Source organism: Taudactylus pleione, unplaced genomic scaffold (assembly GCF_031769625.1).
Source record: "Taudactylus pleione unplaced genomic scaffold, aTauple2 ptg001095l, whole genome shotgun sequence".
Lineage (NCBI taxonomy): Eukaryota > Metazoa > Chordata > Amphibia > Anura > Myobatrachidae > Taudactylus > Taudactylus pleione.
In genome coordinates, this window is record NW_028285496.1 from 1,195,822 (window position 1) to 1,267,910 (window position 72,089).

The following is a 72,089-nucleotide window of genomic DNA, read 5'->3' on the forward strand; positions in this document are numbered from 1 at the left end:
TGCATCCTCTCCTGGCACACTACAGATGACACTCACGCAAGCCATCATCCATGCGACCCTACACTGCTACGCAGAGCCCTGGTGGCAGGTGGCCCACACAACCTCCCCTCGCCCGTGAGACAGTGTGGCCCGCAGCTGGGACAGCAGTACGGTGGTGCTCAAACAGCAAAAAAACTGTCCCCATGAAATGGGGACGCTCAGGAGGTACGCTTAGCGGGGCGAGAACACATCTAGTAATAAATAGGACATTAGGTGCCTACTGAGAAAACAATACATTGTATTTGGTCGGTGTTCTGATGCCGATGGTATAGAAATAAACATAGATAATTGCACAAACAATAAAGTAAAAATAATTTCTAATTTGGAAAACAGCCCCAGCAAAACAAAGTATCTGATGTAATCACAGGCGGGTTCTGAAATTGTTGTCTGTAAAATCTGAAAAATTGTTGGAAGCCAAAACATACACAGAGCTTCCTATCTGTAATCAGACCCCTCATTCCTCCTCATTACCATCTCATGAGCACATTAAGATGTTATTACCATTAATTACTTTGGAGCGTCTATGCATGAGCAGTGACAGACATGCGTGCTGATAGGGCGGTGTTGCTGGAGTATATCTACGTTATTATATCCTTGCGATTTGCTTGGAAAACATGTGAAAACATTGCTGGCAACACGAATTAGCTAATCTGGCATAAGGAAAATAATAAACTGATTGCACAAGCTTATACGAAATAAATACAAACAGCCTCGTCTCCTGCTTCCAGAAGACAATAGCAGCGTCAGAGAGAATAATAACATAAACATACATAACAGAGGGCTACCGCCAGTATTTTGCTCTATAATATGTCTATCTAGCACTACTAGAAAGTTTTAGGCTACTCTATCCCACGCCCGTGCTGCTTTAAACCGACTCATCCTATTATGATGACAGTTGCATGTCGCGAGGGGAAAAGCATTGTGGGATTTATTTTAAAAGCCAGACCAAGGCCCATATTCAATTATACCCCTTTTCCACCAAAATTCCGGGTCTGACCCGGAGTTGGAACAGGGGCCCTGATTCAGAGCCGGACGCTCTGACAGAGCGTTCGCTCTGAATCAGGGCCGTCCCTCTTAATTTTTAGAGCGGCCTCCTGGCTACTCCTATAGCGAGCGGCCAGGAAGATGGTCGCGATGGTCAAGACATCATGACCATCGGGCTTGCGACGAGACCCTTGTGGTAGGGTCCCGTTGCCGCAAGCCCTGGAGTGCTTTCGGCTCTATCAGAGCCGAGAGCACTCCCACTGACATCACTTGTGATGTCAGTGGGGCCGGCCCCAGACGGTAGGCGTTCCCATGGGCAGCCACGCCCCCGGCACACCCACCAAAGGGGGCGTGCTGTCACTCACCATCGACAGCACACCCCCTTTGTAGCGAGACCCGGAGCGACGGGTTGCCTGTCGCTATCCGGGTCTCGCGCATGTGCACGACAGAGCCGCCTCCATCGTGCGCATGCGCACTGGGCCAACATCGATCCGCTTGCGAGCACTCAGCGCTCGTGAGCGGGTCTGAATCATGCCCAGGGTTCCTATTCGGATCAGACCCGGAATTTTGTCGGCACTGACTTGGGATATTCCCGAGTCGGCGCCGCTCACACCGGTAGGGTCTGCATAGACCCGAATTTTCTGGCGTGTAAGTGGTTGACGTCATCTCCAAACGCCACTGAAGCCGGACCAATCGGCCGGCTAGCAGCGCACTCCAGGTCATTGTGACCCAGAGTGCGCTGTTCTCACAGCAGGGTTTCACGGGCTACGCCCGTGTTAAACCCTGCTATTTACCTGGGTTGGATTGCCGGGTCACTCGACCCGGCGATCCAACCCTTTCCCCTTTTACACCAAGGATCTGCCCGGGTTAACCCTTCAATAACCCGGGTTTTAGCTCTGGTGTAAAAGGGGTATTAGACGCAAAAAGTCGGAAAGGTTTCACCTGTCAGACTTTCCACCTACATCGCCAGTTTTAGACACAAACTTTTCGGGTGCGTCCCCGCTTTTCGCCCTATTCAATTCCAAACCACGCGAAAACGGAAAGCGGCGAATGCGGAACAGGTGGAAAGTGCTGTCAGAAGTGGGGAAATCAGTCTGTACCCTCCAAAAAATGCACTAACATAGGGAACAATGTAGATGTGTACTAAGAGCCCTAATAAAAGTGTTTGTGGTACTTAAGTAGTTTAAATTGCTTCTTATTAGCATAAGTGGTGAAGAATGGCCTAAAGCGATATTTTTTGGAGAAAATAAGTAGTCCTGTCACATTTGGGTACATGAAAATGGGTGCTAGTATATATTTATGTCTGTAAAGTGAACTTTTAAAAAACGTGAAAAACCACCCTGAAACATGCACCTTCTGCAATCCCAAAAACACTTGGCCCCTCCTTACAGCACATCAAGAAGTCTATTTCGCTAGTTTGTATGCTTGTCCCCCCACTTTTTTGCCTTTTCGCCCCCAAAACGAAAGTACTTTTTTGGGGTGTTCTGAGGTAATTTTTTTTTTTTTGCAGATTTGTCCTTTGGGGGGCTGTCCCAAGGGATCTGGTTGGTCTCCCCACGTTTGCACCCCAAAGTAACGATTTTGCATTTCTTTCCACCTGCTATTACATTGCATTGAGTTTCCGCTTAGGAGAAATCGTTCTGGAATTGAATATGGAGATACTTTGAAAACAGGCGGAAAGTCCGAATCTGCGGAAACTTTTCGCCAAACGGCACTTTTTGCTTCTAATTGAATACGGTCCCAAGTTATAAAGTAGCCATTTACTAGACTGTTAAATATATCCTCTAAAACACAGTTTCTCAAACTCGGTCCTCAGGACCCCAAACAGTGCATGTTTGCATGTTTTCCAGGTTTCCTCACAAGTGAAATAATTAGCTCCACCAGTTTAACTTTTAAAATGTGTCAGTGAGTAATGACTACACCTGTGCACCTGCTGGGTGACCTGGAATAAGACCCCATACATCAGCAATCAATTGTGTACAAAAATCTGCAATGTATGAGGCTTCACAGATTGCAGATTGCAACCAAAAAGTGCTTAGAATTGTAAAATCAGATTGTACAACATGTTGGATGTCACAGATGGATTGGGGCTGTAGATTGCTAGTGTATGGAGATGAGCAGCAGATTTGCAGACCGTTTCCAGTAAGATGATGGGCCTTTGGCAGATCGGTGTTTGCTGAAAATGATCTGCAAATAACTGAAAAAGATCTGTAGTGTCTGGGCGCAGATTGCTAGATTGGGAAATGCTAATATCGGGCAACAAATTGTTCAATTGTGGTTTTCAGATTGCTGATGTATGGGGGCCTAAACGTGACCTGTGTGTGGTCCTGAGGACAGAGTTTGAGAACCTCTGCTCTAAAGGCCCCCATACATCAGCAATTGATTGCAGCAATCGTGATTGTGTATAAAAATCTTTCCCTTTTTCAATCGATTGTGGCAATTCTGTATACACAATCGATTGCAAATTGCACGATTGCTGCAATCAATTGCTGATGTATGGGGGCGTTAAAAAACAAAGGGGGTCATTCAGATCCGCTCGCGAGCGCAGGAGGCTCGCAAGCGGGTCGATGTTCCCCCACTGCGCAAGTGCACGACGGAGGGAGCTCCGTCGTGCGCATGCGCGAGACCCGGCGAGCGACGGGCTCTCCATCGCTCCGGGTCTCACACCAAAGGGGACGTGCTGTCGATGTTGATTGACAGCACGCCCCCTTTGGTGGGCATACCGAGTGCTCGCAAGCGGATCGATGTTGGCCCAGTGCGCATGCGCACGATGGAGGCGGCTCTGTCGTGCACATGCGCGAGACCCGGATAGCGACAGGCAACCCGTCGCTCCGGGTCTCGCTACAAAGGGGGTGTGCTGTCGATGGTGAGTGACAGCACGCCCCCTTTGGTGGGTGTGCCGGGGGCGTGGCTGCCCATGGGAACGCCTACCGTCTGGGTCCGGCCCCACTGACATCACTAGTGATGTCAGTGGGAGTGATTTTGGCTCTGATAGAGCCAAAACCACTCCTGGGTTTGCGGCAGCGAGACCCTCCCGCAGGGTCTCCGTCGCAAGCCCGATGGTCATGGACGCTCGCATAAGCTGTGGGTGGTCACCCACAGCTTTGCGAGCGGCCAGGAGGCCGCTCTATTTTCATGGAGGAGGGCCCTGATTCAGAGCGAGCGCTCTGGTCAGAGTGTCCGGCTCTGAATGAGGCCCAAAGACTTCTGCTGGGCACTCCTTTAATTGCTGCAGTTGGTGTCACTCCAAACAGTTCAACAGGTTATTTTATGTAATAATGATCAGTCAGAAATAGATGTGATTTCAGCAGCGCTGCAACTTATGTTAGACTGATGTTACAATATATTTGCAGACTTGAAACTTATTATCATCAAAGGAGAGTGTTCCACAGAGTCAAAAAGGAAGTTTGCAACACACGATGCAACAGCAATCAAAGTCCAAATATATGTAACTTCACTAACTCCAATAAAGGATCAGGGTATAATCACTGTACACCAAAAAATAAAAATAGAAAGTAAAAATTCAAAAATCCATCCCAGGAAAAACGATATCTCTCCCAAAAATGCAATAATATTCACGAGCGTGGGAAAGTTATTTAAAACACACAATGTCTTTATTAAAAAAAAAAATATGGATAAAAATCCTAATTCTTCACCATTCACCAAAACAACCTATTTGCCAGCATATATGAAAAAACACGGAGCTCACTAGAGCTGTGCGGACCCCCTCATATACAGACTTCCCGCTGATGACACATCTGGTAAGTGATACAGCTAGGACATCAAGGCCCTGATTCAGAGCCGGACGCTCTGACCAGAGCGCTCGCTCTGAATCAGGGCCCACCTCCATTAATATGGAGCGTCCTCCTGGACGCTCGTATAGCTGTGGGTCACCACCCACAGCCTATACGAGCGTGCAAAAAGATGGTCGCGATGGTCTTGACCATCGCGACCATCGGAATTGCGAGGGAAACCCTGCGGTCGGGTTTCCCAGCCGCAAGGCCAGGAGTGATTTTGGCTCTATCAAAGCCAAAATCACTCCCACTGACATCACTAGTGATGTCAGTGGGGCCGGCTTCAGACGGTAGGCGTTCCCATGGGAACGCCTCCGTCTGGCAGGCATGCCCCCGGCACGCCCACCAAAGGGGGCGTGCTGTCAATCAACATCGACAGCACGCCCCCTTTGGTGCGAGACCCGGAGCTCAGCGCTCGCAAGCGGGTCTGAATCAGGCCCTGAGTTTGAGAACCACTGTTCTATACAAAGGCTAATAGTGCTGACTTGATCAGCTTGCTGCCGACCGGTTTCAACCATCCATGGGTCTTTGTCAAGGTAGAATATGTATTATATATTACAATGTCGGGAATCTGTATACCAGATCTGTGGGGGAAGTACAAATGATCACATGACTTGATACAGCTGTGCCTTGACAAAGACCTCATTAGAGAGAGTTGTAGGTAGATGGAGAGGGGGGGGGGGGAAGCCCCCCATTACACATGTCAGAGACATTACAGACATCTTCAATTGTTATATACAGTGCATACAGAAAGTATTCACAGCGCTTCACTTTTTCCACATTTTGTTATGTTACAGCCTTATTCCAAAATGGAATATATTCATTTTTGTTCTCAAAATTATACACACAATACCCCATAATGACGTGTAAAAAGTTTTTTTTGAGATTTTTGCAAATTTAATAAAAAAAAAAAAAAAAACTAAGAAATCACATGTACATAGGTAATCACAGCCTTTGCTCAACACTTTGTTGATGCACCTTTGGCAGCAATTACAGCCTCTAGTCTTTTTGAATATGATGCCACAAGCTTGGCACACCTATCTTTGGGCAGTTTCGCCCATTCCTCTTTGCAGCACCTCTCAAGCTCCATCAGGTTGGATGGGAAGCGTCGGTGCACAGCCATTTTCAGATCTCTCCAGAGATGTTCAATTGGATTCAAGTCTGGGCTCTGGCTGGGCCACTCAAGGACATTCACAGAGTTGTCCTGAAGCCACTCCTTTCATATCTTGGCTGTGTGCTCAGCATCCACCCATCTCCATTTCCCTCCCCCACCTGCTCCATTGACTCGATACACTCTCACCTCCCCCACTCTATCATGGTGCTTGCTCCACCCTGGCCTATCTTGCCAACCAGTCCCTCTCTTCCGGCTTGTATCCTCTTCCTATAAATACAACCTAGTCTCACCAATCCTTCATCGGATGATGAGTGGGACGCACAGTTTTGATGTGTATGCAGAGGATGAGCCCCACTCGTCACCCGCAGTAAAGTGGTTGAGAAGAGTAAGCATTAATCACACAGACCAGGAGCTCCCAGATAGTTTTCTGTTCTATCAGTAGGTTCTATGTATCCATGGTTGCACAACTTTTTTTGATAATTTCCCTTTAAAAAACAAACAAAAAAAACCCATCTGTGTTATTCAGCTTCCCCCACAATACTGGCGCTGATCACTAAGGGTTAACTTACAGCTGCGCCGGGACAGCCTTGGCACATCCCTGAGCCGGCGTGCCAGATTTGGCCTTTCAGGTCCACCCCGTACAAAAGAAATAACAGTTTGAAAATAGATTCTGTATTTAAACAAAGAAAAATATTCAAGAATCTTTATTGATTAAATAAAAAAAAACAAATTATTCAAATAGACGGAGATTTTAGAACATTATTGCAGCGGTCCAACTCCATATGTTTTGATCATAATGGAATGACTGGTTTGGGCCCCACGTTACATGACGGAATACATTAGACACTGTCAGATAGACACCGGGAAAAGTTGATACTTAAATAGCTATAATAATAGCTATAATAATGGTGCTGTCAAATAATATAATTTTCAAAAAATAAATGTCCCCTCCCCCTGTCTTAGTACCATTAACCTTATTAGTAAGGTCAAAACCACAATAGCGGGAGGATACAGGCATGTTATATTAGAGATGGCTGTCGATAGTGCCATCGGTGATAACCCTCAATGATACAATAACCATCTACAGTGAACCATCGATGGTTTGCAGCACTCGATGGCCACTGCTGCCGGGTACCTGGCTAGCCACGGGCCAATCAAAAACAGGGGCGGGCTCAGTGGGCCGCCAGGGATGGGGTGAAGCTCAGTTTTGGGCGCAAAAATTTTTTAAATTGAGTTCCACTTTGCCATCGATGGCAGAAAGCCATTAATGGCAAAACCATCGATCATCGGTAGCAACCATCAATATTTGTAACCTATCGATGGTCAGTGGCCATCCCTACATTATATAAATGATACTGTATGACAAAGAAGTTTCACAAGTGCAGAATAATTCCAGGTACTGTATTTACACTGCATATGAAACACAGAGTAACGACACAGAGTAATGACTCAGCAGCCCTGGGAAGGGGGTTATCTCATGAAGTGACATGAGGTTGCCGTCCGTACAGAGGGCTTGATTCAGCAAAGAACACAGTTGCTAATACGCACGGAATCGGTCGATTAATTTGCATTGCGCATGCATTGCAGCGCACGTGTGCGAACTGGCAATTACGATGGGAACCTTGTTTGCAGAGGCTACACAGACCTGTGGCAGAGTGATTGACCGGAAGTGCCATTTGTGGGTGGTGACAGGGGGTGGTCAGGGAAACGCAGGTGCGTTTCATCGCCGTTGCATGGGCATGCATAAAGTAGCCACTGCGATACCAGACACCGCCTGAGGCCTCATAGCGTGCGCAGAAGTTATCAATTCCTGAGTGAGGTCTGCCCTGCCTTACCTGTCCGATGTTACTCCATGTTACTGAATGTTTTGCTATATTGCCCTAGTATACGGATGTGAGTAAGGGGTAGTGGGTGTCCGTATGTCAGGCTGCGTTCACAATGTGAATGCAAACATTTAAATATCACTGCCGATATTAGCAACTGCGCTTCGTGCGTATAAGCATAATTGCGATCCGAAGGGAACCAGACCCAGAGACACAAATCCAAACTTAGGGAACATACAGAATTAAGGGAAACAATTTAGAGGGATGTTTCTTACAAAGGTACATAGTTATATATTGTAAATATGAATTAGGGGTCTCAATGAATATTATAGCATCTTTAATCAGGGCCAGATTAATAATGTGGTCTCTGGACGCAGCAGCCGTGCTATATACCAATGCAGCAGCCGTGCTATATACCAATGCAGCAGCTGTGCTATATACCAATGCAGCAGCCGTGCTATATACCAATGCAGCAGCCGTGCTATATACCAATGCAGCAGCCGTGCTATATACCAATGCAGCAGCCGTGCTATATACCAATGCAGCAGGAGGCGTCTGACAGTATTGCAGATCCCAGTGCTGTATCCTGAGGTTACTCAGATTGGCCCTTACAGCTCGTAGCAGAGGCCAGAAGGTCACGCCCCCGTTTTCTGGAATGGAGGCTAGCACCACCCCCCACTCCCGCCCCCAAATGGACAGACTGCTGCTCAGGGGGCACGGTGTGCGACGACGCAAGACCCATTCTGCACTTGCGTACAACGAATCCTGCACAAGCGTTCCAGCACAGGAGATGTACGCAAAAACCATCGGGTCTGCATAAATCTCTGAATGAGGCCACATTCAGTTAGAGGCGAAAAGCCGTCATCGGCAAAAAGTTTCGCCTATTGCCGCTTTTCGCCTGTTCGGAACTTATCTCCAAATTCAATTCCAGACGGAATTCTCCTAAGCGGAAACTCAATGCAACGTAACAGGCGGAAAAGATTCTCCAATGAATAGCAGGAAAAAAGAAGTGCAAAATCGTTATTTTGGGGTGCAAAACGTGGGGGAAACACTCAGAACCCTTGGGACAGCCCCCCCCCCCCCCAAAGGACAAACCTGGTACAAAAAAAAAACAACTAAGAACACCTCAAAAAATTACTTTTCTTTTTGGGGCGAAAAAGTAAAAACGTGTGGGGGGGAAACAAAAAAACTAGCGAAATAGGCTTCTTGGGGGTCTGCAAGGATGGGTCAGGTGTTTTTAGGATTGCAGCTGCATGTAGCAGGAGAGTTTTTGACATTTTTTTAAAACTTCACTTTAGAGACATAAACATATGCTAGCACCCATTTTCATGTACCCAAATTTGACTGGAGTACTTATTTACACCAAAAAATACAGCTTTAGGCCATTCTTCACCACTTGTGCAAAGACGCTAATAAGAAGCAATTTAAACTACTTAAGTACCCCAAACACTTTTATTAGGGTTATTAGTACCCATCTACATTGTTCCCTATGTCAGTGCATCTTTTTTTGGGGTACAGACTGATTTCCCCACTTCTGACAGTACTTTCCGCCTGTTCCGCATTTGCCGCTTTCCGTTTTCCCGTGTTTAGGAATTGAATGGGACGAAAAGCGGGGACGCGCGCGTTAAGTTTTCGCCTCTGAAAAACGCCTGTGATTGAATAAGGCCCTAAGATGCAAAATTGAGGAAAAAAGTATAACGAAGGGAAGAGTGGCAGAAAACAGTAGTGAAGTTGAGTAAAAAAAGAAAGCAAAATGGAGCAAATAGCACAGGAATCGCACCAGGCGTCTCGTGTGTGGGCGCAATAGGGATAGATGTATGGACACATCTGTACATATGAAAAGCTGTACACATCTGAGAGGCAGCTGGTTTATGCCAAGTCCTACAGTAATCACCAGACTGCCCGTCCTATATCATGTGTAAGAGATAACAGATGTACAGTATATGCGTGTTTCTGCGTGTCTGTGCACGCGGGGGATAAGTCTATACAGGAGCATACAGTACAGTATGTGTGCGCCCAGTTTATAGGCGATTTACCGCAAGATCCAACACCTAAACTGGGGTATGCCCCACAATGCATCAGGCCCACTGCTGCCTAGAATACCGTTCCACTATGAGCAGGTGACATTATTACTTTGTAGAGGTGGCGTTACATTAGCCGTTTGCTGGAATTACTGTAAGGGAAATAGTGCTGTATATTCATTTATACAACACACTCTTTAGATTACAGTGTGGCATATATGGGCTGTACAGAGTTGGATCATAAGCTTTGGCTTTGAATAGGTTTGATGTTTAACATTAATGCAAAATTAAAACCAGTTCTATATTCAATAATTAAAACTGCTTTGCATGCAATTAATCATAATGAAATTACCATAACTTGCACACTGATCGTCTGCAGGAGAAAATTCACTCTGGTAAATAGTGAGGACCCGTCCTCGGGGATTAAAACTCTTTCCGAGATTTGGAAAAGCTTATTAAAACATTTTAAAGGTCATTTACAGCCTGAAAAATTGCGAATCGGAGATTCCGAGGTGCGGGCCTATATTTGCGCAAGGTGAAGATAACAGTGCGCGTGGCAAGGTTTGGCAAGTGGTGGCCCTGGACAAAGGGAGGAACTAAGCAGATAAACTTTGCTCCTTGCTAAGGGCAGATTAGTAAAACACAGATGCACCAGATTGGGGCTCATCCCTATACTTATATATGTGACACATGTAATAATCCTGTCACTCTTATGATTAATACAGGCCACATGTGGAACTATTCAGTATTAGTGAAACGTCACATAAATAAAAACGATGGTCTTTAAAGCGTTAGTAGATGCAAAGGGCACCACAATATTTTTAGGTTGGGGAGGCCAAGATATAAATTAATTTTGGCAACCCTTAAATTGCTGAATGTCGCCCCCTTAGGGGGAGATCAGTAAGCCTGCGGGGTCTCTGCTTTTTTGCGGACATGGCTGCTCTCTCTCTGCCTCCGCACTCACAGAGACCACATTAAGGCAGCGCTACCGTGCAGCTCTGGGTACACACATGCAGCCAACAGCACCTCCCTGTACAGACAAGTTATCTAACCAGCACCGAAGGAGGAGGAACACGGTTACCCGCACGCTGCCGAGAGTTGTAGTTTGGAATAGGCTTAGGAGCTTATTGCTACAGTGCACTGGACCTCACTCTAGGACTACAGAGACCATCATGCAATGCGAGTTTGCCGTGAGAATGGCTCGCAGCGTATGCACCCTGCTATTCCCTATGCTATACACACACCTCTGCAAATGTTCTGTAGGTATAAAACAAGAAAAACAATAGACATATCAAACGCTGCAAACTTGGCTCCATCGGGCTGCCCCATATACAGTACAGACCATACTTACCTACTTTTTTTTTTATCCTTCCTGGGAGAAGCCCAGGGAAGAGAAGCAGGCGGGTTGCGACAGGGGCGGGGCCTGACGGTTCAGGTCATTAAGCCCCGCCCATTCATGGGAAATTGTTGCACATTTAAATAAGGGGTGGGGCTAAATTTTCAACTTGCGTAGATTAGCTCCGCCCCCTATTTAAATATGCACCATTCACTACAAATTTTCCGTGAATGGGGCGGGGCTAAATTATGCAAGTCGTGAATAATCGCGTCATTAAGCCCCGCCCTCTATGCGGGAAGTGGGCAGAATGCAGGAGGCATGCCTACTCTACCTAGGGTGTGGGGGGTTACCTGAAAAATCGTGAGCCTCCCATGACTTCCTGGAGAGTAGGCATGTATGGTAAAGACATGACCACGCACACAGTGGCGGTTCTAGGGTCGGGCTAACAGGGCAGTCGCCCGGGGCGCCGGCCCCTAGAGTCCCAACAAGGTGAAAAAAAGGGGAAAAAATCCCACAAGAAAAAAAACAAAACAGCGCCGGTCCCTTAACCCCACCCGCTAGATGCTGCAGGGAGGCTCTATTTGCCGGGCGCCCGCTATTTGTTATCAGCGGGCACCCGGCTCCCTCCCTGCAGCGGCAGCCGAAGCTCACTCCTGAGCTCCGGCTCCAGTAGAGAGCACTATGGGAGGGACATCATGACGACTCTACCATAGATCCGTGGTGGAGCCGCGGTCGGGCCGAACGGCAGTGGGCGCAGGAGCGGGGCTTAAGGTAAGTATTGTGTTTGTATTTTAATTGTATTTTTTTCCAGAAGCACCAGCACTGGGGGCATGGCTATAGGGGGGATTACTATAGGGGGCATTACTACTGGGGTATGGCTATAGGGGGTATTACTACTGGGGGCATGGCTATAGGGGGGCATTACTTCTGGGGGCATGGCTATAGTGGGGAATTACTACTGGGGGCATGGCTATAGGGGGGAATTACTACTGGGGGCTTGGCTATAAGGGGGCATTACTACCGGGGGCATGGCTATAGGGGGGCATTACTACTGGGGGCATGGCTATAGGGGGGATTACTATAGGGGGCATTACTACTGGGGCATGGCTATAGGGGGTATTACTACTGGGGGCAAGACTATAGGGGGGCATTACAAAAGGGGGCATTACTACTGGAGGCACTTCTATAGGGGGGCATTACTACTGGGGGCACTACTAATGGGTCATTACTACTAGGGGCACTACTAATGGGGGCATTACAACTGTGGGCACTACTATAGGGGGCATTACTACTGTGGGCATTACTAATGGGGGCATTACCAATGCAGGCACTACTAATGAGGGCACTGCATGGGGGGCACCACTACTGGGGCCATTGTGTTAGGGGCACTACTACTGTGGGCATTGTATTAGGGGCACTACTACTGTGGGCCTTGTATAGAAGGGGCACTAATTTGGGCATTGTGTAAAAGGGGCACCACTGTGTGTCATAACATGAATAAGAGACTACTGTGTAGCGTAATTTGAATTGGGGATAATGTATTATAAAGGGAATTATTGTGTGTGGCACAATGTATTATACAGGGCATTACTGCGTGTGGCATAATGTGTTATACAGGGCATTACTGCATGTGGCATAATGTGTTATAAAGGGCATTACTGTGTAAGACATACTGCGCAAAGCGCATTACTGCACATGGCCAATATTCGCCACGAGGGGAGAGCTTGGGGGAAGCCCAGCACCTTCGTAAGTGCTGGGCACACCCCACAGCGTGATGATTTGGTGGTGTTCCTCAAGGACACGCCCCTTTTCCGGAAGCGTTCTTTTTTGGGGGGGGGGCGCAACTAGGAACATTCACCCTGAGCTCCACAATGTCTAGAACCGGCCCTGCACGCACATACACCCAGAGGAGGAAGACAGGCTCAGACTTCACCTATTATGACCAGATACCAACAACAAAAAAAGTTGTTAGAAAAATAAAAACACAGATATTAGGAGAATATAAACAGCTGCACATTTAATTTGTGTTTTTTGTTTTTTTATTCATCAATCTATAGTAGGTGCTAATAGTATGCATTGTGAGTGGGCAAATATGGTAAAAAATAAACAAATATGCAAAAACTAAGTTTCTCTAAACGTTATCCTCTAATAACATGTTACATACAGGAGTATATGTGTATCCAACATAGTAAATATCTCACTGCTTTCATTTATTATGGGGGGGCTCAGCACTCAGCGAAGGTTACACACATGTCCAGCAGGCACTGCCTTGCTCTGATAAATCCCTGAGGCTGCTCCAAATCTCCTCCACGGGTCAGAGAAGCATGTGATGAGCTCCACCAATCAGAGGAGGAGGGGCGAGTTGCTCCCTTGCTCCCCCATGTTCTGTCCCCTATGGTCGCTGCAACATTTATGTAATGTTTTCACTATCTGAACCACGCACATTTACAAGGGGATGAAGTGCCAGATAGGGATTTATGACAGGCATCAAGATACAGATGCCCGTCCTAATCCCGATGCCGGAATGCAGAAAGATGCGGGACCGAACGAGGTAGCGCCCGTCCTCTTAGCCATGGGGGGGGGGGGGGGGAGGGTTAGGTTTAGGGCACCCCGGCTGGATTTAGGGTTAGGCACCCCCCGGGAAGGGGTGGGCTAGGGTTAGGGGTGGGTTAGGTTTAGGGCACGGGGAGGGGGGGTTAGGCACCCATAAAGGAGGGTTCGGGTTGGGGGGGGATGGGTTAGCTGTACTTAGCACCGCTGTCGGTATTTCCTTTCTTCGACCAGTCGTTGCCTGGATTTCAACCGGTGGCTATACGGCCGACGGCAATACAATTCCATTCCTTTACAAGGTATGCCCAAACTGCAAACCTGGGGAGAACAGAGCGTATGGCAATTCCAAATGCTACGCTTGGCTGTACTAGTAGGTGCCCTTGCAGACATAATATTACCACTTATTTGGTAAAAGGAAATCGTGCGCTCTTACTATATATATGTATAAGCAGCTATCTATTTTAGTAAGATCAGAATGAACTGATAACCAATAATGAAGGACCACAATATAGAAGCGCTTGTAATAAAGAACATGTATCTAATAAGCGTGTTATGAGGAGTCCTAAATGGATAAACTTTGATACAATATGGCCTGGCAATAACTGAAATTATAAACTATGTCAAAAAAATAAAATATAACAAAATTATAACAAAATTAAAAACGCCTGTTAAGTTAGACCAGCAATGTCTGACACACAGTGCGCTACTTATAAAAACATGAAAGTGAGATGTTTATAACTCTTTTAGTGGAGTATATGTCAGCTGGGAGTCCCGTATAATGGAAAAGGATCCGGAGCACCGGTGGACTTACCCTACCTTTCCCTGACGGCAGCAAGGGCGACAGTGAGCGGCTAGCAGAACAAAGGTGAATACTGCTGCCCGCTAAGCGCCTTCTGGTTGTGCTTGTCCGGGGTGAGCTTTCTCCCTGGCTTCTTGTTGAAACGCCGATAACGGGAGTGTTTTTGCCTCGTGTGCTTGAGCTTCCTCTGACGAAGTGACGTCAGTCCGGGGTCCCGCTTACACCAACGCGTTTCGTCACGATATGGACTTTTTCAAGGTGTCTGTAGTGCTGTGTTAGCCCTGTTATATTCTACAGGAAATGTTCTGATTGGCTCTTTTCTTGCTTCTGAGATTGGAAGCTGAATCCATGTATACGGTTGGTAAAATGATTGGTGTTTAAAAGGTATAATCTTTATTGGTATCTTTGAAGTAAAAAATATATAAAATATGTAGCACAATGTTTCTTGATAAAATTGTAAAAGAAGCTATAATGACATTTCTTACATTTCATGCTTTTCAATTAGACGCAGCAGTGTGTACAGAGTAATGCCTAGTCTTAAAATGAATAAAAATAATGAATAAAAATAATAATATTAATAAGGTAAAAATGTATATAAATATAAATAAATAAATAAAGTTTATTTGTGAATTAGAAAGGTCTGATCTATGGTTCAGATAATGATAAGTATGAGCACAACCATCAGCGTGGCGTATGCAGGTATATAGTGACTTGACATCACAGGTTACTAAATAAAAGGAGTCCTTCCAGGTGATGCTTTTGAGGTCTTGTAGTACCGTTGTGGTGTCCTTAATATAGCTTTTTTGTTTGGTCACTAGTGGCTGTAGAAATAATATGGATACCCTCCACCTTAAAGGACTGAACATAGATTTTGATCTGGGAGCCTTTCTTAAAACCTGATCTATATACTTCATTATACCACTATCATAAAATATCAGTCATTCCATATAAATCATATCATTGAGATACATCCCTATATTGATTTAAATATGTGCACACCCACGTATATCTATTTATCCTTATTTATATTTATATACATTTTTACCTTATTAATATTATTATTTTTATTCATTATTTTTATTCATTTTAAGACTAGGCATTACTCTGTACACACTGCTGCGTCTAATTGAAAAGCATGAAATGTAAGAAATGTCATTATAGCTTCTTTTACAATTTTATCAAGAAACATTGTGCTACATATTTTATATATTTTTTACTTCAAAGATACCAATAAAGATTATACCTTTTAAACACCAATCATTTTACCAACCGTATACATGGATTCAGCTTCCAATCTCAGAAGCAAGAAAAGAGCCAATCAGAACATTTCCTGTAGAATATAACAGGGCTAACACAGCACTACAGACACCTTGAAAAAGTCCATATCGTGACGAAACGCGTTGGTGTAAGCGGGACCCCGGACTGACGTCACTTCGTCAGAGGAAGCTCAAGCACACGAGGCAAAAACACTCCCGTTATCGGCGTTTCAACAAGAAGCCAGGGAGAAAGCTCACCCCGGACAAGCACAACCAGAAGGCGCTTAGCGGGCAGCAGTATTCACCTTTGTTCTGCTAGCCGCTCACTGTCGCCCTTGCTGCCGTCAGGGAAAGGTAGGGTAAGTCCACCGGTGCTCCGGATCCTTTTCCATTATACGGGACTCCCAGCTGACATATACTCCACTAAAAGAGTTATAAACATCTCACTTTCATGTTTTTATAAGTAGCGCACTGTGTGTCAGACATTGCTGGTCTAACTTAACAGGCGTTTTTAATTTTGTTATAATTTTGTTATATTTTATTTTTTGACATAGTTTATAATTTCAGTTATTGCCAGGCCATATTGTATCAAAGTTTATCCATTTAGGACTCCTCATAACACGCTTATTACCACTTATTTGCCTAGCACAGCACAGTTTGCAGTGCGTTAAATAAGAAGTCATGAAGATTTTCTTATCATGTAGCTTAGGTTATTAGTAACTAGCTGTTGATTTCGGCTTCAACCACAACGAGATCGCTTCTGCCAACATTTTTTTATTTGAGGTGCTCTAGTTGTATTGCTTTGCATAGAGGCCCTGTAGCAGGAGTGGCCCATGTGACCAGCAGCGCCTTCACCCACCTCTCACACCTATGTCACTGTGTGCCCTGTGCACAGATTGTTATGTAACCTCTCCTATTCACCCACCTCTCACACCAATGTCACTGTGTGCCCTGTGCACAGACTGCTATGTAGCCTCTCCTATTCACCCACCTCTCACACCAATGTCACTGTGTGCCCTGTGCACAGACTGCTATGTAGCCTATCCTATTCACCCACCTCTCACACCAATGTCACTGTGTGCCCTGTGCACAGACTGCTATGTAGCCTCTCCTATTCACCCACCATTTACACCAATATCACTGTGTGCCCTGTGCACAGACTGCTATGTAACCTCTCCTATTCACCCACCTCTCACACCAATGTCACTGTGTGCCCTGTGCACAGACTGCTATGTAACCTCTCCTATTCACCCACCTCTCACACCTATGTCACTGTGTGTCCTGTGCACAGACTGCTATGTAACCTCTCCTATTCACCCACCTCTCACACCAATGTCACTGTGTGCCGTGTGCACAGACTGCTATGTAACCTCTCCTATTCACCCACCACTCACACCTATGTCACTGTGTGCCCTGTGCACAGACTGCTATGTAGCCTATCCTATTCATGTAGAAGAGTATATATACAATATACAATACCCAGCGCTAATATATAATATATTTTTATAAAAAAATGTTTGAAACCATCATAATAATCATATGAATAAGCAGCACAGTAAATCGATGTGCTTGTGGCAGCACATAAATACACATGGGAACCAGGTGTATCAGAAAATGTAAAAAAGTATGAATATCTGCGCTAATATAAATGTGTCTCCTAGAGGACTGATGTGAACGAATCACCACTATCACAGATTATAATATATGTTTTACTATTATAATTCAATTGACCGGTCAATGTAAAAGACAAATTAACCATCACAAACATTTAACAATCAATATAAAATTAATAAACACATTTTGCCAGTAGGTTGATATATTTCTATGTATAAAAAAGGATCACTGGAGGAGGTGGATCCAAATAAATAGTATTATATGGACAAGTGTTGTCATCCAAAATATAGATGTGCGTTATTCCGTGTATATCCACATCTGCAGTAAATAAATCGTTGATCTCACCATGGGTTAAATAAACTGATTGTTAATTGTAATAGGCTCCATAGCGCTGCATGTCCTGGAAGGCAATGTCATAGGGCAATGTCGTAGTGGCTCCTTTATAGTTAGATGATGTTGATCCGGCCGCGTCTCGATCCAAGCCTCTACTCCAGCTGCCGGCAAGTATCCAGCAGGACCGCGAGTCTCGCGTCTCAGCTTGCAGATAGTAAAGCCAATGCTCAATGGATATAAATATTCCATCGGGTCCAAAAGCAGTCCGCTGACGCGTTTCGCTCCACAGGTCTGGGGCTTTATCAAAGAGTGATAGTGGTGACTCGTTCACATCAGTCATCTTGGAGACACATTTATATTAGTGCAGATATTCATACTTTCTTACATTATCCTATTCAGGTGACTGCGGGCCCAAAGCACCTCTCCCCCCACCCCTTACCGGCCACGCGCATGGTACAACACCTATCTCACCAATGTCACTGTGTGCCCTGTGCACAGACTGCTATGTAGCCCATCCTACAGTATTCAGGTGACCGCGGGCCCAAAGCCCCTCTCCCCCACAACTTACCGTCAGCGTGCATAGTGCCACACCTACATATCTCACCAATGTCACGTGAAAACAACTGTAGCAAGAAATTAGTTATGGTATTGAGGCCTATTTATCAATATTGCTCAATAAAGATTTTCTAGACACCTTTTTTTCACTCCAATTCGTCAATAAAAGTTTGGCAGGCGGTAAGAAAAGACATATGGCTCTACCTGTCAGTCACGATCCCCAATGCAAATGCCAAGCTGATTCACACATGTCAACTGCACTGGATGCCAAGACTTGTTAAATAGGAGATAGCCAACTTCCACATGAAACGTCTACTGCCAGCAATTCCTAACGATAGCCACTACAGCCACGACCTTTAATAATTAAAAAAAAAAAACCCTGTCTCCAAACAAAACAACCATTTTCCCTTGATATACAGAGGAAATGGTGGCTGTAATTTTACGTACTGCCTGTTGAGCTAGGCAATATGTGCATAATAATTTCTAAAAGTAAAAAAAGATTTTCAGTGTAGTACCTTCCCATAGGCAGCGGGTGGCACTGTTACTGAGGAGGTATTAGATGGCAACTGCAGAACCAAGCTTCCCAACATCCACAATTTAAAGAAAATTTAAAATCAGGACATGCTCTCCTCATATTTATACTGTGCCCCTAGTCCCAAATGACATGCCAAAAAAAAACCAGGACTGTTGAAGCAGTATGGACAGTTGCAGGTATGATAAACAGTAGCACTTGTTTACTAAAATAAGTTAAAAGTGATAAAAAAAATAACTAATAAATATAATAAAAAATATAAATTTTATACCCCCCCAAAAAAACATAATACTATAGTAACAGAATATATACAGGCGTACGGTTCAGATATTAGCTCTCATGAGTTCTCACGTCGCTTTGCCCCTTAGTGACAGGGAAGTAGCCGTTTGTGAATTGGACGCTCTGTGTAAAAGCTGTTAGCTGTAAGAACAGTCTCTAGTAATGGAATTAGATGGTTCCTGGTCGCTTACTGAAGCCCGGCCTGTTTCCAGCTATGGTTGTGTGGTCCTGGTACATCCAGCTGTCACTATTATATATTTGTAAACTTCAATTTTGCTCAGTGGCACCGACGACATGACATTTATTAATGTCAGGGAAGGGTCATATATGTAGTAGCTGGATTACTGCACTTTCTGTTTTATGGTTACAGTCACCCTGAATGGCTTCTAGTTATTCTTCGCAGACAGAATATGATGCACAGAACACAGCAACCCCCCCCCCCCCCCCCCTAAATATTCCACATGGGACAAATACAATCTCAGCTCTAGGAAAGGATTTTTTCTATCCAATATGAGATTTTTTTATTATAAACATTCATTATCATACATCATATAAATAGAATATTTGATCCCATTAAGGTGCACCTGTCACGCCACATAACGCCACACTCAAATGTTCCTAGATAAGTCTGGGCCAGGAGCCCACCGGCCACGCTGTGATTAACCCTTTCTGTGTGCTCCCCAAAACACGGCGGCTTTTCATTTGCACGGCGGAGCCGGCGACATTTCGCAGGAAACCCAGCACAAAAGGATGGAGGCAGATTAATAAAACGAGCCAAATGTGTTTAGCAAAATAGGCCGCACTAGCCAAAATAACATGGATGATAAATAGGCGCCATACAATAAATGCCAGCAGGTGCGGTGTATGACTACATATATTTAACGCTAAATCACTGTGTAAAAAAAGGCATCCAGCAATTATTACAGCAAGTTTCCTCTCTACGTGACAATCCCACAATGTAATATTCATTATAGCTTTCCAGCTCTCATGCTAACCCACTGCTCCATGCTCCTTCCTCACTATCTACCCCATCTGTGTCGCCCCTGTCTGTCTGCCCCTCCCCTTTAGAATGTAAGCTCTCACGAGCAGGACCCTCGTTCCTCATGTCCTTCTCCTTCCCCTACCTATACTATCATCTACTCCAGTCCTAACCCCCCAATAGGCACCTAACACCTGGTTGCTGAGGCCCTGCTGCTTGTGTTATGCAGCTATGTGTATACACCATGCCCTTGTCCTGCACTGTTATGTACTGTTAATAACTGTTTCTCTTGTGTGCTCATTTATGTACTTTGTAAGGCGCTGCGGGACCTTTGTGGCACCATATAAAAAAAGGATAATAATAATTGGTGTGATGTGTGTATCTCTCTAAATCCAGCAGGAACACAAACCTTGTCTGCCAAATAATTTTAAGGACATGAATTATTTCCTAATGATAAATCCCTGTGTGGTCTCATCTGCTTTCAATGAATTGACTGTTTTGCTTCCAGACCCCAGATGTAGCATTACACACCTACCTGCGGAACATATGTAGGACACATAACAACAACAGAAATATATAAGTGAGGGGAAATTGCTTCAATACGGAATGTTTATGTAATGCGATAAAATAAATGGCTGTCTTCCATCAAACACAAATAAAAAATATCACGTAACAATTATGTAACAGCAAAATACAACAGTACAGTCTTTCCAGAGAATGTGCCAGGTAACAGTCTACTATGCGATTACTAGCAACCCAACACAAAGAAGAATCGTTAGAATGTCTTTGTAATTAGTACAGTTTCTTACATGCTGCAGCGTTACAGCTTAAACCTTATGCCTCAAGTTCAACTACATACAATAGGCTGCACTCTCAGTAATGTCACTGGTTCCTAACGACTAGATAGGCTGCACTCTCAGTAATGTCACTGGTTCCTAATGACTGGATAGGCTGCACTCTCAGTAATGTCACTGGTTCCTAATGACTGGATAGGCTGCACTCTCAGTAATGTCACTGGTTCCTAACGACTAGATAGGCTGCATTCACAGTGATGTCACTGGTTCCTAATGACTGGATAGGCTGCACTCTCAGTAATGTCACTGGTTCCTAACGACTAGATAGGCTGCATTCACAGTGATGTCACTGGTTCCTAATGACTGGATAGGCTGCACTCTCAGTAATGTCACTGGTTCCTAACGACTGCATAGGCTGCACTCTCAGTGATGTCACTGGTTCCTAATGACTGGATAGGCTGCACTCTCAGTAATGTCACTGGTTCCTAATGACTGGATAGGCTGCACTCTCAGTAATGTCACTGGTTCCTAATGACTGGATAAGCTGCACTCTCAGTGATGTCACTGGTTCCTAATGACTGGATAGGCTGCACCCTCAGTAATGTCACTGGTTCCTAACGACTGGATAGGCTGCATTCACAGTGATGTCACTGGTTCCTAATGACTGGATAAGCTGCACTCTCAGTGATGTCACTGGTTCCTAGTGACTGGATAGGCTGCACTCTCAGTAATGTCACTGGTTCCTAATGACTGGATAGGCTGCACTCTCAGTAATGTCACTGGTTCCTAACGACTAGATAGGCTGCATTCACAGTGATGTCACTGGTTCCTAATGACTGGATAGGCTGCACTCTCAGTGATGGCACTGGTTCCTAGTGACTGGATAGGCTGCACTCTCAGTGATGTCACTGGTTCCTAGTGACTGGATAGGCTGCACTCTCAGTAATGTCACTGGTTCCTAATGACTGGATAGGCTGCACTCTCAGTGATGGCACTGGTTCCTAGTGACCGGATAGGCTGCAGTCTCAGTGATGTCACTGGTTCCTAGTGACCGGATAGGCTGCACTCTCAGTAATGTCACTGGTTCCTAACGACTAGATAGGCTGCATTCACAGTGATGTCACTGGTTCCTAATGACTGGATAGGCTGCACTCTCAGTAATGTCACTGGTTCCTAACGACTAGATAGGCTGCATTCACAGTGATGTCACTGGTTCCTAATGACTGGATAGGCTGCACTCTCAGTAATGTCACTGGTTCCTAACGACTGCATAGGCTGCACTCTCAGTGATGTCACTGGTTCCTAATGACTGGATAGGCTGCACTCTCAGTAATGTCACTGGTTCCTAATGACTGGATAGGCTGCACTCTCAGTAATGTCACTGGTTCCTAATGACTGGATAAGCTGCACTCTCAGTGATGTCACTGGTTCCTAATGACTGGATAGGCTGCACCCTCAGTAATGTCACTGGTTCCTAACGACTGGATAGGCTGCATTCACAGTGATGTCACTGGTTCCTAATGACTGGATAAGCTGCACTCTCAGTGATGTCACTGGTTCCTAGTGACTGGATAGGCTGCACTCTCAGTAATGTCACTGGTTCCTAATGACTGGATAGGCTGCACTCTCAGTAATGTCACTGGTTCCTAACGACTAGATAGGCTGCATTCACAGTGATGTCACTGGTTCCTAATGACTGGATAGGCTGCACTCTCAGTGATGGCACTGGTTCCTAGTGACTGGATAGGCTGCACTCTCAGTGATGTCACTAGTTCCTAGTGACTGGATAGGCTGCACTCTCAGTAATGTCACTGGTTCCTAATGACTGGATAGGCTGCACTCTCAGTGATGGCACTGGTTCCTAGTGACCGGATAGGCTGCAGTCTCAGTGATGTCACTGGTTCCTAGTGACCGGATAGGCTGCACTCTCAGTGATGTCACTGGTTCCTAGTGCAGGATAGGCTGCACTTTCAGTGATGTCACTGGTTCCTAGTGAATGGATAGGCTGCATTCTCATAATCCAGTGTGATGTTTTTTCTACAAAGCAATATATCAGTGTATTATATAAAGATGTATCCAACCTAGGATTTTTACTAAGGTTCTGGTTTACTACTTCCATTTTGTTTTAGTGGACACATTACTGTGTACACAATTCTTCCAAGAGAAGGTTGTCGGAGTTATTCCCATCCTGCTTTATTTTTTCTGTAAATTAGGTTCTGGATTTAATCTGGTATTAGGAAGAGACTTTTGTAAAAAGATTAGGTAGTCTGCTCAACCCTAAAACATGGAATTAGTGCATCTCAGTGTTATATCCACTCTTAAACCCAGACGTACCTGTAGCATTCAGCTATTCAAGACTAACCGCCTTTATATATACGTGCCTACCTTTGAAAAAGCATTTCAGGGAGATTATGAAAGTAGCACCTGTGAGCGCGGCGGTAAAGTGGGCGTGTCATGCTACATCTGAGGGGCGTGTCATAAACTGACTTACCTAAAAATGTCAATGAGCCGCAAGAGCAGTTACTAAGCTCTACTTGTTGATGAAAACACACTAATACTTTTCAGAAAATACATGTAGCCCTAGGGATCATTGTGTCTTATACCCAATGCAGGGAAATTATACTAATGATCCCATTTGAATGTATATATCTCTGTTTATTTTTATATATAACAGCTTCATAATGGGGGTATGGGGCAATAAAGGGAGATAAGTAGACTCTTCAGGGAGACCGGGAGATTGCTGCTATATCAGGGAGCTGACAAGTATGAGTTTATACAATAATATGGAAAAATCTTTGTCTTCCATTCATTTACGAAATGCACACATACAGTATAAAGCTTCACTTCAGATGTGCATTTAATAAACAGGATCATGACAATGCTGGTATATGTGTAAATCTATATAAGAGGATGTCTTTGAGAGCTAGACGGTATGATTTCAAGTGCCTTTTATCTCCACAGTTTGACTTTAAAACAGACTAGAAAATCAGCTTAGAGGTTACGTGAGGCATGTTTTCCTCTATGCCAGCTGAGAGGGAACAGCGTTTATTAAATGCAGAACTTATTTGCTCTGATTCTTGAGAAGGATGCAAATTTGGGGGACAGGCAGAGCTGAGAGAGAGGCAGGCAATCCCTATAATTCTGGATCATGTCTATTGTGACGTGCACAGTGGGGGAAATTACATCGCCTACAGGCAGTTTTGCTCTTTGAAGACTGAATTTTACTCAATGAACTATTTTTAAAACTGTAGTAAATTGTAGAGACTCGGAAGGTGAGCAGAGTATTGGAATAAAAGCCTGCCTGTGTTTTTTTTCTAATCCAAACGGATTGATTTACATCCCTTTCAAACACTTGCCCTTAATACTGCCATGAGCGATTTCTGCTGCTTTATCTACTCGCACAAACAACCACCAGCAGCAGAAATATAGTGTATTGTATAGTGTAGGTATGGGCAGCCACATAGTCACCTGCTCCAAAAGCCACTGTATATTACCAATACAAAGTAACCATGGCCTCACAGACCTTAACACATACATGTAGGATTTCTGCTGCATTGTGGGTAATATAGATGCTATTGGCACAAAGTGAGAACATTAAATTACTTTATGCACTCAAAATAAAGGCTAGATTGTGAAGACTGTAGCTACAGTAGGTTCCAGTCATTAATACCACATGAATGGTGGCAATGGTAATGTAGATAACCCAAATGCATAGCTAGCTAGGTTATACCATTACCTTACTCAAAGAATGAGATGTCAATTGGAAATTAACAGCATGTCACTAGTGCTAATAATACCAGTACATTCCTAGGACTGTGCTGTGTAATGTAGGCAGGGTAAGTGTATGTTGTACGGATGATGGGTCTGATGGGATTGTAGTGTATAGTGTAGGCGTGATGGGGATTGTACTGTATAGTGTAGACATGATGGGGATTGTACTGTATAGTGTAGGCGTGATGGGGATTGTATTGCATAGTGTAGGCATGATGGGGATTGTACTGTATAGTGAAGACATGATGGGGATTGTAGTGTATAGTGTAGGTATGATGGGGATTGTACTGTATAGTGAAGACATGATGGGGATTGTAGTGTATAGTGTAGGTATGATGGGGATTGTAGTGTATAGTGTAGACATGATGGGGATTGCATTGTATAGTGTAGGTATGATGGGGATTGTACTGTATAGTGTAGACATGATGGGGATTGTACTGTATAGTGTAGACATGATGGGGATTGTACTGTATAGTGTAGACATGATGGGGATTGTATTGCATAGTGTAGACATGATGGGGATTGTACTGTATAGTGTAGGTATGATGGGGATTGTATTGCATAGTGTAGGCATGATGGGGATTGTACTGTATAGTGTAGGCATGATGGGGATTGTACTGTATAGTGTAGGCATGATGGGGATTGTACTGTATAGTGTAGGCATGATGGGGATTGTACTGTATAGTGTAGACATGATGGGGATTGTACTGTATAGTGTAGACATGATGGGGATTGTACTGTATAGTGTAGACATGATGGGGATTGTATTGCATAGTGTAGACATGATGGGGATTGTATTGTATAATGTAGGTATGATGGGGATTGTATTGTATAGTGTAGGTATGATGGGGATTGTAGTGTATAGTGTAGGTATGATGGGGATTGTAGTGTATAGTGTAGACATGATGGGATTGTACTGTATAGTGTAGGCGTGATGGGGATTGTATTGTATAGCGTAGACATGATGGGGATTGTAGTGTATAGTGTAGGCGTGATGGGGATTGTATTGTATAGTGTAGGCGTGATGGGGATTGTACTGCATAGTGTAGACATGATGGGGATTGTAGTGTATAGTGTAGGCGTGATGGGGATTGTACTGCATAGTGTAGACATGATGGGGATTGTAGTGTATAGTGTAGGCGTGATGGGGATTGTATTGTATAGTGTAGGTATGATGGGGATTGTAGTGTATAGTGTAGACATGATGGGATTGTACTGTATAGTGTAGGCGTGATGGGGATTGTATTGTATAGTGTAGGCATGATGGGGATTGTACTGTATAGTGTAGACATGATGGGGATTGTAGTGTATAGTGTAGGTATGATGGGGATTGTATTGTATAATGTAGGTATGATGGGGATTGTAGTGTATAATGTAGGTATGATGGGGATTGTAGTGTATAGTGTAGACATGATGGGGATTGTACTGTATAGTGTAGACATGATGGGGATTGTATTGTATAGTGTAGGTATGATGGGGATTGCATTGTATAGTGTAGACATGATGGGGATTGTAGTGTATAGTGTAGGTATGATGGGGATAGTAGTGTATAGTGTAGACATTATGGGGATTGTATTGTATAGTGTAGGTATGATGGGGATTGTATTGTATAGTGTAGACATGATGGGGATTGTAGTGTATAGTGTAGGTATGATGGGGATTGTAGTGTATAGTGTAGACATGATGGGGATTGCATTGTATAGTGTAGGTATGATGGGAATTGTAGTGTATAGTGTAGGCGTGGAGGAATGGTGGACGGAGTGTGCCTGCAAATTCATTGTTAGGCTGGACATCGGAATCTGATGGTTACTAACCATCAAAGTTTTTGTTGAGATGGTAGTGTTTTTACCATGTGATTATGGTGGTCTGATGTTTGCCACCAACAAATGGAAATCATTTGATGGTGTGTCGATCTTTTTTTTTTTTTTTTAATTCCTGATAGCTATGCCTTCACTGGCTTCATCCTGGCTACTGTGTCTGTATCAGGGCATCTTCATGGCTTCATTGAAGGCTCTCTCTCACTCTTTGTCTGCCTCAGACGTGACCCTGCTCAGTCCCTGACTCCTTCCCCTCTCTAGGCTGCTGCTAAGCAACAGGGCACTGCTACCTCTGATTGTCTCTCACTGTCTTTTGCTGTTTCAGCACCCTGGCCAACTCCTATACAGCAGCTTGATGCAATATTTTTTTCTGTGACTTTCCTTCACTAATATCATCACTGCTTGGCTGCCTTTTGTCACAGATGAATGGTTCATACACCTAAACCTTCCTCGACCAATGCTGTATAGAATAGTAAAAGCTCCATCAAAATCCGTCCACTGGTTCAAGAGATTAGCCCAAACGAACACACCGACCCCTAAACCGGAGACTTTATTATATATATCATACAAACAGATGTGTCCACACACTTCTCTGTAGCGCTGAGCGTCTTTCCATGCAACTTCTTACCTTCAACTGCGTCTTATTCGCACAACGGTTGACATAGAACGCACAGGCAGCTTCTGCAGATGAAAAAGATATGCAGCATGCCTATATTCTGTGTGCGACTGCTGTTATATCTGCATGCGAAATGCTACGTTAGTGTCATAGCCGCTTACATTGTAACGTAGCATTTTGCATGCAGGTACACCCGCAGTTGCACACAGAACATAGATAGGCATGCTCCATAGCATTTCACTCAGCAGTAACTGCTTGTGTGCTCTTTTTGCACAGCTGTGCGATTAAGACGCACCAGAAGGTGAAAAGTTGCACGAAAAGACAAATCGACGCTACCGAGTCACATGGCACTCACACGTTATGTGTAGCGCAGGGAGGACAGATGTATGTGGACACATCTGTAGAGTAGAAATAATAGAATCTTTTCCATATCGAATAACTGCATCTACATATAAGAAAGAGGAAACAACAACGGTAACACATTTCCAACATCCAACACAGAGAGCAGATTCCCCAAATGTCTACCTCTAAGTACATCTACAGATCTGGATCCAGAGAGTGTTTGCATGATAAAATATAGAAGTCTATCACTACAACTGTTTTTTAATAAGTCCCTTGAAGTATGACTTGTTCTTGAAACAGTCTGTTGTAAACTCATGAACATACTGTTGCTGTTATCTGATAGGATTCGAACATTTGTAACCAAGACTCAATCAGTACAGTTCACGGTCATTTTTACTGAAATTCCCAGCTCTTGCGTCCGATTTTGTTTTGTGGCTTAGAGCGGTAACCATCGGGACATACAATAAGTGCGAATCGGACGCATTCGCAGACTGAAAAAATTGGCCGCTTGAGAGCTGCATGGAAATTGTGTGCACCCCTGATTCAGGACTACTGTATTCCATGCTACAGGGAAATAAAGGACGAGTCTTACATAATTATAAATGGTCTAAAACACAAATGAAATATCACACAGATGGGCAGCTTTCGGCAAACAATGGCAAACATTTATCCAGGAAACCCCAACTTCAAGTGTAGCACATACCAGATTGCGGACCGGCTCTGATTTGCAGAATTACAGATGCGTTGCCAATAAAGAGAGAACATATTCACATATGAGCAATTGCAGATGATTACTACACAGTACTGTTATGTATTTGCACTGATTACAAACTGTTATAAACTATTGTATATAGTAACAGTTATTGATATATTATTGCTACAGATGTGTCCTGCTACATCTTTGCTGCGTATCCGTGCCCATGAGCTGATACGCGCACTGCGTTCTGGCCCGCGGAATCAGTATGATTTCCCGCATGGCTGGCGGTTCAAATCCCGACAGCGGTAGCCCAGCAGGGGTGAAGATCCCCGACTGCTAAAAAGGTAAGGGTCGCTAACCTAATTCCCTACCCTAACGCTAACCATCCTTTAGGGGTGCCTAACCCTAACCTCCCCCCAAGTGCCTAACCCTAACCCCCCTCTAAGTGCCTAAACTTAACCCCCCCCCCATCCCGCAGCCTAAACCTGTGTCCTGGGGGGGTGCCTAACCCTAACCTCCCCCCTGGGGTGCCTAACCCTCCCTTCCCCTAGAATAACCCTAACCCTACCGGGGGTCAGCCAAGCCCCAAGTCCCCCCGGGAGCCCCTAACCTAACCCTCCCCCCTGCGGTTGTCCGTTCCCGGCGCCAAGCTTACCTTCGATCGTGATGTCGGGGCGTCGGGCTCCCGGCGTACTGCAGGTAAAATGACAGGCGTCGGGATTTCAACGCCTGTCATTAGACCCTTGCAGGGATTAGACAGTCGGTAGTCATTTAGACCGTCGGTATCCCGAATGCATACCCTCACCCGCGCCTCCATTGGAATGCATGGTGCGATCACAGTGCGTGCCATAGCGTACCGTATGCTGCTGCGGGTAACCGCGTGGCATGATGCGTACGCACGTTTGCAGCACAGTCGGCAAATATGTAGCAGGACACACCTGTAGCTTACTTCTAAGAAGCTTTAAAAAGAATAATAGTAAAAATAAAATAAAAAAATAAACCTGTGGCATTCCAGCTGCTGTGGAAATACATATACCAGAATGCACTAACAGCAAAACTGTGGCAGTGCATGCTGGGATGTGTGGTTCCCACAGTAGCTAGAGGGTCACAGGTTGCCTACCCCTGGCTTAAAGTATTGTTGGCTGTAACTTTGAGTGATGTGATGTGATGCATAGCAGCATATTAGAACATACTGTACATCGGCTAACAATAAATGACTAGCATAACAGGTGCAATAAAGCAGGTTATTACATGTACACGCTACTGATGTTTTCTCAGCATTAGCTCACTAGTGTAGGACCAGGTATTGATCGCTGGTTAGAGAATGGATGTACAGTATTCTGATAAAATGCAGGCAGGTAAGTGGACGGGATCTGCCGACATCATAGCTTCAGGGCGAGTCAGAAATGCTGGCATGACGAGCACTGTAATTAATCCACACTTTGGAGGGCGGTGCAGACAGTGAGAGGTCAGAGCGAGGGCCCTGACTACGGTTCAGGTAACGATGCTGCTTAGAGAGCACAAGAATCTTCTCTCAGGCCTCTTTTGTCTTTGCCATCTGGAATGTGAAATCTACCTGGCAGGGCAGTCAGCCTGCGGAGTGATGCCCTTTTGTGGCTCATTGCATAAATAAACGCTGCTGTCTGGTCAGATTGGGCAGACTCTCTCCTGTGTGTCATATTATGCCAGGCAACTGTTTTAGCAGGAGAGAGGCAGCAGCAGAGACTGGCACCGTGGGAGAGCATTGCTGCGTGGCGCAGGTCTTCCCACCGGGACAAACGGGCTGAGAAAGTCATCTCAGCCCATTTGCACCTAATCAGTGGATGCACGGACACATATATCAAAGATGAGGACATTGAGCTTTGACCCTGCAAAAGAGCAGCAGACACCGCGGCCCAGAGAGCCCACAGGTGGTCAGCATACTGCTTTACTACAGTCACAGATATAACAGCAGACACCGCGGCCCAGAGAGCCCACAGGTGGTCACCATACTGCTTTACTACAGTCACAGATATAACAGCAGACACCGCGGCCCAGAGAGCCCACAGGTGGTCAGCATACTGCTTTACTACAGTCACAGATATAACAGCAGACACCGCGGCCCAGAGAGCCCACAGGTGGTCAGCATACTGCTTTACTACAGTCACAGATATAACAGCAGACACCGCGGCCCAGAGAGCCCACAGGTGGTCAGCATACTGCTTTACTACAGTCACAGATATAACAGCAGACACCGCGGCCCAGAGAGCCCACAGGTGGTCAGCATACTGCTTTACTACAGTCACAGATATAACAGCAGACACCGCGGCCCAGAGAGCCCACAGGTGGTCAGCATACTGCTTTACTACAGTCACAGATATAACAGCAGACACCGCGGCCCAGAGAGCCCACAGGTGGTCAGCATACTGCTTTACTACAGTCACAGATATAACAGCAGACACCGCGGCCCAGAGAGCCCACAGGTGGTCAGCATACTGCTTTACTACAGTCACAGATATAACAGCAGACACCGCGGCCCAGAGAGCCCACAGGTGGTCAGCATACTGCTTTACTACAGTCACAGATATAACAGCAGACACCGCGGCCCAGAGAGCCCACAGGTGGTCACCATACTGCTTTACTACAGTCACAGATATAACAGCAGACACCGCGGCCCAGAGAGCCCACAGGTGGTCAGCATACTGCTTTACTACAGTCACAGATATAACAGCAGACACCGCGGCCCAGAGAGCCCACAGGTGGTCAGCATACTGCTTTACTACAGTCACAGATATAACAGCAGACACCGCGGCCCAGAGAGCCCACAGGTGGTCAGCATACTGCTTTACTACAGTCACAGATATAACAGCAGACACCGCGGCCCAGAGAGCCCACAGGTGGTCAGCATACTGCTTTACTACAGTAACAGATATAACAGCAGACACCGCGGCCAGGAGAACCCACAGGTGGTCAGCATACTGCTTTACTACAGTCACAGATATAGCAGCAGACACCGCGGCCCAGAGAGCCCACAGGTGGTCAGCATACTGCTTTACTACAGTCACAGATATAACAGCAGACAGACAGACGGACTCAGGGCCTGATTCAGCAAGGAACGCAGCCGCGGTTTCGCGCACGCACCCGTTCGATTGTTTCACACTGCACCTGCGCGTGTGCCAACCGGCTGCTGCGATCAGGTAGTGATCGCAAAGAGCACGCAGTCTCAGCGCACATTGATTGACAGGAAGTGACCTTTTGGGGGTGGTGGCGGGGGGTGGTCAGTGAAACGCAGGCGTGCCAGTGCTTTTGAACGCCGTTACAGGGGCGTGCATAAGTAAACCCCTGCGAAGGAAAGACGCAGCCAGACGCACACAGGAAACGGCCCAATGGCCTGATTCACTTTGTGTATGCATATGCCCACCAGCCTGTCTTAAGACGCCCACTTGCGCACGTCATCTCCAGGAAGTGTATGCAACCATCGGTACATCGGGGACCATCGGCAGCATTCGCAGCGCTTAAAGTTGACTTTACCCTACCGCAAGCACTGTGAGCACTTCAGTGTAAAAACCAGCCAGGTGACGTGTACTATGACGCTGTCTGCTAATTATGCACGCCTCTGAAACGGCGTTAAGACGCTCAGACACGCCTGCGTTTGCACCTCCACTCCCCCGTTTCTAGTGGCCAGCCCCTGTTACCACCCATAAACAGCCTCTCCTGTCACTCATTCAGCTGGGCTGGCTATGCTGTGCGAGCGAACGCTTCTCGATCTTTCGCAGTGGTTCGCGCACGCACACTGCGATGCATACGCACAATGCGCACCATCGGTGGCTACGAGCGAACTCTTCTTAGCGTCCTGGTCTGAATCAGGCCCCAGATCCTGAGTGAGGTCAGGTCAACCACTATTATGCTAATGGGATCGATGGTTCTCGATGTTACCGATGTTTTCCCTGTCTAGCGAGGTATTGCGGTTGTGAGTAAAGGGAAGTGAGCGGCATTATGTAGTGGTGGGCGTCTGGTTCTTGTGCTGTGGTGTCATTGCAATCGGATTCATTAGCGTATTTTCGCAGTGGCCGGGTGCGTGCGTATGCAGACTTGCGTTCCGTGCTGAATCAGGCCCTCGGTGTTCCCAACTACGTCTCTGTATTTTAAAATACATTCAATTTAATTATTAGAACTATATGAAAAGCATAAAGTATAGACGTTTCCTTCAAAAGTAGGACGTACTCAGCAAGTTACAAATAGGAGTCGATTCAATTAACTTGCCCCCACAAATACGTTACAGCGGCCGCACTTATGGTAGCTCCAGACTCGCTGATTTCTGTTTGCAGCCCCATAGGAGGTGCCACTGCCGCTATTTCCACGTCGTTGCAATGGAAATTCGCAACTGATTTAATTGACCCCATAGTCTTAAAGTATTACAGAGCAATTACATTGCAAAACTAACTGGCAAAAGGGACCATTCCCTGCCAGGTTTGCTCACCTCAAAAGATGTTACATCAATTAACGCAGAGTTTTGTATATTTATCTGGCAGGGCGGGAGCCTCAGAAAACGATGCCAGCCCAAATCAAATGGTGGCATTAACTTTCCCAATTTTCTTTCATAATATAATCATACCACTCAGCTAAGATTCTTACTAGGTTGGCTGCAGGACCAAGATATGGGAATTGGTATGAAATACCGTCGGCCGCATGGCCGGCGGTTCGATTCCCATCAGCGGCAGCCCGGCAGGAGCAGAGTGCGACACAGCGGAAGCCCGACAGCGCTGGAAATCCCTAACTTCCCCCCAAAGTGCCTAACCCTAACCACCCTCTAAGTGCCTAACCCTAACCACCCCCTTCCCCGCTGCCTAAACCTAAGTCCCCCGGGGGGGTGCCTAACCCTAAGTCCCCCCCGGGGGTGCCTAACCCTAACCCTCCCTCCCCCTAGCCTAACCCTAACCCTCCCGGGGGGTGCCTAACCATAAGTCCCCCCCCGGGAGCCCTAAACCTAACCCTCCCCCCCCGCGGCTGTCCGCTCGCAGCGCCCGGCATCACTACGATCATGATGCCGGGCGCCGGTCTCCCGGCGTCGGGGTAATGCGGGCGTCTACATCTAGACGCCCGGCATTTCACCCTTGCCGGAATAAGACAGTCGGGAAGCCGGCTGCCGGTATTTAGGCAGTCGGCTTCCCGACTGCCTCCCAAGATATGTATGCCAATACATCCTTTACAGCAGTTTTTACCCACAATGGCCCTGAAATACTTCGTCCACATCCACCATCAAGAAGTTCCCTTAAAGGTACGCAATAATCCTCTCCTCATGACAACCAGAAGGCTCTGGCATATACTGCGCCACAAGTTACCTCAATGCCCACAAATCTATTAATCTTCCCCTCTTACAAAATTGGGAATTCCAATATGGGCAAACATCCTTCTTCATCATTTGCTAAATATCCCAGCAAGGAGACCCCGGACATTCCTCGAAGCAACGGCAAAAGTGGTGTTTCCTTTAGCTTATTTTCAGGTACAATACTATATAAGTTTGGTTTGGTGGTAAGGGTATTCTCAGATGCAGACTGGCGAAACTCCCTCGACTGGCTTATCTATCGTTGTATTCCTCCTCGTAAGGTCATCTCCATATTTTACCATTTTCTAAGTGAAGATCTTGACCATGATTTGGTTGGCCAAGGTATGCGGCAATGGCTGCAACAGTTTCCTACTCTTACTATCTCATATTTAGGGCCTCATTCAGAGCCGCTCGTTCGCGGCCGATGGTAAATGACCACGCATGCGTACGCTTCGTTCTGCGCGTGCACGAACTACTCGATGCGATCGGATTCTGTTTGCTCGCCCAGCAAAGACAGCCCAGTGTAATGAGTGACAGGAGAGGCCGTTTGTGGGTGGTAATAGGGGCAGGACACTAATAACGGAGGAGTGGAGGTGCGAACGCTGGCGTGGAGTGTTCCAACGCCGTTTCTAACGCGTGCATAATTATCAGCCAGCGTCATAGTACACGTCACCTGCCTGTTATTTACACTGAAGTCCTCGCAGTGCTTGCGGTAAGGTAAGGCAACCACAAGCGCTGCGAGCCCTTCCGATGGACCCTCGATGTACCAATGTTTCAATACACTTCCTGGAGATGACGTGCGCTAGTGGGCGTCTATAGACACAAAGTGATCGCTCGCCAACACAAAGTGGGCGTGCTTATGCTTTTCCGAGCGAGTGCCTGCCATGCATCACTTAGGAGAATTTGCATACGCTGGGTGCGAGCGATCGCATCTGACGAGTGGCTCTGATTGAGCTCCTTAGTCCATGGGCTCTCCAGATCCCATTCCCTATTAACATCTGGTTCATATAATGAATTATTTCTTAACGTAGATCACAGGACATGTTTATGCCCTCTGAGGCGATTTAGAATGGGGTTTATAGAATCCTACAATTGTCCTAGATGTGGACGATAGGAAGCGAATCTTTACCATTGCTTACGGGAGTGTCCTGTGGTTCCGGGCTTTTGGAGGCGGGGGAGAAGGGAGACTGAAGCCCACTTGGGGCTGATTCAGCACGGACCGAAACTGCGATTACACGTGCAATCGGCCCATTGTTGCGTGCTGCGCATGCATCGCAGTGCGCCAACCAGCGACTGCGATCGGGATGGCGAATGTAGCGACTACGCAGACCCATCACAGAGTGATTGATAGGAAGTGACCGTTTGGGGGTGGAGACGGAGGGGTGCTCGGCGAAATGCAGGCATGCCAGTGCGTTTGAACGCCGTTGCATGGGCGTGCATAAATTATCCACTACGATGCCTGAGTACTGATAGCGTGCGCTGAGGTTATCAATTCCTGATAAAGGTCAGAGATTGTGCAAGTGTGCGTCAGGCTGCGATTGTACTCACATGTACCGATGGTTTTGCAGTCTTGCTAAGTATTACAGATTTGTGTAAGGTAAGGTCCTTATATTGCGCTGGCACGGCATAGTGATCGCGGTGGATTAGCATATCTTCGCATTGAGACTTTGTGCGTAATCGCTATTGCATTCGCAGTTGTGATCCGTAATGAATCAGGACCTTAGTCAATAATATTTAATTTACTCTAGAATGGGCCGTTCCGTGTATCTTCCCGAGCGGGCAGAGGATTACTCATGGCAATAGGACATTATAATTGCCAGTGAGCGCAGCGGCACAGAAAACTATACTGCAAGAATGGATACTCCCTACCCCTGTAATCTTCCAATTATGGCCCGTATTCAATTTGAGGCGAAACGTCCGGATCTGCGATACTTTTTCGCCGATGACGTCCTTTTCGCCTGTTCTGCTTTTACCCTGTATTCAATTTGAAAGACTTTTTGCCTAGGCGGAAAGTCAGTGCAATGTAATAGGCGGAAAAGTTTCGCCTATGAATAGCAGGCGGAAAAAAGTGCAGAATTGGGGTTCTGGGGTGCAACGTGCGGGAACCCCCCTGCAGCCTTCAGACAGTCCCCCAAAGGTAAACTGTGTAAAAAACAAAAACAAAAAAAACACTTAAAGACACCCAAAAATGACTTTGAAAAAGGTGGCAAAAAAAAAAAAAAGTTGGGGTACAAAGTTAAAAACTAGCGAACTTGACTCTGGGGGTCCCCAAGTATGCCCCAAGTGTTTTCTTGATTGCAGATGCTTGTGGCAGGTGGATTTTTCACGATTTTTTTAACTTCACTTTAGCAACTTTTAAATATGCTGACCCCCATTTTCAAGTACCCCAAATTTGCTGGGATAAGTTACTTTCTGGAAAAAATACTCCTGAATATTATTCTGCATCAGGTATACAAAAACACTATTTAGCAGCTATTGAACCCGTTTAAAAACACCAAATACCTTCAGCAATCCAAATTGGGGGTATTGTAGTGAACCCCTAATGTCAGAGCATCTTTAGGCTAATTTCCCTGTTTCTGACAGTACTTTCCGCCTGTTCAGGTTTCGCCTGGTCCCATTTTCGCGTACTTTCAAATTGAATACGGGGATACGCGGGCCCGCGCGCGATACTTTTCCGCCTGCAAAACAGGCGAAGTAGGCGAAAAGTCCGGGCCGTGAAAAAGTATCGCGGCTCGGCTCAAATTGAATATGGCTCTATATAGGGAAAAACTCCATTTTATGGATTGTGTGGACACTCTGTTTGATAAAAAGAGGGTAACTTTATTCTTTGATACATGGAAAAGTTACATCATCACTCTACCAACCTCAATGCAATCTCACTCTCTGCAGCATACGTCTGACTCAGCGGTATGAGGTATGAGGCTTAGGCTCTTCTTGGTGATCCTCCCATTGTTGTGGCCGAAGGATGAGCGCCAGTCCCTCAGCTTCATGTACCCTGTAGCTCCCAACTTTCTTTCCAGCTCTGCCTATTGGCACCACAGCTACTTTCTGCTATTAATGTTTGGGCCTTAATCCTTTTGTACTTATTAATACGTTCACTATGTAATGTCATATTCTATACCCATATATCTCTGATTTTATACATAGAGATGTTATTTCAATGTATCTTCCATTTCATTTCATAATTTACTATTCAGACTATACTTTCTATAATGCATAGCGGGAGGGGTCCTAGGTTGCACACCCTAAGCACAATGTGAGGTGCTACCTGCTGAGACTAGTAGTGCTGCAAGCAGAAAAAGAGATAAAATGCAAGTGCACGCTAAAATAAGGAAGGACGGCCCTGATTCAGAGCGAGCGCTCTGTCAGAGCGTCCGGCTCTGAATCAGGGCCACTGATGGAAAATTCTAAGCAAAACATAAATTCCCGATCTCCAAGAGATCCATAATTAAAAGTCTATAAAAAATAATAATATTTATATATATATATATATATATATATATATATCTAAATAAATACACTATATATCCTAAATTTGCTGATGAAATAGGCAGCCATGACACCTGTAACAAGGCATCTGACCTACATGGCTCACGTTACTGCCCATGTAAATAACTGCATAGCCTCTAAATGAACGGAGGTATTTTACCATTTCAGAGCCAGCTTTTGTTGCGATTCTACTTTTTTGCAATATGACTTGCCTTGGATAAACTGGGCATTCATTTTTATTTTATAAACTACAGTGGAACAGAAATCTTTACGGTAATTATAAAGGGGAAACAAGGTGTAAAAATAATAATATAATAAAATAATAATAATAATAATAATAATAAATAGACCTTTTGAAGATTCTGCTTCCATTTATTTCTATGAAATTAGCACAGCTCTGGCAAGTTACCCATACCTTATCTGTCTGCCTAACATGTACTTATGCCAGAGCCACACATCAGTAAAATAAGTTTTTCAATTCTTTAATTGTTCTATTTTCAGCCATTGAAGGCATGAAAGGGTCAGGAGTCAGAGACATCCTGGATGAAAACCTGCTCTTGACCTCAGACTGGGGCGACGGACGGTTCATCTTTCAGCAGGACAACGACCCTAAGCACACAGCCAAGATATGAAAGGAGTGGCTTCAGGACAACTCTGTGACTGTCCTTGAGTGGCCCAGCCAGAGCCCAGACTTGAATTCGATTGGACATCTCTGGAGAGATCTGAAAATGGCTGTGCACCGACGCTTCCCATCCAACCTGATGGAGCTTGAGGGGTGTTGCAAAGAGGAATGGGCGAAACTGCCCAAAGATAGGTGTGCCAAGCTTGTGGCATCATATTCAAAAAGACTAGAGGCTGTAATTGCTGCCAAAGGTGCATCAACAAAAGTATTGAGCAAAGGCTGTGAATACTTATGTACATGTGATTCTTGTTTTTTTTTTTTTTTATTAAATTTGCAAAAATCTCAGTAAAACTTTTTACACGTTGTCATTATGGGGTATAGGGCCTGATTCAGAGCCGGTCGCTATTTGCGCTCGCTCGTCCCGAAAATAGGGGTGGCTATTCAAATGAACCGTTCGCTGTTTGCGGTCTGTTCACGCCTCTAGGTCTGAACGAGCGAACAAAACTTGCGGTCGTTTTTTGGGAAACTACGCCCCCTGGCCGCTCGCATCCTACGTCATGTCCGCTATTTATTAGATTAATCGAGTACATCGAACAGGGTATGAACTGCTCGCTATTCTTGTGGTTGTTTTTTGCTACCACAATCTTGCGAGCAGTTCTGGCTAAAAAATAACCCAGTGACGTGGTCAATGACGCTGCTGTTTTAATTATGCACACCCATAAAATGCCCGTTTTGAACTTTAAGCACGCCTGCAATCGGATTTCCACTCCCCATTTTCAAGCACCTTCCCCTGTTACCACCCACATACGCCTCATCCTGTCACTCAAATTATCAGGCATTCGCTATTTTGCGAGCACATGAATTTCGGCCGCACTGACTGGTTCGCGCATGCGTATAACGATCCGTACGCATGCGCAGTTGGGCAAACATCGCTCGGAGCGAACGAGCGCTTACGAGCGGCTCTGAATCAGGCCCATTGTGTGCAGAATTTTGAGGACAAAAATGAATTTATTCTATTTTGGAATAAGGCTGTAACATAACAAAATGTGGAAAAAGTGAAGCGCTGTGAATACTTTCCGGATGCACTGTAAGTTAAATATAGTTGGGGGCGTAGCCTGGCCAGCAATGGAGTAGGACGCCTGTCAGCTCTCCAGCCGACGTGATCCTGCTGCCTATTGAGATCTCCCACCTGGCCTGCCCTGCTGCAGATACTCACCTCAGGGTCTGGTGTCGCTCTCAGTGTCCCCAGACAGCCTCCTCTCTCTCCTGTCACCCCATGATAATGCCTCGGCCTCCTGAACAGAATCCGGTTTTATCTGGTGAACGGCACAGTTTTTCTGGTGTAAATATACAATTCCCAGTTGGCATGTTATGTGTTCGTAGAAATCTCAGGTTCTAGCCATGTGCATGGGGAAAGCTAGATACAGCAATCTGAGATACACTCTGAATGACTCACACATTTGCAGTGTATATTTACCAGAGAGCAGAGGAGCCCTCACCACTGAGCTCTGGGTTCTCCACGGTGGATGTGTGGTCTCTCCGGTGGATATGACTGCTTGGCTCCTGCTCTTCTTCCATGGCTGAGGCAGTGTCGGGACCTACTGCCTACTGCCAACTTGAACATGTCTCCTTGAGGTCTTGTTTACCGTCTCTCGGGTGAGTCCTCCCTGCTGCTGTGAGTTTTGGAACTCCCTTCTCCCCTCCATCCTCTGGACCCCCATCTGGTTTCAGCTGCCTGGTTGTTCTCTCCATCTCCGGTTCAGGGCTACCCTCTATAGAGTTTTATCGATGCCTCTCACCTGGTGTTGTTCTGCTGCTTTCTGTCCTGGTCTCCTGCACTCCCTTCATTATACTCCTCACCTACAATTATACTTACCGATGAGTTGTGTTATGGTGGAAGATTCGGTGCTCGCAGGTTCTGTACACTCATTTTCTACCTTAATTGCACCTCCTGTAGTCACCATGCAGTAAATACTTGTCTGTCTGGATTTTGGTCACAATATTGTCCATTTGGATGATTTGCCTGAGAAATTGGAAGGGACTACTCCTGGGCAGACCCTGGATTCCCGGGTTGACGACTGCTTTTTGTAAAGTCTCACTCCCTCTGAGAACATTTATTGCAAAAACTCTCCATTGTTTGCAATGATCCTGATGCTGCTCTTCCCCCCTGCCGGAATCAAAGGCCCATTGGCGTTGAGCGATCGGAGAGCAGCGGTCTTCCCACGTTTCTCTGCTTATGTTCATATGCATTGTTCTAAATTTGCCCAAATACATGGACGTCTGCGTGATCCCCGGTTCTCTGCTTTTATACTCATTCCTGTTTCTTTTTGGGGGACCGCACTCATTTCGAGTGTCACAGGGGGAATTTGTGTTAGGGGATCCGTGTATACCATAAGTTGGCGGCATGGTCATACATTGTGGGGGGAACCAGGGATGGTTATTCATTGGCGATGTAGTCAGGAAGCAGACGGTCTAAATGCCGACCGCCGGCTTCCCGACTGTCAAATCCCGGCAATGTACTAATGACAGGCGTCGAAAATCCGACGCCTGTCATTAGACCTACGCCGGGAGCCTGAAGTCCGGCATACCGAACGAAGGTAAGCTGGGCGCCGAAAGCCGCTGGGGGGGTTAGGTTTCAGGGCTCCCGGGGGGACTTAGGGTTAGGCACCCCCCCGGGAGGGTTAGGTTTAGGCTAGAGGAAGGGGGTTAGGGTTAGGCACCCCAGGGGGGAGGTTAGGGATAGCCACCCCCACGGGAGACTTAGGTTTAGGCTGCGAAAACGTGGGGATAGGTTTAGGCACTTATTAGGGTTAGGCACTTGGGGGGAGGTTAGGGTTAGGCACCCCTAAGGGAGGGTTAGCGAGGGAAATAGGGTTAGTTATGCTTACCTTATTAGCGATCAGGATCTTCACCCCTGCCGGGCTCTGCCGGCGGTATTACATACTACACCCATTCATTGTTATATATTGCTATGTTCTAGAGATGCTGGCTAGTGTATATTTTATCTCTATTGTTTATTTGCTAAATGCCTACCTTACGTAGGCAGGTTGGCTTGAGAGTGGCTCGGTCTGGTGTTAGGTTTTGTGGTACGGTATGTTGCACTGTTCCTTTTTCTAGTTCCAGTTCATATTCATCTCTATTCTCCTGGTTTCGTGTTGCATGAGCCTGAATGGCCCCTTAGGGTACCCGATTCACTACTACTATCTTTTTCATCCTTATTACTTATTCGCTTATTTGGTGGCAGAGGACCTCATTCAGAGTCGGTCGTTGCGGCCGCACGGTCGTACGCCCCCGATGTTCGCAATGCGCGTGCGCAAACTAGCTGCTACGATCAGAAATTTCTCTCTCCTTGAACACAGCCAGGTCGGTAGTTTGAGTGACAGAATGAGGCGTTTGTGGGTGGTAACAGGGGAAGGAGCTCGAAAACGGGGGAGTGGAGATCCGAACGCAGGCGTGCCTAATTATGCGAACGGCGTTTTATGGGAGTGCATAATTAACAAAGTAGTGTCATGGCACATGTGACATGGGAGGTTTGTACACTGACCTGATCGTAGTGCTTAAGAGAGGGTATGGTCAACCTTAAGCTCTACGACCAGTTCCGATGGTTACCGATGGTCTCGATTAATCCTTATATGGCCGGAGATGATGTGTAATGTGTACGAGAAGGGGGCGTATTTTTTGTCTCACGGCCGCATCCTCCCCTTGGTCGGCCAGCTAACGATCCGATCTTAAGGAGGCAACTTGCGAGTGCATCATTTGCATATCCGGCCCCTTTTCCCTTATGACCGTGCGGCCGCAACGACCGACTCTGAATGAGGTCCAGAATGCTTTGTGTTTATCCTGATGCGTCTGTACACTGGTCATGTCTCCCAATTATTTTGCTTATTGTATTCTTGTGGGTGTAAATTGTATATATAGACACGATTTAAAAAATAATACAGTACTTAAAGTTTGTCTGCTGTGTATAGAAATCAGAAACTACCCCTCGTCGAGCCCTGTCGTTATACGATATTGTACTTACTGACCTCTTGAATGGCGCTACACATCCAGTAGCAGATACATGTCTATTACGGAGGACATTCATTGATGTATTTTTAGCAGACAGGGTTCAGAATGAGAATGGATGGGACCATTTGTGCCCTGAACAACACATGAATCAGAGGACAAACTAACAAAATGGGATCTCTACCTGTGTATGTAACAGTGTATCATTTTTGAAGCCTCAGTTGCAGCTTTATGTTTGGACGGTAAACAATCCAGAGAAAAAAGTGGCTAGTTTTTTTTATGAAATGAAAATTGTTTTTTTGTTTTTTTTAACTTATACTGTACATATAAAAGCTACACAGTCTGACATTGCTGTTCTCATCTGTGACAGCTCTGGAGGTTACGGTATTGTATTGTTACTTGATTTCATAACACAAAGTGATTTCTGGTCACACAAGCAATAGAGGCCCTGATTCAGAGCCGCTCGTAAGCGGCCGCTCGTTCGTTCTGACCGATGTTCGCACATCTGCGCATGCGTATGGATTTTAATACGCATGCGCGAACCAGTGCGGCCGAAAATCGTTTGTTCGCAATATAGCGAATGCCTGCTATTTTGAGTGACAGAAGGAGGTGTATGTGGGTGGTAACAGGGGAAGGTGCTTGAAAACGGGGAGTGTGGAATTCGAACGCAGGCGTGCTTAAAGGTCAAAACGGGCGTTTTAAGGGTGTGCATAATTAATACAGCAGCGTCATTGACCACGTCACTTGTTTTTTTTTACTCAGAACTGCTCGCAAAATAGCGGTTGAAAAAACCAACCACAAGAATAGTGAGCAGTTCAAACGCTGTACGATGTACTCGATTAATCTAATAAATAGCGGACATGACGTATGGGGCGAGCGGCAAGGGGGCGTACTTTTCAAAATTACAACCGCAAGTTTTTCTCGCTCGTTCAGACTTATGGTGCATACACACGATCAGATTTTCCCTTCAGATATGAACGATAACGATTTTAAAATCGTTCAGTCGTTCATATCTGATGGAAAATCGTTCATATCTGACATGCCTGAACGATGGACGATCAACGATGCGCGTTCCCGTTTGTCAGATAATGATATCTGACATCTGATGGGTTTGCAGTCAGACTTGGACGATTCCATTCATTTTAATGCAGTCAAAAATCGTTCAATCGTTCAAAACTTTGGTAAAATCGTTCAAATCGTTCAAATCGTTCAGTCGTTCAGTCGTTCATCTGACAAATCTGACAAGTCTGACAAATCTGACCGTGTGTACGCTCCATTAGAGGCGTGAACGGACCGCAATTAGCGAACGGTTCATTTGAATAGCCACCCCTTGTTTTAGAACGAACGACCGCAAATAGCGAGTGGCTCTGAATGAGGGCCAGAGTCCATACTACAGGAGCGACACGTTTCATCAGATGGGTCACAGGATCTGCAAACACCACTGTTGTGCGACAGAGATTAGCAGCGTGCCGTAATTTCCACATGTTGCATATACAGATGTGTCCACATACAGTGGGTAAAATAAGTATATATTTACAAAGAAAAATGTGGATGTGTTCAATACTTATTAAACCCGCTGTACATCTATCCTCCGTGTGCTACAAGTCGCGCTACACATAACGCGGGAGCTCCGTGTGACTCGGTAGCGCTAAGCGTCTTTTCGTTTGACTTTTTACATTCCAGTAACTTATTCGCACAGCGATGCGAATAGGACCCACAAGCAGCTTCTGCTGATTAAAATGATATGCGGCATGCCTGGGATACAGCAATCTCAGATCATACTTGACTATTCTCCCAGGATGGCCGGGAGCCTCCAGTAAACCGTGTAACGAATTCGGTCCCCCGAAAGATGTGGGCAAGTCTCCCGGCCGGCATCACCTACCCGCACCCTCTTGCCATTTGCTCTGCCCTATAATTGGCCGTCTGGGAATCCCGTCATCACGGCTAATCTCTGCCTTTGTAGTGGGGGCGTGGCCGCTATGACGCGATCATGCAGTCCCGCCCCCCCAATTCACATCGCGCCCCCCTGCTCTGATAATCTGGCTGCCTCCTCCCGGAAGAGGTAGCCAAATTGTCAGCAACCCTGTCTCAGATACACTCTGAATGACGCACACATTTACAGTGTATATTTACCAGAGAGCAATGAGTCCTATTTCTGGCTTATTAGCGTACTGCTCTATACAGTACATGGAACGAGAAGTATGGCAGCAGAACGGCATTTCAAAATGGCATTACCAGAGCAGGCGCATTCAAATAATTATTGTTAGTTATTATTCTTCCGAATATGAATACAGTGCAATTTAAAATGTATTTCATTATTTAAAATAAATTTATTAATAATTAATATTTAATATCCAAATATTGCGAAATAAGGATTTTTTTTAGCACGACTGAGACAGTGACACCTTTGCTCTCTGACGGTTCAATGTACACAAACTTTGTTTAAGCCCACAAAATTATTGAAAATATTGTACAAAATTAACTTCAGATTATGTGTGTAGGGTGTATATGAAACATAAATGAATTTCATGTATGTACACAAACATTGTTTGATGCACAAAATTATAAAAAATTTTGTATAAAATGACCTGCAGGCTGTGTGTATAAGGTGTATATGAAACATAAATGCATTCTGTGTTTGGATTTGGGTTCCACTCCCATGATATCTCATTATGGTATACAATTAATCCAAAATATGGAAAAATCCAATATCCAAAATATCCCTGGTCCTAAGCATTTTGAATATGGGAGACTCAACCTGTATTGTTAAATACTGTTCATTAATTTGTTAAATGTCCCCTACATAATACACAGATTAAGGTATATATTACATACGTTATGTATGTGCTTTTTTTAGTTTCTTTTTGAGCACTTTATTTATTTTTCAACTAACTCATGTGCATCCGTACAACTACGGAGGCTGTCACAACAGCGTGGCGAGTAAACTATTATTGTTACTGGCCTGTATGACAGGAGCAGCTGAGCAATTGTTGTTCTTCATAAATAACGAATGTTTCATTACCGCTATAAGCAACCAATAAAATGACTCCACAGTGGGGTGATATAGTAATACATTTCTATATATATATATAAAAAAATAAAAATAAAAAAAAAATAAAGTAATAATAATAATAATAATAATAATAATTTACAATTTTTTATTTTTTATTTAATAAAATAAAAGATAAATAAATTGCTAAACAATGTTGATAGTATGACATATGCCAAAATAGAGAGATATTATTTTTAAGCTTTCTGTAAAGAGAGAAAATCCTTCACTGCACACGTGCGAACCATGTGTGCAATGGCGTACGCTTTTGCCTACGACATCACTATGACTTGAGACGGTGTCTGCGACTCATGGCCGTTGCAGGGTGGAGACTGGGAGGTGACCTATAGTGATTGCAGAAAGCCATGTTATGGGCGTGGCATGGGCGTGTTTTTGGTAGCTCAGCAGCCACATTTTGAGAAAGTTGCAAGGGAGGCTGTGCGCCAACAGGGGCTGCTTGGAGAGTCAATGTTGCAAACAATGGTCGTCAATGGTGTAGAGATCGGATCCAAAAGCGCAGTTGACCATTGCTGACATATGGGCGTCACAGGGTTAACTCAAGTCCATGGCATAATATTGCACTTGTGAATCCATGAGATATCGCAGCCGCATATTAACTGCGTGCACCTCTGAACCAGGCCGTATATCATTATATCACTGTAAGCTACAGGCTAATATAGATGTGTCCTGCTACATCTATGCTGCGTATGCAGCAAATCATGCCACACATAGCACGAGGCGCCTTTGAGCAGATATTGCACCCGCGCCTCCATAGGAATGCATTGTGCGATCACGGTGCGCACCATAGTGCATGCTCCTGTGGGTAATCTCAAGGTGCAATGCGTGCGCACGTTTGTCGCGCGATCGGCAAAGATGTAGCAGGACATATCTGTAAGCAAAGTGGTGCTGTTTCTGACAGAGTTGCGATGACTCAATCAGTAAGATGAATAAGACAGACGGTAACACAGCTAAGAGAGGAATTAACAGTTATAACCTTTTCTTGCAACAACAACTGATTTTATATACACAGTAGATTCCTTGCTAGACCTATTAGTTTTCGTCTGGCATGGTGCGTGACAACGGCATTCCAGATAGTAGATTCCATACATTTATTAACAAATATTTTCATGACGAAAGAAAAAAGTTTACAATGACAAACTATTTCGATTATGGCTTTGAAATAAACTATCATAACAATTGGTATATGAACAGCGGGAACAGGTATGAAGTTCATAACCCGACACCGGCAGCCCGAAGGGAGAAGATCCCGACAGGGCAGGTAAGTACCCTATCCCTACCCCTCTCTCCCCCTAACCCTCCCTTAGTGATGCCTAACCCTAACCTCTCCCCCTAGTGCCTAACCCTAAGTCCCCCCCCCGGGGGTGCTTAACCCTAACCCCTAGGGGTGCCTAACCCTAACCACCCCCACAAAACCTAACCCTACGCTCCCTAAACCTAACCCTCCCCCCTGTGGCTAACGCAAAGGGCGTCCCGGACATATCTCGTTCGTGCTGGCGTCCTTCGGCTTCCCAGTATCGGGATTAAGATAGACTCCTATCTTAAGTCCCTTGTCGGGATTCGGATGTCGGTATTGAGAACGGCAGCCGCAACCCAAACTGCACACAATACAGAACACCAATACTGTCACTTTAATCAGCAGTATAACCACCAGATAAAAAAGAATAATAAAAAAATAAATAAATGATAAGCAGCAAGAAGTTTTTATGTATCTATCAGCAGCTGTACTGTAATGTGAGAGTAATCAGTGGCTTCTATCAGAAGAAATACTGCTTAGGTTATGGGCAATACTAGTGTCCAATCTAGCACCCTGCACCTGTCACAACCTGTGCAGTTCCTCTATCCTGCCTGGGTGTCGCTCTCTGCTCTGCTGCTTCTAGCACACTCTGGTCTGTATCTCAGCAAGAAACATCCAAGAAAATACACATACTCTACATCAAAGCCACAGGAACTACTCTGCAAAACCAGTAACTTTCTGCGTCCTAAACCCAGGACTGTGAGCACGTTGGTAAGCGTAGCTTTGCGCATAACACGCAGAGAGGGAGCGATTATTATTTATTTTTGTTAAGCAAAAATAATCTAAATAATGATCCTAAAAATGACCTGTATGTTGGCTTTTAAACATGAGAACTGGACAGTTTAGTTTACACGTGATAATTTATCTTGGAAATATGGTAAATACAACCTTCCCGGTTCCACCAGGACAACTTAACAACTGGACAAACCATGCTGCAATGCAAGGGGTGGGGGGTCAATACATTTATTATGTTTGCCTGCAGGGTAAATACTTTCTGTTTCTGCAAAATGCTGAGAAGCTTTATTCTTACACTGCAATTTACATTAGGGCTTGGACACTTGGCGATTAAAATGAGCGACTGAACGATAACGACATCATTATTGTTCAATCGCTCATTAATCGTGCACAAATCAGGCTTGAAAATGTCAAAAACAACCAGCGGTGCGCGCTCCCGCTGGTCGTTTCAGACATCAATCATCGCCAGAACATGACGGTCAGTCTGCCGATAACAATAGATTGATCATGTTCAGGGATGAGGGAGGGTGCCTGCACTCAATGACATATCGCTCAGTGTAGGCACTGCAGGGGAAGAGGAACGACTGTACCATTACAATGTTGTAATCGTACTGTCGTTCCACTATCTGCTGGTGGATACGCACCTTCAGTCTTGCAGTGTGACAGAGGGCCTGATTCAGACCCGGTCACAAGCGCTGAGCGCTCGCAACCGGGTTGACGGTGGCCCAAAGCGCATGCGCACGACGGAGCCGGCTCCGTCATGCGCATTCGCGTGACCCGGATAGCAATGGGCAATCCGTCGCTCCGGGTCTCGCACCAAAGGGGGCGTGCTGTCGATGTTGAGTGACAGCACGCCCCCTTTGCGAGCGGCCACAGCTATGCAAGCGGCCAGGAGGCCATTCTAAAAAAACAACAAAAAAAAAAAACGGCCCTGATTCAGAGCGAGCGACCGGCTCTGAATCAGGGCCAGAGTGTGCAGTATATTTCTATCCAGCCCGTTGCCTCTGAGATAAAAGGGCAAATATATATTTGCAAATGTATTACCCACCTCCCACACTAGGGGGCTGACTCAGTGTTGAGAACAAAAAGTAAAAACAGCCAGTAACTTTACCCCTGGATAAGACCATGCTGCGCTGCAGGTGGGGCAGATGTGAGATGTGCAGAGAGAGTTACGCCGCGTATCCATTTGGCGATTTTAAAGAGCGATTGAACGATTTCGACATCGCAATCGCTCATTAATCATGCACGAATCATGCACGAATCGTGCACTACAATGTCGGAAACGACCAGTGATGCGCGCTCCCGATGGTCGTTTCCGACATCAATCATCGCCTGAACATGACGATCAGTCTGCCGATAACGACATATTGATCATGTTCAGGGATGAGGGAGGGTGCCTGCACTGAATGACATATCGCTCAGTGTAGGCACTGCAGGGAAAGAGGAACGACTGTACCATTACAATGTCGTAATCGTACTGTCTTTCCATGGTCGGGTAGTGGATGCGCACCTGAACACTATCATTACCTTCACCAAATTCCCCTGGGAAGTGTTACTTAAAGGGTAAAAGCCCCACCCCCCTCCCCAATGTATACAGTCTAAAAGTGTCTGCAAAACCTCTAATCTACTGTAATAAAAGAAACTATATAAAGGTGCATCTATCCTTAACATACAATAGAATGTGATTATGACCAGTGGCGGCGTTTGGAGCTGCAGGGTGACACCTACAGTACATAACAGCAATTGGGTCCTAGGAATGACCCCCACGCCATGTGTAAGCAATATATAACATAATGCTTTAATAAAACTATCTCTCAGCAGCCTAGGGACAGCAGGGTAACAGGCTCTATAGCCAAAACACACATCAATTATATATTATGCACTTTTCTAGGGGGATAAAAAATACGTCATCACATTTGCAAGAGCAGGCAAGTCAGCGCTGACATGAAACTGCAATCATACAGAAAGAAAAACCTTACTTGGGGAGAACAAGGACAACTAAACCCAACAAGTGTCTTTGCTAGACGGAACTGGATAGTGACAAACCACATGTAGCACCGTGCAGACATTGGGGCGCAGAGAAGTGTAACAACCAATCACATGAGTGCCACAAGCCAGGCAAACTGCAGCCAATGAGGTGGAGCCAGGCTGCAACTGGTTCCGGATACACACAGCAGACTACTGTATATACACAACGTGCAACATCATTCCCACACAGATCCCATTATAGGGGGAATAAGTGAGCAGAACAAAGGCTGAGGACAGTGCCATCAGCAAGGGGTAATTAATGACAAGAGAGGAAGGAGGGGCAGGGCAAGATCCAAAGACAGTAGGAAGGGGGAGGGAGAGAGGACCTCATTCAGAGGCGGTGGCAAGAAGCTTTACTCTCTCTGAATGAGGGCAGGCGCTTCTTTTTTTTTGGTGCGGCCTCCTGATCGCAAGCTAAGCTGTGGGTTACCACCCACAGCTTAGCTAGCGACCAGGGTGATGGTAGCGATGGTGATCACCATCGGGGCTTGCGACCAGACCTTAAGGTTGGGTCTGGGCACTCGCAAGCCCCAGGGAGCTTTCTGCTCTGATGGAGCAGGAAGCTCCCCACTGACATCACTGATGATGTCAGTGCGGCCGCCCACCAAACAGTAGGCGTTCCTTAAGGCCTTAACGCCTCCGTTTTGAAAACCACCCCCCCCCCGGCCCACTTACAAAAAGGGGAGAGCTGTCGATCAACATCGACAGCCGGCCCTTTTGTAGCGAGCTCCGGAGTGAGAGAGTTTCTCTCTCGCTCCGGGGCTTGCGACCGCTGCGCGTGCACAGGGCTACCCATCGACCCGGTTGCAAGCACATCTGTGCTTGCGACCGGGTCTGAATGACCCCCAGTGTGTGAGAGAGAGGGGAGGGATTAGGGGCAGACATAGAAAGGGAGGCAGACAGAGAAGGGGGAAGAGATAGAAGGTGGTGGCAGAGAAAGAGGAGTAGAGAGAAAGGGAGAAAGGTGGGTAGTGGTGGAGAGATAGAGAGGTGAATAGAGAGGTAGACAAACAAGGGGGAAGAGAGATAGAAGTTGGATGGAGAAAGAGGGGTAGAGAAAAATGGAGAAAGAGGGGAGTGGTGGAAAGATAGAGAGGGGTAAACATAGAAAGGGGGCAGACAATTAGGCAGACAAGGGGGAAGAGATATAGAAGATGGAGGGAGTGAGAAGGTAGAGAGAAAGGAGGAAAGGGGGGGAGTGGTGGAGAGATAGAGAGGAGTAAACGTAGACAGGGGGACAGAGTGGGAGGGAGAAAGGAAGAGAGAGAAAGAGCCCAGGTAATGCCGGGTCACAACAGCTCCTATTACATATTTTATTTTACATTAATTAAATTATCTCAAGCATAATTTTAGTAAAAGTCAAATATACATTATCCCACCATAACACATGGACCTTAGTCCCGGAGTGAACTACTGAAGGTTGGTATATGGCTACATGGAGTACCTTTTGTTACGTTACAATAATTACAGCAATAATGCCTTTTAACACATACACAGATGAATTTAATTAAAAGCGTGCACAGTTTTATTGATTGTCCTACATTGTTCACTTTGAACAACCATCCTATAGTAAATGTCGCTCTCATTGTGAATCTTAGTAAACGACGTATGACAGCACGTGGAAGCCTAGTGCCCAGGCATGCAACTTCAGAAAGTGAATATTCAACTCTCCAAAAATAAAATTGTTTCTACTGTATGGGGGGACTATGTGTGAATTTTGAGCTAATAACTAAAATCGGAAATTGCTCTTTCCTCTTATTTTTCAGATAAGTTTCCAGATAAGTTGCTGAAATAAAGGTACTTGGGGCAGTCGTGCGATTTTAATGTAAAGAGAAAAGGGAACTTGCTAACAGTAAAATACAGGAAAATACATTATAAATTCACTTTATTATGATCCCATGGTTTACATATTCATAGTAATAATCATCATCATAATAATGACACCAACAATAAAAAAAACAACATATGAATAGTATACATAATTTAAATAGGATTTATAGGAAAAGGTGGAATATTAATGAGGTCAAACAAACTTGGTGTCCTTCGCAGTACTTCCACTTTTAATGGATTTAGGGCCTGATTCAGCAAGGATCGCTAATGCGATCGCAGTTGCGATTACACACGCAGTCTCACTGCAATCACAATGCCGTCTCAGCCAAACATAAGGACGCCCGCTTTACCTTATACACATCTGCAATATTTTGCAAGTCTGCAAAACCAACGGTAACATCGAGTACAATAGGAGCCTGACCTTACTCAGAAATCGCTAACCTCATTGTACGCAGTGAAAGCCCAAGTTGCGTAATGGCATTGTAGTGGCTAATTTATTGACACCCCTGTAACAGCGTTGAAATGCACTGGCACGCCTACATTTCATCGACCAGCCCCCCGTCACCACCCCCAAATGGTGACTTCCTGTGAATCACACTGCGATAGGTCTGCGTAGTCACTGCAATCGCAGTCACAGCGAGGCCTACACGCACTTTGATGCATGCTCAGAACGCAACAATCGGCCGATTAGATGTAGACACCCCCGGGGGGGACATAGGACCTCATTCAGAGTCGGTTGAAGCGGCTGCACGGTCGCACGCCACCGATGTTTGCTATACTGCGCATGCGTAAAGTTCGCAATGCGCGTGCGCAAACTAGCCGCTACGATCAGAAATTTCTCTCCTTGAACACAGCCAGGTCGGTAGTTTGAGTGACAGATGGAGGCGTTTGTGGGTGGTAACAGGGGAAGGTGCTTGAAAACGGGGGAGTGGAGATCCGAACGCAGGCGTGCCTAATTATGCGAACGGCGTTTTATGGGAGTGCATACGGTTTATGGGAGCGCATAATTAACAAAGTAGCGTCATGGCACATGTGAACTGGGAGGTTTTTACACTGACATGATCGTAGAGCTTAAGAGAGGGTATGGTCAACCTTAAGCTCTACGACCAGTTCCGATGGTTCCCGATGGTCTCGATTAATCCTTCTATGCCCGGAGATGACGTGCAATGCGTACGACAAGGGGGCGGATTTTTTTTAATTCCGGCCGCTTCCTCCCCTTGGTCGGCCAGCTACCGATCCGAACTTTGGGAAGCAACTTGCGAGGGAATCATTGGCATATCCGGCCCCTTTTCCCGTACGACCGTGCGGCTGCTTCGACCGACTCTGAATGAGGTCCTTAGTAACAGACCCCCTCGCCGGGAGGTTTAGGGTGCGGGAAGGGGGGACTTAGGCTTAGGCACCACCAAGGGAGGTTTATGGTTAGGCACCACCCAAGGGAGGGTTAAGGGGGGGGGGGAGAGAGGGGAGGGTTAGAGTACTTGCTGGCCGCTGTCGGGATGTCCTCCCTTCGGGCTTCCGGCGTCGGTATGAGATTTCGCTAGAAACACTCCTCACTTTCACAATGACAGATATTACATATCCTTCACTACACACTGTAATGTCCACAGAAACCCCATAATAAAATATACCAGAGTCAGAGTGTACAGAATTCTTTTTGATGTGAGGTTTAATAGTGTTACTAAAAAAACTTTATTATTATTATTATGAGTATCATGTTTGTAGTAGGAGCTTATAAACAGGATGGAGACGGAACCTGAAGGTGCCAATGACCCCACACTCACATTTGCGCTTGTGACTGTTGTTGGGAGAGGATGGGGGCGCACCTGGTCTTTTGGACACTATCTCCTTTATTTACTAACATTTACTGGTATGGTACACTGGTATGGATGAAGAATGTGCTTGATTCCCAGTGTGAAAGCTGGACTGACATCCTAGGGGGTCAATGAAAGCTGTTGCTCAGGTAACGGGGGTAAAAGGTCCCATTGCCTATAGCAACTGCACAGATATATTTGCTTTCTCTTTCCAAACTGTACTAGAAAAAAGTTAAACTGCTTTGGGCAAAACCACTTTTTTTCCAGGTCAATTCCATAAATGGTTTTGTGTGGTGTTTTTTTTTATAACAACTTTTCATATTTACAAAATGCATTAAATATATATAAATGAACTAAATGCAGTTACGATCACTTTTGGTACAATTTATTATAAGGAGTAATTGTACTGTACATTATGGATTGGGACTGAGGTTCAGTTAATGATGATACAAAGTATTCAATGTTGTGATTAACACTGGTTTTAGCAAACAAGAAAAAATAAGTATTTGTTGAACAGTAAGCGAGAGACTCAGGTATAGGTGTTTGATAATCCTTAGAGACTACCATATAAATATTATATTTCTTATATACCTCGGGTGACATAGTCTCCCAATCATAAGAGGATAGATAACCTGTGTATTTCTCCTCCATTTCGGACAGTGTCTACTATAAGTCATTATTACTGCACTTATTGATGACCTTCCCATATGACTATGTAGTCTTGGACATATGCTCCTGAATGCATGCACAGGAAGTGTTTCAGCTGTCACTTCCTGGATGCACAGTGATGAGGTCACAAGTCATTTGGGTCAGGTTCCGCAATCCAGGCCTGGGAAGATGACATCATTAATAATTCATCAAAACGCTATATACATGAGAGGTTACCCCCCTTGATCTCTGCATTGCTATCATTGATCCAATTGTCCTGATATGTTGTTTCATTGCCTGAACCATTAATTCAGTTCCTGGGACCACTCTAGGAGATAAGACTTGTTCTTCTCTGATTACCATCCTGGCACTGACCATGTGGCTTCCCTTTGACTCTCTATGATAGCAATGTGTGACCATCTTTCCTGCATATGCACTCTGTCCCCTATAGGCAACAAGATATGTTGTCCCCATTTGGGGTACTGGTTCAGCAGGTCAGCAACTTGAGAGTTGTGCAAAGTGCCTAAAAGTTAGCAGAACCGTGCAGCACTGTGTACCATTATTACTGCAGGAAGTTTTGCCACATTTGTACAGTATAAAGTGATCATCGCTCAGTTTTATTATAGTAGCTAAATACAGAAAACGATAAAATGAACACCATGTTATTAATTTCCTAAAAAAGACTGTTGCGCAAAGAAAGCTAATCAATAAACAGTAAGAAATCGGGAAGACAGGACTTCTAGATTTTTGAAAGAATGAGATGATAACCAGAAGGTTTCAAATATATTAGGGATACTTTATGGCTCATTAACCACATTAACTGGGACATTACACCAGCATTGGCAGCAGTAGTAAATGTCTAGAATGGGATTGGACACAATTTTAATTTATTAATTTACTTATTTATTTCCCATTTTAGTAAGTATTTAATTATTCTGTGTTGTATCAGCATGGCTCACAATACAGCAATTTAAAAAAAAAAAGAAAAAAGTATAAAAGAAAAATGACAGTTCCAAAAAATGTAATCCATGGAAGCAGTCTCCAGTGGTGTAGGTCCACCAGTGCTTTTTGTAAATTTATTGCTAACAAGATAAAAAAAAACAAAAAAACAATTATGTTGATCCAGCATAATGTTGATACAGTTCTGGTGATTGGAATTACTAATTTGCACATTAAAAAATAAATAAAATAAAATTATATATATATATATGTATAATAGCAGTATTATGTTATAATAAAATTAAACATCACAAAGGGATGCTAATACATGTCTTAACATCGCTGTACATGTTTGTGAAGGAACACACTTAAAAGCAATAACCAAGCAAAAACAAAGCTAAACCATTTTATACATAATGCCGTATCAAGGCCCTGCTTCCAAAAAATGCAGTCCAGTGCCAGCGGCTGTCTTGGAAAATGGTGGAAAAACAAAAACTTACATTCTTTTTCATTTTTTTTTTTTTAAACTCATTACTTTAATGCTCCCTAAATCAATGTAGGGTCTGTAAACTAGTGTTAAGGTGATACAGTATATGTAAACTTCAGCCTTACATGCAAAGAGGTTAAAAAAAATATTTGAGTGCAATCAAGTCAGTGAGTAAGACGGGATCGAAGGAACACATGTTATCTCGCTATACAAATGAACTGTTCAACATATAAAGATTACAGCACTTTCATTTAGCCAACAGAAAGAAAAAAAAAACATAAAAAAAATAAATTCATTTTCAGACTTCAGGTGTAGCAGTTTCAAATATCTGAATCTAATTAGGATAAAACTGTTTTTCAAAACAGTCTGATGGAAGAGGTACAGAGAGCTTGTAAACTGCAGAAAAGCAGCTAAATCTTGGCAGGGGAATCATTCATTTCAGCCCTGGAACTTTGAGATAAACAATAAAATGAGATAAAATAATCCTTGTATGCGGTCTCTGTAATGTATAACTTTTAATACAGTCATGAGAATGCGTGAAGCCAGTCACAATGTTTGATATAGGGCTGCCAGTTGGGACGCGCTATTTGAACTGACTGAGACAGTTCGTTACCCACATACAATATTGCAGGTCAGATAACAGACAGTTAAAGCACTAATTTTTTTTTAACTGTACAAATAATGGCCATCTGCATTATATACCAATGGGTTAACCGTGTTGTTGGATGAAATCCACCAAAATATTCATCAATACCCTTTAAAAAATGGACGATTTGTAGCCAACGCCGACTTCCTTTCAATTTACCAAAACTGTTTTGTAATATTGAGTTATTCACAAACATTTTTCGTCAAGAATATTCATTTTAGGGAATGACTTTAAATCAAGACACACTCAATTTAACAGCATCTACACATTTACTGACAGTATGTCGGCCCAATATTTCCAGAGTTTGGATTACTGTAGGTTGAACTACTGTGTGTGAAATTATTGCAATTATATAGTATATTTTCCCATAGAGGCAAATATCATAGACTTTGCAGAGAGCAAATATTTGGTTTATATAAATAATATTTAATTTCCAGCAATCTTGTACTGTATATTTAATTAAAAAAATTAAAATTTTTGCACCGACTTTTCTTATTGGGCCAGGAAATACTACAAGTGTTTAAAAATATAATTAACCTCGGCAAAAATATAATAAAAAAAAAGATAAGGCCTTGGAAGGAGAGGGGGGGGGGGTCTAGTTGTTTTAATTACTACAGTCAAATGTAAATTAGATGATTTGTGATCATTGGCTGTAATGGTCATGAGCGACAAAGGACTAACCACCTCTTCTTATATTACAATCGTTAAGTGCATAGTATATGAAGAGGTGCCGTATACCGACCAGGGTCATCAGCAATACAGACTTACAAAAAGTAAAATCTGCTTGTTAATGTCATTGCAGGGAGCTGGCAGAACATCTTTTTCACCAACGCTATCACAAGTCAAAAACTCGCAGTTAGGGCTGGTTCTCAGGGTAGTTCAAAAGGACATTTCTAAATATATCACGTGACCCTGATAATTTCAGAATTGTGTTTTTGCGCAGTAAACAAAAGGTTTTCTTAAGCAACTTTCATGATCAGCGAGAAAGTACATATCAGGTCACATTTTTTTCTCTTTTTAATCAAATGTCTTAACATAGTTAATAATTGCATTTGGTCACAAGATTATACCGACGGGGTAATTCGGTGCACAGGTAGTTTATTTTTAGCCATAAATAAAATGCAAATCCTGGCCAAAACAGTGCATACTGCAAAGCAAAGAAAGTTGCTGTAACCCTTACAACAGCTAAACAGTACATTTCTGTATTTTCCTCTATTTACAGACATAATTCACAGGGAATAATATCAAGCATCAAATAGTCAAGTTACATTTCCTTGCAAATTGAAAATCCAGTTGTTGTTCCACTTGCGATTAAAATTGCCATAGGCTGTAGTTTTCCACTATACTCATATGTCCAGTCTATATTTACATAATATATCCTACGCTCCAACAGTTACTAGCACTGACATTAAAAAACATCTAGGCTTAAAAGGACTTGAGAATGTCTTGTTTCAAGAACATTATCATATATATATATATATATATATATATATATATATATATATATACACACACACACACACACATATATATATATATTATATATTATTAGAGAGAGCCAGTGAAACAATGCTACATAAAACAGACATAATGATGGACATACAAGTGACAACATCAGAGCCTGTGAGGGAGGTTTTAATATATGCCCAGTCCTCGTGCTGTTATTTTCCTGCATGATAATGTCTCACAGCAAACGGACAGGGCCCAAGTGTACCTGTTGTATAGGACCGTCATTTAAATTCCTTAAAAGTGGCCAGTAACTAGCAAGCAATGGGTTATTATTAGTTGCAAGGAACTGAGCTGGAACTGGTATTGCATTACTTCAAAATCCCCTCTCTCTTGATAGGAAAAGGCCCAGAGACCAAAACAGACACAAAAAATAAAATAAACAAAACAGTGACACTTGCTGATGCGTAAAGAAATAGCTTTCAACAAGGAAACCATCATCCCTAATTTTAAAAGACAATCCTTCCCTTATAAAAGCTCTCAGATTTTCCTAAACACTTTATGTAACAGTTCCCTCGCTGTCTGCATTCATGTCTATGGCAAAGCAACAGTTTTACTCCTGGAGAGGATCTGAGATGAGCAGACGCAGATTATGCACACACACAAATAGCTGGTTTCCAGCATATCTGCTTCCCCATACTGCAAAACTGATATAACTGCCGAATAAGCCTTCCAAACACTGACCCAGGGCTTCCACAGGCTGGGCACAAAAAAAATACTCTATTTCCTTAGATATTTCTCAGAAACACAGATCTGTTTATTTTTTTTTAATAACAAAATTCTTTATCATTGATATATTTCTTTCCCCAAATACAAAATGGCTCTACTTATTAAATATGCCGATAGCAGGGACAATGACACACCCCCCCTTCTGCTATCCCGAGCCAGACACACCTAATACTTTCCCAAGACTACCTGTTACAAAGTTTCATTCCAGCCTTTACAACAATAGTCAAGAGAAATATTAGCTCACAAACCTGAAAGTTGAAATACACAATATTAAATCCTCTTAATTCTCCCCTCCGTTTTCAAAATAAACACAGCTAGGATAAAATCTGGGGGTGGGAGGAATGCAGCCATAGCTTCTGTCCAAAATAAATACACACACACAAAAAAAAAATTGAAAATAGAAAAATAAAACCCAAAGTTCAACGTATAACAACCTGCTCCAGCATTTATTTATTTTATTCAATATACATTTTATTTTCGCAAACATTTTGTGAACTTTGATACAGAAAGGACAAAACACCAGTTTGTGTCAGAGTAACACGATGAAGCTCAGGACAGTTTATAAATATCAGCAAAAAACAACCCCCGCACAAATTAGAATGCATATAATATCTTATTTGGCACAACAAGCTAAATAAACAGACATGGAAAACAAGACAGTAATATATAGGGACGATAGTTTAAGACGAGTGAGTGATATTGATTTAATTAGGAAAGCCTCAAAGACAGGAAACAAAATAAATTTTGGGTATTTTTTCATTTTTTTTTTTCATCCAACAGAAAAAGTAATGGCATATGCAGTCACACCCATAAAACACATAAATAACTCTGGAAGCATTAAATAAAATAGCATTTTCGTGATAGGCCCATTAAACATGTAGATCAAGTCAAAGTGGTATGATAACTGCAAGTTTTCCATTTTGGAAATCAAAACACAAATAACAAATGTAAATAATAAAAAAAACAAAAACTGGAATTATAGCAATTTTTTTTTTTTTTTTTTAAATCTCTTAAAGTTAACTGGCCTACCTTGTACCCCAGAGCTGACTTTGTCTTCTCATAATCGGAGTCTCCCTGGAACTAGAGTATGAGTGGTAATGACTGGCTGCCTAATGAGTGCATATTCCTGTGCTTGATGTTGTGTATATACACACACTGCAACCTACCTTACAAACCACAGAGACGAGAGTGGAAAAGAGAAAGAGAGAGAGAGAGAGAGAGAGAGAGAGGGAGAGAGAGAGAGAGAGAGAGAGAGAGAGAAAAAGCGAGCAAGAGTATGTGTGTGTGTGATAGAGGGAGAAAGACACAGACAATGCCCTCCTACCAGACAGCAGACAGCCCTCCTTCCTCTATCTAGCAAGCAAAATACTAACTCGGCTACTGCAGCAACAGGTTCAACACTGCTGGACTAACACGCTGGGAGAGGCACCAGCCAAAAAGGACTAGGATACAAACAGTTAGAGAGAGCAGGCAGCCCCACCTTTTCTCCCCAGATCCTGCATTGTTTTTCAGCACTGATTATATATTAATGGAACACGTTTTGTCAGAGGTTGTACAGCCTATTCAGTCACCAAAAAAAAAAAAAATGGAGAAATGCATAATTGCTTTCCTAATAATTATTTAAAGCTGCACGGTCATGCGGGCTCATCGAACCTGAACAGACTACGAGGGAGCAGCACACAGCTCATGGGGCATTTTAGGAAAAATGAAAGAAATACTTTTTTTTTTCTTTTTTTTTTTGCATCAGGTATTTGAAAAAAAAACACAAAAAAAACAATATTCCTAAAACCTACAGCCTGGAACATGCCGGTATCAGGGAGTGCCCTGCTGGTACAGTTAGAATAATATGCAGCACTTATGTTTGGGAACAGGTGCAATGTATATAGTACATAGTGTTACAAGGACAGAAATAAATGATACACGGAACCTCTGGCCAATTAAACTCGGGCCAAGGTTATTTTAAATGGGAGACTGGATAAATTTACACCTCAAGCTTTTAGGGGAGGAAGCAGAAAATAACATTCTTGCTACTAAGCATTTGCAAAGCGGCCTTGAGGAAAATGCTAAACTTTATGTGAAAGTTGTCCTGTTACTGCTTAAAATTCAGGCAATATAATATGGATGTGGAACTGTGGGCAGATAAGAAATAAACAAGCCAAAAATGTTGCATTTATTTTCACACTAGAACGTCAGGGGTTAAACACCAAAGGTACTAAGACGTGCAACCATTTATTTTCCTCTCATCGCCTATATGCAACTCTCAAAGGACAGGTCTTAAATGTATTTATTCAGCACGACACAAACAAGAAGTAATGTCAGTACGCACACATCTGTATGACTACTCTAACACTGTACAAAACACTAGAAGATAAGTACGTCTGTGCAGCTACTGTATACAGTGTATCAGTCCATCATTTTACAGTAATAGCTAGTAATCCTTCTTCACCACAGTATTCAACTGATGACACTGTTCTGTTGTAAGAAAAGGTGACAACGTACAACGTAATAAGTCCTTTACATAATAATAATAAAAAACTTGCCAAATTCTATGTACATAAATATACAATAATAAACAGCGACTCCAAGCTAAGGTATAATAATAAGACCAAACACACATTACGGTGGCAAGTCTTAGAACCGTCTTGCAGCAGGAAGAATTATACCTTAGACATATTTATAAAGAGGTACTGCACTTAATCACAGCAATCAAAATTGAGTTATGTTTAATTACTGCATACGGCTATTTATTTTCATAAATGCATTAGCCAACCTACTTTTCTGTACTACAGCGCTATTTTCTAACACACAAGACTACCGTATTTACAGTAAAATAGAGATGCATAACATTATATCCTTGTGGCAAACAACAATTACATAAGATACATGTTTTTTTTGTTTTTTTTTAGTATGAATGTCAATATGAAACATACTTAAATACACACAAACACACACATATATATATATATATATATATATATACATACACAATCATCACATTTTATTTAGTATGTACTAATAACATGTACTCTTCCATAACATATTCACATAAATCTGAAATTCTGATAAGACCCAATAAGTAGATAGTTTCCAACAAAAAATTATTGGAAGTGCTGATCTAACCCCAACAGTCCCCAGTGGCAGCAGAATTCTGCCAGCAGATATAGCTGTAAGCAGAGTCTGCACACAACACTCCCAACTATGAGTTGAAATCAGCACTTAACACACTCGCCCAGAAGTGGAAACCTGAGCCCATTACACAGATTTGAATGTTGAGAGCGGCAGAAACACGTCCAACTGGAGCTGGAAATACAGTATGCATGTTAGACCCAACGAGAAGTGGAAAACTGAACGCAACATGCCCAACTGAAAGTGCAGAGCTGCGCCCAACATGCCCAATTGGAAAGCTACAACCAAATGTAATGACTGAGCGCTACCAGCAGGAAGTAGAATTTTACATCTAGCAGAAGTAGAAATCCGAAGCCAACACCCTGACCTGGAAGTGTAGAGATGTCCCGAGCTGGGAGCGGAAATCTGCACTTAACACACCCAACGGGAAATGCAAAACGGCAACTAACAAACCCAAATGGAAGCAGATATCTGCATCTAACACACCCAACGGGAAATGCAAAACGGCAACTAACAAACCCAAATGGAAGCAGATATCTGCATCTAACACACCCAACTGGAAATGGGAAGCTGCAACTAACAAACCCAACTGGAAATGGGAAGCTGCAACTAACAAACCCAACTGGAAATGGGAAGCTGCAACTAACAAACCCAACTGGAATTGGGAAGCTGCAACTAACAAACCCAACTGGAATTGGGAAGCTGCAACTAACAAACCCAACTGGAAATGGGAAGCTGCAACTAACAAACCCAACTGGAAATGGGAAGCTGCAACTAACAAACCCAACTGGAAATGGGAAGCTGCAACTAACAAACCCAACTGGAAATGGAAATCTGCATCTAACACACCCAACTGGAAATGGGAAGCTGCAACTAACAAACCCAACTGGAAATGGGAAGCTGCAACTAACAAACCCAACTGGAAATGGGAAGCTGCAACTAACAAACCCAACTGGAAATGGGAAGCTGCAACTAACAAACCCAACTGGAAATGGGAAGCTGCAACTAACAAACCCAACTGGAAATGGGAAGCTGCAACTAACAAACCCAACTGGAAATGGGAAGCTGCAACTAACAAACCCAACTGGAAATGGGAAGCTGCAACTAACAAACCCAACTGGAAATGGGAAGCTGCAACTAACAAACCCAACTGGAAATGGGAAGCTGCAACTAACAAACCCAACTGGAAATGGGAAGCTGCAACTAACACACCCAACTGGAAATGGGAAGCTGCAACTAACACACCCAACTGGAAATGTAATTCTGTACCCAACACAACTAACTTGAAGTGGAAATATGATCTCAACGCACCAATTGGATGTACAGATCTGTAGCAAACACACAAAAGTAGAAGTGGAGTCCTGCACCCAACAAAAGCAATTGTAAGAAGGAATCTTCATCTAACACGTCCAACTGGAAGCGGAAACCTTCACCCTATGTCTGCACTTGGAAGTAAAATGTATAGCCTATATGCCCAGCCAGAAGTGGAGCCTGCACACAACATGCCCAGCTGGCAGTGGAAGTCTGCACCAACTTATCCCATTGGGAGTCTTAGAATGTAAGCTCTTATGAGCAGGGCCCTCTCCCCTCTTGTGCTTCTCCTTACTCTACTTTCATCTAATTCTTACTCCCCACTAGGGCACCAAACACTTGGTTGCTTATGCTCTGTTGCTTATCTGGATGTTATGGTCGTGAATGTAGCAATGTATATTATCCATGTCCTATATTGTATTGTACTGTAAGTCAACCTATTTGTTTAAGTACTGTGTAAGGCGCTGCGGAACACTTGTGGCACCATATAAATAAATTATGATAATAATAATAATAATAATAATAATAATAATAATAATGTGGAAGTCTGCAGCAATGTATCCCATTGGAAGTGGGAGTCTGCGGCAATGTTTACCATTGGAAGAGAAATTGGAACACAAAATGCCAAATTGGAATAGAGACTGCACACAACTGGAAGAGAATACCAACTGAAAATGCCCTTGGCACCTAAATGGAAGTGAAAGTCTTCACCCAAATGAGAGTGTGTGAATCTCCACCCAACAGAAATGGTACAAGGTAGAAATGTAAACAGTACAGATACGACCCAGAGATACAACTAGAAGAGGAAGTTTAAATCTAACATCGAGCATGGACATCCCTAAAACCTGGACTGTAATGGTGGAGTTTGGGAACCTCTGATCTAACATATACTGTATAGCAGAAAGTAGCAACTGTATCTGCACTGTACATAAATGTGTATAAGGTAATCGAGGGCGGCAGACACACTCTGATGCTGCATTGCCAAAATATAGACCTGGAGAAAAATAAATATTCTCCAAAATACCTAAATAAATAAAACACTTCCCAGAGCAAACACAGACAGAGGACATTGCCCAGGAAAAGAAAGAAAGTTACAAGGATGGCAAAAACCTGTTGAACAACCTGTAATAAAATCAGAAAATCAGATGGAAACCTGCAGAATGCAAATGGACATACAGCCCTGGAAACATAACGCTACAATGTAGGGTCCTGCAAGACGAGACATTGGGGGTCATTCAGACCCACTCGCGAGCGGCAGTACGCTCGCAAGTGGGTCGATGTTCCCCACTGCGCATGCGCACGACGGAGGGAGCTCCGTCGTGTGCATGCGCGAGACCCGGCGAGCGACAGGCTTTCCATCGCTCCGGGTCTCGCACCAAAGGGGGCGTGCTGTCGATGTTGATTGACAGCACGCCCCCTTTGGTGGGCGTGCCGGGGGAGTGCCTGCCAGACGGAGGCGTTCCCATGGGAATGCCTACCGTCTGAAGCCGGCCCCACTGACATCACTAGTGATGTCAGTGGGAGTGATTTTGGCTCTGATAGTGCCAAAATCACTCCTGGCCTTGTGGCTGGGAAACCCGACCGCAGGGTTTCCTTCGCAAGTCCGATGGTCGCGATGGTCTTGACCATCGCGACCATCTTGTTGGACGCTCGTATATGCTGTGGGTGGTGACCCACAGCTATACGAGCGTCCAGGAGGACGCTCCATTTTAATGGAGGAGGGCACTGATTCAGAGCGAGCGCTCTGGTCAGAGCATCCGGCTCTGAATCAAGGCCTTTATGTGGGCCACCCAACATGCCTCATATTGCAGGAAGTATCAAAAATAAACACTTCTTGGGAAAAGGTGCACCCGTCTTACAGCCCGAAATTTATAGAACATTTTTTTAGTGTTAGATAATGTGTGACAACACAGCAATGTGTAGCAATGTGAGAGAGCAGAACAATGGAATTTTATAGATGAAAACCCCCCAAAAGAAACGTTGTTCCGTATAATGACTGTGGCCTTCCCGGTTACATAGCGCAAGTTGCATGTCTGGTGTTTTGCAACTCATATGACAGTAGTCTCTCTCTGCCACTCGCCCCATTTCTGCCAGTTATTGATCATTGCCAACCAAAACAGGATTACCAATACTAGAGGCTAGGTAGCAATACATAATATAGGAGAACAATTATAAAGTACGTTTCAAGTCAGCTCTTACCGAGAGAAAGATTTTATAAATATTCTAAGTAGAGAAAACTTAAGTGGGATAGACGGAGGTAAGTAACCACTATGGGCGGAAACACGCACACAAACTGTTACAGTTCATACTGTATAACATCTATATAAACCAGTATGTAATATAATCCACGTGATCCGTTATTGTTGTGAGTGCGCACTTATGATAAAGGGCAAGGGATCAGAAATTCCTAATGAGGAACCCTCGCCAGTTGCCATCCATAATATATTCATACCGTTGACCATACAGATGTGTCCACATACATCTTACTTGCTTGCGCGTTAAACTGCCCTTTCCGTCACGCCATGTCGTGGCGTGACTCGGTAGCGCTGAGTGTCTTTGTGTACGAAATTTTACCGTCAAATGCGTCTTATTCGCAAAACGATGCAGATAGGACATACAAGCAGCTTCTATTGATTAAAATATGTGACATGCCTATATTCTGTGTGTGCCTACGGTTATATCTGCATGTGTCATCGGCTGTGACACTGTAACGCAGCATTCTGCATGCAGATAGAACCGCAGTAGCACACGGAATATAGGCATGCCGCATATCATATTAATCAGCAGAAGCGGCCCGTGCGTCCTATTCGCAGCGCATTGTGATGGTAAAAAGTTGCAGGAAAAAATGCTTGGTGCTACTGACTTGCATTGCCTCGTGCGTTATGTATAACGCGACTTGTAGCACACTGAGGTTACAGGTAAGATGTATGTAGACACATTTGTACCTCCCAACATTTACAGATGACAATTTGGGACAAAGTAAACCTAAACTGCACTCCAGTCTGCATAGATACACCCACTTACCTTCTGCCCCCTTATCAAAGGCGATATGAACTTTACATATGATCTTAGCCATGGCAAGGGATAACAGACTTGTAATTGTTGCAATAAATACATAGCCCTACACTATGCTTGTGACTGTGGGGCGGATACAGATGGAGTTGTGCAGCTTCCCGTGAGGGAGTCATGTTAACGGGAAAAACTTTATTTGATATATTAAAAACTTTGTGATTGGATTATAGGACAGTTCCAACACAACACACCAAGTATCACCTGTCCCATTACAATTGCACCAGCAGAATTTGGATTGGTTGGGCCACATTACCTGCAGTCTGTGTGGGGTGAGGCAGGTTCTATTTCCTAGCTTAGCCTGCATCTCTGAATGATGAAGGAGAGTCAATGGGAAGTGACGTAAATATTCTCCCATTGTTTATTCACGAACAGGAAGCCAAAAATTGTTGTTGTTTTTTTATCCTGCTGACAGTAAAACGGTACATCATTTACTCTATATGGGGGAGATGTATTAAACCTTATAGAGATATCAAGTATCTGCTAGCAGCCAATCAGCTTCTAGGAATGTGGCACAGTACATAAAATGACAGATAGAGGCTGCCTGGTTGCTATGGGAAACTTCTCCACTTTGTCTCTTTAGAAGGTTTGATACATTGCCTCCTGTGTGTGATGGATACATAATACTTCTCAAGGGTATCAGTATTGCTGATTACCCAGAGGCAGGATGCTGATGCCCCCGCTATGTATTGCGCCATTACCACACACAGATCTACCGGCTGCACTAAATAGGTAACGTCACAACAGAAAGGTAACTGTAAGCTACAGTAAATCTGGAGTGTTGTGATTTACAATTGATTATGAGGCATTTAGAGTAGGTTGAAAGGCATCATTAAACTCAGGAGTTAATCTAAACTTTACAGATTTAACATAGTTTAAAATTAACATGAAGTAGGCCTTCCATTAATACATAAACAATACAAAGCCCAACGGAATTTGCTGCGCTATATAAGAAACTGTTAATAAATAAATAAACAGAAACAAACTGTTGTAATTAGCACTTATATATATTCCCGAAAGCATAAAGAGCTAAGAGACATTTGCATTATGTACTATAATGTCTGCTGAAGTCTCTACCCTCTAATGTGCAATACTGAAACCACTGGCAACAATCAGGAAACTCACTAAACCTTATAAGCAAAATAACTAGAGTGAGCATATGCAATAAGAAATGATTTGTCTTAAAGAAGGGTCTGCTGCCAGCATCCCGCTCGCTGGAGCCCATTCTGTGCCAGATCGGGCTCCAATGAGATCCCGATCCACCTGACTCCAATAAGATCCCGATTTGGTAGGGAGAGCAGCCAGAAGCGAGCTTGCCTAGCGCACTGGACCATGTATGTGGAAGTGTAGGTTACGGGAGAGGGATGCTTCCGATGGCAATAGCTCGTGTATGTGGAAGTGTAGGTTACGGGAGAGGGATGCTTCCGATGGCAATAGCTCGTGTATGTGGAAGTGTAGGTTACGGGAGAGGGATGCTTCCGATGGCAATAGCTCGTGTATGTGGAAGTGTAGGTTACGGGAGAGGGATGCTTCCGATGGCAATAGCTCGTGTATGTGGAAGTGTAGGTTACGGGAGAAGGACGCTTCCGATGGCAATAGCTCGTGTATGTGGAAGTGTAGGTTACGGGAGAGGGATGCTTCCGATGGCAATAGCTCGTGTATGTGGAAGTGCAGGTTACGGGAGAGGGATGCTTCCGATGGCAATAGCTCGTGTATGTGGAAGTGTAGGTTACGGGAGAAGGACGCTTCCGATGGCAATAGCTCGTGTATGTGGAAGTACAGGTTACGGGAGAGGGACGCTTCCGATGGCAATAGCTCGTGTATGTGGAAGTGTAGGTTACGGGAGAGGGATGCTTCCGATGGCAATAGCTCGTGTATGTGGAAGTGTAGGTTACGGGAGAAGGACGCTTCCGATGGCAATAGCTCGTGTATGTGGAAGTGTAGGTTACGGGAGAGGGATGCTTCCGATGGCAATAGCTCGTGTATGTGGAAGTGTAGGTTACGGGAGAAGGACGCTTCCGATGGCAATAGCTCGTGTATGTGGAAGTGTAGGTTACGGGAGAGGGATGCTTCCGATGGCAATAGCTCGTGTATGTGGAAGTGTAGGTTACGGGAGAAGGACGCTTCCGATGGCAATAGCTCGTGTATGTGGAAGTGTAGGTTACGGGAGAGGGATGCTTCCGATGGCAATAGCTCGTGTATGTGGAAGTGTAGGTTACGGGAGAAGGACGCTTCCGATGGCAATAGCTCGTGTATGTGGAAGTGTAGGTTACGGGAGAGGGATGCTTCCGATGGCAATAGCTCGTGTATGTGGAAGTGCAGGTTACGGGAGAGGGATGCTTCCGATGGCAATAGCTCGTGTATGTGGAAGTGTAGGTTACGGGAGAAGGACGCTTCCGATGGCAATAGCTCGTGTATGCGGAAGTGTAGGTTACGGGAGAGGGATGCTTCCGATGGCAATAGCTCGTGTATGTGGAAGTGTAGGTTACAGGAGAAGGACGCTTCCGATGGCAATAGCTCGTGTATGTGGAAGTGTAGGTTACGGGAGAGGGATGCTTCCGATGGCAATAGCTCGTGTATGTGGAAGTGTAGGTTACGGGAGAGGGATGCTTCCGATGGCTATAGCTCGTGTATGTGGAAGTGTAGGTTACGGGAGAGGGATGCTTCCGATGGCAATAGCTCGTGTATGTGGAAGTGTAGGTTACGGGAGAGGGATGCTTCCGATGGCAATAGCTCGTGTATGTGGAAGTGTAGGTTACGGGAGAAGGATGCTTCCGATGGCAATAGCTCGTGTATGTGGAAGTGTAGGTTACGGGAGAGGGATGCTTCCGATGGCAATAGCTCGTGTATGTGGAAGTGTAGGTTACGGGAGAAGGACGCTTCCGATGGCAATAGCTCGTGTATGTGGAAGTGTAGGTTACGGGAGAGGGATGCTTCCGATGGCAATAGCTCGTGTATGTGGAAGTGTAGGTTACGGGAGAGGGATGCTTCCGATGGCAATAGCTCGTGTATGTGGAAGTGTAGGTTACGGGAGAAGGACGCTTCCGATGGCAATAGCTCGTGTATGCGGAAGTGTAGGTTACGGGAGAGGGATGCTTCCGATGGCAATAGCTCGTGTATGTGGAAGTGTAGGTTACAGGAGAAGGACGCTTCCGATGGCAATAGCTCGTGTATGTGGAAGTGTAGGTTACGGGAGAGGGATGCTTCCGATGGCAATAGCTCGTGTATGTGGAAGTGTAGGTTACGGGAGAAGGACGCTTCCGATGGCAATAGCTCGTGTATGTGGAAGTGTAGGTTACGGGAGAGGGATGCTTCCGATGGCAATAGCTCGTGTATGTGGAAGTGCAGGTTACGGGAGAGGGATGCTTCCGATGGCAATAGCTCGTGTATGTGGAAGTGTAGGTTACGGGAGAAGGACGCTTCCGATGGCAATAGCTCGTGTATGCGGAAGTGTAGGTTACGGGAGAGGGATGCTTCCGATGGCAATAGCTCGTGTATGTGGAAGTGTAGGTTACGGGAGAGGGATGCTTCCGATGGCAATAGCTCGTGTATGTGGAAGTGTAGGTTACGGGAGAGGGATGCTTCCGATGGCAATAGCTCGTGTATGTGGAAGTGTAGGTTACGGGAGAAGGACGCTTCCGATGGCAATAGCTCGTGTATGCGGAAGTGTAGGTTACGGGAGAGGGATGCTTCCGATGGCAATAGCTCGTGTATGTGGAAGTGTAGGTTACAGGAGAAGGACGCTTCCGATGGCAATAGCTCGTGTATGTGGAAGTGTAGGTTACGGGAGAGGGATGCTTCCGATGGCAATAGCTCGTGTATGTGGAAGTGTAGGTTACGGGAGAGGGATGCTTCCGATGGCTATAGCTCGTGTATGTGGAAGTGTAGGTTACGGGAGAGGGATGCTTCCGATGGCAATAGCTCGTGTATGTGGAAGTGTAGGTTACGGGAGAGGGATGCTTCCGATGGCAATAGCTCGTGTATGTGGAAGTGTAGGTTACGGGAGAGGGATGCTTCCGATGGCAATAGCTCGTGTATGTGGAAGTGTAGGTTACGGGAGAGGGATGCTTCCGATGGCAATAGCTCGTGTATGTGGAAGTGTAGATTACGGGAGAGGGATGCTTCCGATGGCAATAACTCGTGTATGTGGAAGTGTAGGTTACGGGAGAAGGACGCTTCCGATGGCAATAGCTCGTGTATGTGGAAGTGTAGGTTACGGGAGAAGGACGCTTCCGATGGCAATAGCTCGTGTATGTGGAAGTGTAGGTTACGGGAGAGGGATGCTTCCGATGGCAATAGCTCGTGTATGTGGAAGTGTAGGTTACGGGAGAAGGACGCTTCCGATGGCAATAGCTCGTGTATGTGGAAGTGTAGGTTACGGGAGAGGGATGCTTCCAATGGCAATAGCTCGTGTATGTGGAAGTGCAGGTTACGGGAGAGGGATGCTTCCGATGGCAATAGCTCGTGTATGTGGAAGTGTAGGTTACGGGAGAAGGACGCTTCCGATGGCAATAGCTCGTGTATGCGGAAGTGTAGGTTACGGGAGAGGGATGCTTCCGATGGCAATAGCTCGTGTATGTGGAAGTGTAGGTTACAGGAGAAGGACGCTTCCGATGGCAATAGCTCGTGTATGTGGAAGTGTAGGTTACGGGAGAGGGATGCTTCCGATGGCAATAGCTCGTGTATGTGGAAGTGTAGGTTACGGGAGAGGGATGCTTCCGATGGCTATAGCTCGTGTATGTGGAAGTGTAGGTTACGGGAGAGGGATGCTTCCGATGGCAATAGCTCGTGTATGTGGAAGTGTAGGTTACGGGAGAGGGATGCTTCCGATGGCAATAGCTCGTGTATGTGGAAGTGTAGGTTACGGGAGAGGGATGCTTCCGATGGCAATAGCTCGTGTATGTGGAAGTGTAGGTTACGGGAGAGGGATGCTTCCGATGGCAATAGCTCGTGTATGTGGAAGTGTAGATTACGGGAGAGGGATGCTTCCGATGGCAATAACTCGTGTATGTGGAAGTGTAGGTTACGGGAGAAGGACGCTTCCGATGGCAATAGCTCGTGTATGTGGAAGTACAGGTTACGGGAGAGGGACGCTTCCGATGGCAATAGCTCGTGTATGTGGAAGTGCAGGTTACGGGAGAGGGACGCTTCCGATGGCAATAGCTCGTGTATGTGGAAGTGTAGGTTACGGGAGAGGGACGCTTCCGATGGCAATAGCTCGTGTATGTGGAAGTGTAGGTTACGGGAGAGGGATGCTTCCGATGGCAATAGCTCGTGTATGTGGAAGTGTAGGTTACGGGAGAGGGATGCTTCCGATGGCAATAGCTCGTGTATGTGGAAGTGTAGGTTACGGGAGAGGGATGCTTCCGATGGCAATAGCTCGTGTATGTGGAAGTGTAGGTTACGGGAGAGGGATGCTTCCGATGGCAATAGCTCGTGTATGTGGAAGTGTAGGTTACGGGAGAGGGATGCTTCCGATGGCAATGGCTCGTGTATGTGGAAGTGTAGGTTACGGGAGAGGGATGCTTCCGATGGCAATAGCTCGTGTATGTAGAAGTGTAGGTTACGGGAGAGGGATGCTTCCGATGGCTATAGCTCGTGTATGTGGAAGTGTAGGTTACGGGAGAGGGATGCTTCCGATGGCAATAGCTCGTGTATGTGGAAGTGTAGGTTACGGGAGAGGGATGCTTCCGATGGCAATAGCTCGTGTATGTGGAAGTGCAGGTTACGGGAGAGGGATGCTTCCGATGGCAATAGCTCGTGTATGTGGAAGTGCAGGTTACGGGAGAGGGATGCTTCCGATGGCAATAGCTCAGATACAGCCTAACTTCTCACAGCTTGTCCATTCGTGCAGTCCCTTAGGAAGCTATGGAGATGGCTCATATAAACGAGAATACAGGGATGCCGGCAGACATCTCTGATATCTGCTGCAGCACCCCCTTGTTAAGTTGCCCACCTACCTAAATACTGCATAAAAACATGACCATAAAAAGGAGTTAAATAAATAAACAGGCCCCTTGGTGATAATCAGGAGTTTATTAAAATGCTGCCCAGAATATTGAGGGGTTTTCACTGCTGCACACGTCTGTGAGCCGGATAAATAACAATCATTTATTACCAGTTATTTATATAGCGCACACATTGAATATTTGTGAATATCTGCCCATTGACATCAGTCCCTGCCCCAGTGGAGCTTACAATCTATATTCCCTACCACATGCTCACACACATACACACTAGGGTACATTATTGTTGGGAGCCTTTTAACCTACCAGTATATTTTTGGAGAGTGGGAGGAAACTGAAGCACCCTGAGGACACCCACGCTAGCGCATTGAGAACATACAAACTATACACAGTTATCGCAGTAATGGGAATTGAACCCACAACCTCAGTGCAGTGCGGCAGTAATGCTGACCATTACACCGTCTGTGCTGCCCAAATATCAAATGTCAAATCAAAGAATGTCAAATAAAAGCAGATGTGGGGGTGTCAACAATGGTCACCGCACAGCTGGTCACTCCTGTACTGTCAATGCATTTTATCTCCACATATCTGTAACTACTGATTTTGAAAAACAAAGTGCACGCAGATAAATAAATAGCTGGCGACCCGACGCTTGCACCCCAGCCTTTCCGTAACCTCACTTCCTGTTTGGTAAGAACACACACAACCATGCACTGTATTATACTGTACAGTACTTTCATAGTAAAAAGAGCATCGGACCACTTTATATACTTTATATGGTTTAAAAAAAAAAAAACAATGTGAACATAAATCACCTTCCCCTGCAAGTGTAGAGATCTAATCTCAATCTAATATCACAGGTATACTTTACACAGTAAATTATGAGTAATTTAACAGGGAAGTTATAGTTCAGCCATCTACAGGGATTCAAGGTAGACTCTGGCCAAATCACTGTGATCAGCCAAAAGGGGAGAGGGTCCAGCAGCCAATAGGATGTCCCTGGCCAGAGACAGCATCACATGACTGGATGTGAGCCAATCGTGTGCGAGTCCCATCCTATATCCTGATGCCTTCTTGGTCAGGCAGAGTTAGTCCCGGGGTATTCACCCCTTTACATCAGTAGCTCGAATCTTTCTTAATCTATGAATTTTTTTTTAAAGTGAATAAAATGATGGATTTGTCTTTGCCAAAAATTATTAAGGGAAATAAGTGAATACTTGTGAGTATGATACTACGAGACATAATATCGCGTTGTGGAAAATGGACATGCAGACAGTATAAATAGAAAACGCATAAAGTAGAAAGTTGAATTCAGTAGAAGACAAATCCATTTTTCCAACATAATACTGTCTATAAACAATCCATGGCTGGAACGGATGTGGGCGGATCGGATGAAGAGTGGGACTTGACCCCAGGCCCCCTGAAGAC